At 35.7% G+C, this 72,089-nt stretch overlaps 1 protein-coding gene across 4 annotated transcripts; it reads right to left on the bottom strand.

Moving 5' to 3' along the window:
* Positions 1 to 23,755: 23,755 nt before the first annotated feature.
* Positions 23,756 to 67,731, bottom strand: LOC145690937 (ribonuclease H2 subunit A). 4 transcript variants are annotated; one of them, XM_081766411.1, is made up of 7 exons: positions 67,615 to 67,731; positions 55,409 to 55,616; positions 48,673 to 48,871; positions 42,536 to 42,662; positions 37,806 to 37,992; positions 34,123 to 34,246; positions 23,756 to 23,970 (listed from the first exon to the last, which is right to left on the bottom strand). In XM_081766411.1, the coding sequence occupies exons 2-7, from the start codon at positions 55,587 to 55,589 to the stop codon at positions 23,832 to 23,834; spliced, it is 957 nt and encodes a 318-aa protein (XP_081622537.1). In that variant the 5' UTR covers positions 55,590 to 55,616; positions 67,615 to 67,731; the 3' UTR covers positions 23,756 to 23,831. The 4 variants fall into 4 exon arrangements, with proteins under 4 accessions (XP_081622537.1, XP_081622529.1, XP_081622521.1 ...); XM_081766403.1 differs by lacking the exon at positions 67,615 to 67,731 and adding an exon at positions 67,456 to 67,603; XM_081766395.1 differs by lacking the exon at positions 67,615 to 67,731 and adding an exon at positions 67,014 to 67,281.
* Between the last annotated feature and the right edge of the window lie 4,358 nt (positions 67,732 to 72,089).

Here is a 72,089-nt window from a genome sequence, read left to right as displayed (position 1 = left end):
ATTCCCTATCATAAGACATAGGTACATTTGTGCACTCCTTTTAAATTTTTGGGAGGGGTACATTGGACCACCCCTTAAATTTTGGAAATTGCTCAATTTAAGCATTCGGTATCATAGTACATGACCTCAACATGTATCATGATAAATTTGGGTGGTCCATCTTGTTCCCTTTCATGGGTAAAAATTACTAAAATATAAACATAAGCAATATGTTGTACCATGCGTTTGGTTTTTGGCCCAATTTCTTCCCTTTGATGGGGTTCTATTACCTTATATGGTTATATGGTCATGTATATGGGTTCATTTTCTATCATAAGACATGGGTACATTGACGCACCCCTTGAAAAATTTGGGAGGGGTATCTTGGCTCATCCACTCGGTTTTAGAAATTGTTTTAATATAAGCATTTGGTATCATAGTACAGGACTTCAATATGTACCACTATAAATTTGGATGGTCCACATCGTTCCCTTTCATGGGTAAAGAACTACCAAAAATCGAATTTCGGAGGTTATTGACACCTATTTAGCACGTTATATGGTTTATTACCTTTATATGTTTATGTTCCCTTTTAAATTTGGGAATTATCAAATAACAAAATTCGGTAAACGTTTTCTAGGACCCATTGGTGTTCCTCTTATGGCCAAATATTCAAAATTTAAATGTTATTGACCGGCTTTATTATTGAATAAGTACAGGATTTATTACTTTTTTTCATAAGACACAGGTGTATTTGTGTACCAATCTTAAATTTTGGGAGGGGGTACATTTCTTATTGTCATATCAATAATTGGTAAATGTTCTTTGGGTAAATCATTGTGATCACGTGATCAGTTATTGACCTATGATGGGATTAGGAGTCCAGGACATTGGTACATTGAAACTTTGTAGGATAATTTGAGAATGCGTCATTGGTATTGATTATTACAGCCAAATATAAACGTAAGCAAGACGTTGTACCACGTGATTGACCTTGAGTTTTAGAAATCTGATAGCTAACCTTATTGAATCTTATGACTCATAGTCTTAAGGGAATACATGCTACAACACTGGCAAAGTTATTGTTGATGCAATTTGATTGGCTGATCACTATCTTTCCTGCAATCTGATTGGCTGATCACTATCTTTCGTGCAATCTGATTGGTTGATGAGTTTTAAATCTTTGCTGTATTCAGTTTTAAGTTTTGTTTTACATTTAAAAATCTTGTTTTCGTTCAACATTTTGCACTCAATGATAAATATGATCAAAACCGTTTATTTGTTAATCGAATAGTTAAAAACCGGATAAAGTTTGACGGTTAACCGTGAAACGTAAAAATTTTTTAGTTTGAAAAATTTTTTTGCTTGAAACATTTTGTTTGAAAATTCTTGCTTTCAAATTTTTTGTTTGAATTTTTTGTTTCAGAATTTTGTTTGAAATTTTTTTTGACAACTTTTGTTTCAAAATTTTTTGTTTAAAATTTTTTTGTTTGAAATTTTTTTCGTTTCAAATTTTTGTTTAAAATTTTTGTTTGAAATTTTTCGTTTCCAAATTTTTTGTTTGAAATTTTTTGTTTCAAAATTTTGTTTGAAATTTTTTTCGTTTGAAATTTTTTTGTTTGAATGTTTTTCGTTTCAAAATTTTGTTCCAAAGATTTTTGTTTGAAATTTTTTGTTTCAAAGTTTGGTTTGACATTTTTAAAGTTTGTGCACTCATTAGTAAAGAACTGGAACTGTTTAGAACTAAAACCTTTGACAACATTGTGGTGCAATAGTACACGTCAGAACATGGTGCAATAGTACACGTCAGAACATGATAATGAAACGTCATCAGTTTGCATTATCGTTCGCGTTAGTATTCATGATAACATCATCATGGCTACTTGTCTGCAGTTTCTAAACACACGTGATGTGATGAAATCATTTACCAAGATTACTGATTTACAACAGAATGTACCTTATAGAATCTTAGCTAGCCAAATGATCCCTACAGAGTTTGGATTAAGAATCGTAGTGAAGCTTGAAAATGATAAGAATATAATTTTACCAGCAAGATATTTACCCATGGAAGCATCAAAACAAGAAGAACTGCTGCGTTTCTTAAATACTGGATCTGTATCTTTATGCTATAAAAGACTCTTGGGACGAAGTCATCAACTTGAATTTAGTACACAGCCAGATTCGTCAGCAATTGTGATGAAATCATGAATCAGCACATTCCTTTGACGTCAGACATAGTTGTATGAATTTGGTTGGTCAGCAACTGTGATGAAATCATGAATTCAAACGTCTGCACATTCTTTACCAATGACGTCAGCAATAACTATAAACCAGCAAATACAGTGTCATCCCACGAAATCATTTGAGCAAGTGCTTTTCAGGAGGAAAGATGTGTACTTCTAACGATAAAGAATTCATCTTCGCAAGCTATTATCCAATAAATATATTTCAAACAAAACATGTGATGATTGGTATCAGTGCTAGAACATTTGACCCAGTGATTCGATTGGGCAAAGCAGAACAATTTGGTGTACAACTGACCTGTGAAGAATGGCAAATATTATGTTCACGAATCGACCAAATGAACGATTATTTTCATGATGAGCTAAATGTGACCATAGTCAAATCATTAGGCTCAAATCATGAAGTGGTGCTGCGTACAGTCCTCGAAGAGAAGATGGTGCTGTTACGTAAAAAGAGTACATTTCATGTCCCTCGCAACATGGTGTATCTAACGGAAACGGAATGGAACAAATTTATCAGCGTATTTCAGTGTGTGAAACATGCAGTGGAAGTGTGCAACAAAACTAGTATATTCCTGAAAAAGTACTATTTTGAAAAATGTGTTATGCATATTGTACAACATGTATCTAGATATTGTGACGGTTGTCAACATCGTTCGTGGGTGCATACCTGTATTGATAAACAGTTTATTTGTGATCAAATGGACATTGAGTTTCCACCAATTGATATTGCATTAGACCTTAAAAGACTTCAACTGGAATTAAAATTATATGCTAAAGAAAAACTAGTGCAAGAAGTTCAAAATACATTGTATCGACAATATCCAGAACCACTATCTGGTATGGATGTATGTGGAGTGTAATAAAATGATCCATTTCAATGAATTGTGTTTTTTCATTTCAAGTACAACCCCAGGTTCTGACGTGTACTATTGCACCACAATGTTGTCAAAGGTTTTAGTTCTAAACAGTTCCAGTTCTTTACTAATGAGTGCACAAACTTTAAAAATGTCAAACCAAACTTTGAAACAAAAAATTTCAAACAAAAATCTTTGAAACAAAATTTTGAAACGAAAAACATTCAAACAAAAAAATTTCAAACGAAAAAAATTTCAAACAAAATTTTGAAACAAAAAATTTCAAACAAAAAATTTGGAAACGAAAAATTTCAAACAAAAATTTTAAACAAAAATTTGAAACGAAAAAAATTTCAAACAAAAAAATTTTAAACAAAAAATTTTGAAACAAAAGTTGTCAAAAAAAATTTCAAACAAAATTCTGAAACAAAAAATTCAAACAAAAAATTTGAAAGCAAGAATTTTCAAACAAAATGTTTCAAGCAAAAAAATTTTTCAAACTAAAAAATTTTTACGTTTCACGGTTAACCGTCAAACTTTATCCGGTTTTTAACTATTCGATTAACAAATAAACGGTTTTGATCATATTTATCATTGAGTGCAAAATGTTGAACGAAAACAAGATTTTTAAATGTAAAACAAAACTTAAAACTGAATACAGCAAAGATTTAAAACTCATCAACCAATCAGATTGCACGAAAGATAGTGATCAGCCAATCAGATTGCAGGAAAGATAGTGATCAGCCAATCAAATTGCATCAACAATAACTTTGCCAGTGTTGTAGCATGTATTCCCTTAAGACTATGAGTCATAAGATTCAATAAGGTTAGCTATCAGATTTCTAAAACTCAAGGTCAATCACGTGGTACAACGTCTTGCTTACGTTTATATTTGGCTGTAATAATCAATACCAATGACGCATTCTCAAATTATCCTACAAAGTTTCAATGTACCAATGTCCTGGACTCCTAATCCCATCATAGGTCAATAACTGATCACGTGATCACAATGATTTACCCAAAGAACATTTACCAATTATTGATATGACAATAAGAAATGTACCCCCTCCCAAAATTTAAGATTGGTACACAAATACACCTGTGTCTTATGAAAAAAAGTAATAAATCCTGTACTTATTCAATAATAAAGCCGGTCAATAACATTTAAATTTTGAATATTTGGCCATAAGAGGAACACCAATGGGTCCTAGAAAACGTTTACCGAATTTTGTTATTTGATAATTCCCAAATTTAAAAGGGAACATAAACATATAAAGGTAATAAACCATATAACGTGCTAAATAGGTGTCAATAACCTCCGAAATTCGATTTTTGGTAGTTCTTTACCCATGAAAGGGAACGATGTGGACCATCCAAATTTATAGTGGTACATATTGAAGTCCTGTACTATGATACCAAATGCTTATATTAAAACAATTTCTAAAACCGAGTGGATGAGCCAAGATACCCCTCCCAAATTTTTCAAGGGGTGCGTCAATGTACCCATGTCTTATGATAGAAAATGAACCCATATACATGACCATATAACCATATAAGGTAATAGAACCCCATCAAAGGGAAGAAATTGGGCCAAAAACCAAACGCATGGTACAACATATTGCTTATGTTTATATTTTAGTAATTTTTACCCATGAAAGGGAACAAGATGGACCACCCAAATTTATCATGATACATGTTGAGGTCATGTACTATGATACCGAATGCTTAAATTGAGCAATTTCCAAAATTTAAGGGGTGGTCCAATGTACCCCTCCCAAAAATTTAAAAGGAGTGCACAAATGTACCTATGTCTTATGATAGGGAATAGACCCCTATACATAACCATATAACCATATAAGGTAATAGAACCTCATCCAAGGGGATAACTTAGGTCAAACCAAACACGTGGTTGTACTAAAATTTGGCAATTTGTACCCCTAAAAGGGAACGAGGTGGACCACCCAAATTTATCATAATACATGTTAGGGTCCAGTACTATAATACCAAATATATAAAATGAGCAATTTCTAAAATTTAAGGGGTGGGCCAAAGTACCCCTCCCAAATTTTTTAAAGGAGTGCACAAATGTACCTATGTCTTATGATAGGGAATAGACCCCTATACATAACCATATAACCATATAAGGTAATAGAACCTCATCCAAGAGGATAAATTGGGCCAAAAGACCAAACACGTGGTACAACGTATTGCTTACGTTTATATTTTGACAATTTTGTACCCCTAGAAGGAAACGAGGTGGACCATCCAAATTTATCATACTACATGTTAGGATCCGGTACTATAATACCAAATGTTTAAATTGGGCAATTTCCAAAATTTAAGGGTGGGCCAAAGTACCCCTCCCAAATTTTTAAAGGAGTGCACAAATATACCCATATCTTATGAAAGGTAATGGACCCCTATACATGACCATATAACTATATAGGATAATAACACATCATCAAAGGGAATAAAATCGACCAAAAACCAAACACGTGGTATAACGTATTGCTTACGTTTATAGTTTTGGCAATTTTGTACCCCTAGAAGGGAATGAGGTGGACCGCCCAAATTTATCAAGATACATATTAGGGTCCTGTGCTATAATACCCAATGTTTAAATTGGTCAATTTCCAAAATTTAAGGGTGGGCCAAGGTACCCCTCCCAAATTTTTAAAGGAGTGCACAAATATACCCATATCTTATGAAAGGTAATGGACCCCTGTATACGCCCATATAACTATATAAGGTAATAACACCTCATCCAAGGGGATAAATTAGGTCAAAAAAACCCGAAATTTGAATTTTTGGCAATTTTTTACCCATGAAAGGGAACGACATAGACACCCAATACTGACAGAGGTACATACTATGGTCCTAGGCTACCATACCAAATTTTTAGATTTGGCAATTTCCAAAATTTAAGGGGGGTGGTCCTATGTACCCCTGCCAAAATTTAGGGGGTGGACCATCCAAAAATTTAAAGGGGTGCACAAATGTACCTATGTCTTATGAAAGGAATGGACCCCTATACATGACCATATAATCATATAAGGTAATAGGACCACATCCAAGGAGATAAATTAGGTCGAAAACCAAACACGTGGTACAACGTATTGCTTACGTTTATATTTTGGCAATTTTGTACCCCTAGAAGGAAATGAGGTGGACCACCCAAATTTATCATAATACATGTTAGGGTCCAATACTATAATACCCAATGTTGAAATTGGTCAATTTCCAAAATTTAAGGGGTGGGCCATGGTACCCTTCCCAAATTTTTCAAGGGGTGCATTAATATACCCATGTCTTATGAAAGGTAATGGACCCCTATACATGACCATATAACCATATAAGGTAATAACACCTCATCAAAGGGGATAAATTAGGTCAAAAACCAAACACGTGGTATAACGTATTGCTTACGTTTATATATTTTGGCAATTTGGTACCCCTAGAAGGGAACGAGGTGGACCATCCAAATTTATCATGATACATATTAGGGTCCGGTACTATAATACCCAATGTTGAAATTGGTCAATTTCCAAAATTTAAGGGGTGGGCCAACGTACCCCTCCCAAATTTTTCAATGGGTGCATTAATATACCCATGTCTTATGAAAGGTAATGAACCCCTGTATACGCCCATATAACTATATAAGGTAATAACACCTCATCAAAGGGGATAAATTAGGTCAAAAACCCCCGAAATTTCAATTTTTGGCAATTTTTTACCCATGAAAGGGAACGACATAGACACCCAATACTAATAGAGGTACATACTATGGTCCTAGGCTACCACACCCAATTTTTAGATTTGGCAATTTCCAAAATTTAAGGGGGGTGGTCCTAGGTACCCCTAGGTCATTGACCCCGGGCCAAGGTCATTGACCTTTGACCTATGACGTCACAAAGGTCGGGGTCAAAGTCCAAAGTGAGGCAAAGTGACGCGATTACTACTTCTATCTTGAAGTAAATTTTAAAACGATATTACGAGCTTCCCAAACTTTGTCCTTACAATGTTAGGCATATTATATATATATGAATCAGGTTGCAAAGGCATGTAGCCATGGGGGAAAGGGGGGCCCTGTCTTTCCAGCTCCAAAATGAGGTTCGTCTGGTATATGTTTATTAAACTTATTTAATAGTTAATACAAATGAGGGACGTTTATAATAAAATATGAAAATTAAAAAAATCATACATCAATACAGTTCTTGTACCTAATTAAAACAACTAAAATTAATTATATGCTTTATATTCTCATTTCCCTAACTGGGCGTACACCGTATGAACTCTCTACCATATTATTGCATAATAGCATCTGAGTTGATATTGTTTTTCTTTCCTTTACTACTTTAACCCACATAAACACAAAATCAGATAAACAGACTGCTATAAACAGCATTGTTTTCTTATGAATAGCTTATTTATTTATCTCATACAATCCGGTTTCCAACTTCAGTACTGTGAAGATCCGTCTTTTAATAAGGTAACATCGTGAAAATATATTACGTGTATAATATGTATGGTGAGTTAAAATGCTTACATATTCTGAAAGAGGTCATTTGTTGTGTTTTTAATGTGTAAAAAGCTTTCCTCCCCCTGAAAGTAATGTTGCCCTAGAACAACCTGCTGGTTACACCCCTGATTACCCTGAAATGAAAATTGAGTTCTATTTCCAAATTGAAGAAAAATTCACATGAAATTAGACGCAGAACTCAACGCTCGTTGTACTAATTGTTTTATATGAAAACCTTTGAAAGCGCGTATCATGACAAACAATTAACATAAAAAGATGTAGTTTTCACGTATGTGTTCGTAATTCTTTTCTCTACTTTGTAAAGTTAGCAGTCGATGTGCTAATACAATATTTCTAATAAGCGCCTCTGGTATTGTCAAGATTCGCAGTACCGCGAGAAGCCAGCGTGCAGAACTGCTTGTCGCGAATTGTCAACGCCGCTCAAAGCCAATTGGACGCCGCGTGAAGCCAACTCAAGGCCATGCCGCTTGTCATTTGAAACACGCAATACTTCATGACCCAGGTTTTGAAAATAAAATGAACCATTTTGAAGTCGCTGCATGGAATGCATTTGCTACGTTATGTGGCGGTTACATAGGGAAATACAGGAGTCCTCACTATGTACAGTTGGTCGATGATTTGATATCAACCTATCATGTTCTAGGCTGTCGCATGTCATTGAAGCTACATTTCCTTGATTCTCACTTGGATTTTTCCGTCCAAACTTGTGTGATGTGAGTGATGAACACAGAGAGCGATTCCACCAAAAATTTCCCAAATGGAACGCCGGTACCAAGGTAGATAGGATCCTTCAATGATGGACGACCACTGTTGGTTTTTGTGCAGGGAGTCCGACACTAAATCACACAAAAGATCAACAGGGGTTTATTTCCAGCAGTAACAAGTAAGTGCCTTGTAAAACTAATTTCTCTAGTGTGTCTTCGCAGTTTCGGTGCAGAAAAGAATGATTTACTACTTTACTATCCCAATACATGATGCGCCGTATATAGTGAGCCTATATGGGATATGGAAACTGGCCATATTCTGTAACTCAGAAATGTGACGTGATAGAAAATTTCTAAATACACCATTGAATTCAGCGACCCCAAATTAGTAAAGAACAGATACTTTCATTCCAGTTACAAAAAAAGTTTCAATTTGTTGCCTAGTGTTATGTAAGTATAAAGTGAAATTTCATTCCAGTTACAAAAAAAAGTTTCAATTTGTTGCCTAGTGTTATGTAAGTATAAAGTGAAAATGGTGAGAAACAATGTTACGGTTACATGTCTATACAATATTTGAATTTCGATTACATTCTAAATAAATAAAATAAACATTATAATATTACAATATACATTTATTGTAATAGTATTCCAATAATAAATCCAGAAAAGTAAACAGTTTTCTTATTTCTAAAAAGTTACACTGAACATGTTTAACTGTTGTCTTAGTTATAATTTCAAGTTATCTTCGTATGTTGTTTTCCATTTTGTGAAAAACAGCAAGGCAATTTCTTCCACTGATAAAATAGAGGTATATGTGACAAGAGGAGCATCGTATAAATGTTAACCCCTTGCAATTTTCCATACTGTATTTTGAGTTACTAGCCTGTTTCGGGATTATATTTTGGCATATGTTCAGCATGACGTGTTCTTGCGTTCTTAGGAGGCACAGGAAGAATTTCCCCTGGTTTTCTTTTCCTTCTAACATTTTCTTCACCACTGGAATCCTCTGCTGAACTTGCTTTAGCAGCGGCAGAATCCGTATCAAATATCAGATCTTGTGCAATTGATAACTTAAACTCATAGTAATCAAGAATGTCTTTTCTTGACATTAGCCTCTTCACAGTATTCAATCCACGCTGCTGTTGTCACAAAACCCACGAAGTGAAAAATACATCTCACAGTCCATTTTTGTCCTTGATTTGATGCGATACTTGAAATTACACGATCTAACATATCATCACCGCCCATATGAAGGTTATACTTTCTGCCAATTGCTGGTCTTGGAACCTGCACATACTCTTCTTTTTACACCAACGGCGACATTCATCTACAGGATTCACTCCAATATTCGAAGAAGCAAAGAGCACAGATCTATTGTCGAACCATTTTACTACTACTACCTTATCATCATTTCGAACCACCTGATCGTAGCTGCCTCTACCCGTAGATTTTAGTTGCGAGTCGGTTTTCAAATGCACATATTTTGGAATGCGTGATTTCATTATTGTTCCTGTTGCCAGAATATTTCTGTCAGATAACATGTCCAGTAAAGGGAAGGATGTAAAGTATCGGTCGGTGTATAATTGTGTTATCTGGTAAACTGTCACACAATTTAAGAACGACACGCGTACCAACATCAAGTGTCTCTGGATTTTGTAAAACATTAGAAACAATATTACTTCTTTTCCTTCATAGAAATACAGATCGAAGGGCAAACCATTCTGTGAACAGACGACAAATACTTTTTGTTCTACTGGATTAGGCTTTCCTCTTATGTGTTGTTTCATAGCTACATTACCATGGAAAGGAATCATTTGTTAGTCAATCGAAACCTGCTTAGATCTTATGTTTTCTCTACACGTATTCGCAATTTGGGACACCACTGGGCGTATTTAACAGAACCTGCCCTCTTTACGTTGGTGAGGTGTAGTTGAATCATCGTCCACAACTTCGAGAGTTTTTCTGAGCTGAAGAAAATTCTCTGCTAATATTGTCTGACACAAGCGGTATCTCAGTTCTTCTGTCCCATAACATTCTCGTTCTTGGTAGTCCAAATAGGTTCATTGCAATACAACAACCAATTACAGTTTTGATCTCTTGTGGCGCTATATTGAAAGATTTCCCAAAATCCCGGACACCTCGCATGTCCGTATACTTCGCTACGTCTTCAAAAAAATAATCCCCGAAGTATCTACTGAAATACTCAGTTGGATTCTGTAACTACATTCGTAACTACAAAACACCCTCCTGTAACTACATTTGTATCGGTTGTGACCTAAGGTATCATATTCTATACCTTCACTATTTGTTACTATTGTTACTATTACGATCACAGAGCGCACGCCGTATAGTTGGTGATACCACAGGCACAACTTTCTTCGTTAAGAACGTTTGAAAACACGACGCAAAATCCAAGGTATCACATATGATACCCCTGGTCTGAGGATAAAATATTCATGCTTATAGATAGACATCTTAATGGGCGTCTGGTCAATTATCGTAAATGCTGATATGTTCATGTCTGATCGAAGAACTCCAAACATCATTAAGTAAAGATGAAACATTAAAAAATGCATTCCCTTTATACGTAGATCGTAATAGCATCAAATCATTAGAGACAAGCTGGCGGAAAAAGATGTAAAAATACAGGCTCTGTGAGATCATTGTCGAGACACGGAAAGTCTGATCTGACGAAAAGATTTCTGTCCACAATCAATTTAGTACGGCATGGTGTTCGAATTTTAAGGGCTCCATATAGCCGGGCTTCTTCAGGGACTCGAATAGTAGACATTTTCTCTAGTCTTCAAAGTTAAAAATTCTGACGGATGCGTTAAAACAAACTCATGCGATCCAACGTCTATAATCTGTGCTTTCCAAATCATAGCACGTATGGTCACAGTACTGTAATATTTCACTGACTTTACTTGCAACGAAAGCTGCGTAAGCACAATTTATCAAACTAGATCTTGTCTCAGTATGTGTAGGTATCTTACATAATTTTGATTGGCTATACTAACAAGCAAGGAGGCTTGTTCCTGTTATTGGTATAAGATCTTTTTTATCTTGAACTACCATAACTAAAGGCTGGATATCCACGGTACAAGTTTTGTTATATACGGCAAACGGAAGTGGCTGCACATCATATAATTCAAACGAAGACTCTATTTCAACAATCGGAAGTTTCATATGTAGGTAAATGTACATGGCGGTGATTGAACAAGTCAAAACATTAATTGAATAATACATCTCCAATAATGACTTATCTATAGCTAACTTATATCCATTTTTCAAAATCTTCTCAAATTCAGACAAATGTGCGTACAACACTTTATAAGGAATTATATTAGGGTTCAGCCTTACATCTGTACACATCTGAATTGTCAGATCATATTTAAAAATTTGTAGAAACTGTACAAACTGCGTTAAAATTGAATAAAACACTTGAATGAACGAAATGGTCTCTATGGACGCGATTCGCAAGCTTGTTAAGGTACTCTCCCAAATCATGTTCTTGATCCAATATTTTTGCCGAAAAGTTTCTAATTTTATGAAAATTATCCTGTGTCTGATCTTGAAAACTTAAAAATTCTGAATTTGTGTTCTGAATATATAGATTATTTTTCAATAATTGTTTCTGTAAACTCAATATTGTTTGTTCCAAATGAGTTCCTTCTTATTTATCGAATCAAATCAAATCGAATCAGCTACGTCACAACACCAGTTCAATGCTTTCCCAATGAACCCTGGCAGTGCAGGTGGAGATCTTGATAATCGATGAAATCGTGGATTTGGAGGCTTTAAAAAAATAATCGTTAATATGGATTTGCAGATCATGTAAGTCTTTCGCAGCTTCGCAGACATCTGGAGCTAAAGCATCATTTTCGTTGCAATGCAGATATTCACAAAAAAGAAAAAGAAAGAAAGAAAGAAACCTTAACATGTAGAAAGGAAAATGTCAAATTGAAAGATACCGGTAATGAATGTTGGTACAAAATATCATTTCGGAGTTTACGGAAAAATAAACCAGATGTTATTTGGAAATCACTGTTATTAGACGTCACATGTGGGAAAGAGAAAGATAGGACAATACAGCTTAAGACAAGATAGGTTATATGAAACAAATTAAATATGATGAGAAATCTAGTTTCCACATGTTCTGTTTGGACACAGGATTTTTTTGGTGGTGGTAAAAGGTTGTACTAATATACTGTAAATTAACAGAACTAGCTCCCTGTTAGGCCAGTAATAAACTGATCTCTAGATTAAGGTCACTGTGTACATTTTATGTTCTTGTAAAGGAAAAAATTTATTTCGGGAAATATTCGTGCATCCCTTTTTCGTAAATAATCTGATTTTGTCGAATTGAACGAAAATTATTTTTTTCAAAATAATCGAGGTACTCCTCGATACTCCCTTACTACATTCAAAGCAATTCATGCGGCTTCCAATTTCGGGTAATTAAATACTCCTGTAGCTATATTTGGAAAGGCAATGGTCGTTATGTCATTGTCCACAGCCAACTGTAGGGATTTCTCATAACACATCCTTAGTCGCTTAGCATTTTTATTATCGGGTGCTGATACATGTATAACATATTCTACAGGTAGGTTATATCCTGGGGTCAATACGGCGTTACCTGGATTCAAGTGACCAATTTTCTTGCACTTCTGCCTCATTTCACTTCCCGCCAAAGACTATCATCAAGTCTACACCTCCTCTTGGCTGAAGCTGGGTGTTGGATGAATTTACGATCGCCTGTCCTGCCAGTGACGTAATAGACCCATAATACAAAGCCACTTTCCGGTTAATTTCCTCGTTAAGGGCAAACTTCGGTTTTTCTACATCAGCCATCTACTTGGAATCGGGTACGATCTTGTCCCACTACAGAATGTCGGACATCAATTTCACATGTCGAATAAACAATGAATCCGCTTCCCCCGTGCTTTCCTCTTCCTGATACTTCATCAAAAAGAAAGTAGACTCCTCCTGCTGCTGAAAATCCTTTTCCTGGACTCCTTCACCCAATATTTGTTTCCTGATCCTCTAACTTTTGCAACTCCTTAGATATTCCCTTCTCAGGTGGATAATACTTCTTAAGCCAGTCTATAGAAAAGGAGTCTATATTAATCTGTCCTCTATGTGTTCGAAACTTAACATAATAGCTGTTACGTTTTTTGGACACAATTTTACCAGGTCCAAAATACTTTCCCGAAAAAGCATTGTCCTCGTTTTCTAGATAGATCGAAAATCCAAACCGCTTCACTCTGCTTGAATTCTTGTTGAGTTGATTTTGAGTTTAACGTCCCGTTCAGTAGCGAGGCTATATGAGACGTGGACCTACTGATTAACGTGGAATCCGAACCACATGATTGAATTATTGTATCCACCTCTTGTCATAAGACTTCTTGGACGTCAGGTGTCTGTTATACAAATTTTCCTGGGCTTTTTCTCGAATATACCTTAGTCGTTCCAATCTGTCTTGGTTTTCTGGAAATTGACATTCCGTACCTAACATGGCGGAATGCAAAATCTTTGAGTTTTAGGTCCCACGATTATGCCGGTTAGGCTAAAGGAGAACATGGCGGAATGCAACCGAGAAGAAAAAGCGTGGAGGAGTAAGAAAGGAGAGCATTTCTTGCTGAAATTGCACGTGACGTTATAGGCAAAGGCCACTCTGGTAAAAGTTCAATCCAACGTGATTGGTCAGTTTCGTCTAAGATCCGATCCGCTTCCCCCGAATCCGCTTCAGTTCGTCTTGGCGCAATGTATTTGAGTCCCCAATATTCTACATAACTCCTTAAATACTTGACTGGTAAATGCAACACCTCTATCACAACAAATTTGAGTGGGAATTCCATACTTCAATATGACATTGTCATATATGAAAGCACTAACAGAAGCTGCAGAAGCATCTGGTAGAGAACAGTAATACAAAAACGAGTTCCTTCATCTACTATTATGATTAGAAATTTGTGGCGTAAGATATTACTAGGGTAAGTCCCACCGAGATTCACATAAATTCTAAAAAAGATGGACGCTCGGATATGTGTGAAGACTACCGAACTGTTTTCCACTCCTCTTTTTTAACAACTGACAAGTCTCGCAAGATTGGCACTTGTCTCACACATTTTTTTCATGTTAGAGAAATAGACAGACTTTACTAAGATATTGTATGTTTTGGAAAATCCACCATGGCACGCACCCAGCTTCCCGCAATGAAGTTTCTCAAATACAATGTCTCGCAATTTCAATGGCACTGCTAACAAATAAACTTTACCAAATGGTGTCTTATTCATTTTGTATGCTACATTATTCTTCAAAACAAAATACGATGCCTGTCTTTCATAAGCTGTATCCTTTTCTGCTCGATCCTCCAAGTGATCAATAATTTTCTTCAATACCGCATCTTCTCGCTGTTATTTTAACATATCAATGAGATCCATGTCTTCGATTAGGAAGTACCTTGGATCAGAGGCACTCTCTTCATCTTCCTTGTCGCGACTTTAACAAAACGACTCAAACTGTCAGCCTCTGTTGTCGGTACCTTTAACGTGGGCGATGGTAAAATCGTATCAATCTTAGACATCCAGCGCACCAGCTTCCCTGCCAGGTTCTTACTGTGGCGAAGGAACGTGATAGCTTTGGAGTCTGTATGGAGATAGAAATGTCGACCCACAACGAAATATCTGAAAGATCTCAGAGCATTCAGCAGAGCCAAGAGTTCCAAGTGGTACACAAATTCTCTGAAGGTCCAACTGCTCGACTGGCATATGTGATCAGCACTAATTCAGCTTCAGGATAGTCCGAAATAGGTTGCTTTGCTATAGCTACAAGGCCATTCTTGCACGCGTCGGTATAGATATGTAGATTCCTCTCTGGTTTATATGCCATCAATGTTGGAGCTTTCAAAATTGCTCTTTTCAGAGATTCAAAAGATTCTTGTTGCTGGGTTCCCCACTTAAAGTCTTGGTCTTTCCGAAGCAGAATTTGAAGAGGATAAGCGATTTCCGAGAAATCCTTAACATACCGTCGCAAAAAGGAGCACACTCCTAAAAAGCTTTTTAAATTATTCGTGCGTGGACGTTGAAAATTCTGAATTGTGGCTAACATACGATCCGACACTTGCACTCCAAATTTTGACAATCGATGTCCCAACACTTAAAGAATTATGCGCGATCTTTGTCTTCTCGGGAGTCAATTTTAGTCCCCGTTCTCTAAGTTTTTTCAGAAAGGACCTTGCACCAACACACCATCTCGTCTACAGATGACGCGTTAATGTCAACCATATAATGCATAATATTTGTGCTTGGAACGCCTGCTAACGTCAATTTGACCAGTCTATTAAGCGCTACTGCGGAAGAAATATTTCTCATGGGTAGGACACAATATTGATAACTTGACATGAATGGTATCGAAAATCCTGTACACTCTTTCGACTCCTCTGTAATCGGAATTTGAAAAAATCCTTTGGTCGAATCGTTCGACGTACCTGCCATACGATTATGTCGTCCATCGACGGTGTTGCAAAATTTGAAGGATATGATTGTAAATTTAACGCACGTTAGTCACAAATCGATATTGCATATTGCGCTTCCTAATCAGCAAGACGGGGTGATTCCAGGGCGAGATTTTCTCCTTAAGAATCCCTTGACGAAGCATCGTGTCTAACTGCTACTTGAGTACCCTACGGAGATAAGACACTGAGTAGGGTGTCTTGACGGGAGTAGAATCGGAAAGACGAATTTCATGAAGGTAGCCTCGTGGTCTTCTGGATTGACGTCGACACGACTAGGATGACAAAGTCGCCTGGACAGCTCAATCTTCTCCGGGGACGGTAGGCTTTCTTCTACCGACGAAAAACTCCTCTCCTCAGGCTCCTCTGGGACCTCCTCAAAATCTTCGGCATCCCCAAGATGTGTACCTTGTCAGTTTGATGTCCTTAATGGTGGGATTCGTCACACCACGGGGCATCCTCCATTCACTATCGCACATTGAATAAAAATGTCCAGCAATTCTTCTATCTGGCGGGAGGGCGACAATAATAACTTCCCCGAAATATCCCAATAGCTGCGTAACTTCACCAAAGTATGCAAGCGAGGTGGTAAAATCGTGTTTTCCAGTACTCTAAAAATAGCTCGAGATCCCTGCGCAAGCCTAGATGTTAAGACTTTTGACAAATTAACTTCTAAATTTTCGGAGGCAACGTTTTCGAAGGAGGGCGTCCGAATCGAAAGAGGGTTAAATTTTGCTTATTGTAATCTAAAACAGCCCTGTATTTTTCCAAAAAATCAGCGCCAATCAAAGGCTCATAATCAAAATTTGAAATGACAATACATGAGTAAACCATTTCTTACCAATCCGAAATTTTAGTAAAGCTATTTCAGAAACTCGTATAAACATCCCTGTTACTCCCCGAAGTCTAATATTAATACGAAAACGTTTAGCACTTTCCGGAACCAAATTTCCCCCAGCAACTAATTTGGTGCCGCTGTCAATCATCAATTCTACGTCTTTCCCGTTCTTATGAGCTAAAACATGAGGCAATTCGTTGGAGGACACTATAGGAACTATGATGCAACCTTGAGTAGATTCGTCCCGATCATCTACTCTGCGTGTTTAAAGATGGCATACGATAATATCTTGCAATCTAATTAGGTAATTTGGATTTGTAACAAATGATTTGGCCTCTATCCGGAGTCGAACCCTGACATGACGAAGAATTACCATTAGTGGAAGACGTGAAATCACTGCTACTTTTTATTATCGGCATTACTATTCTGACTTCTGTTGTTTTGATTACCGTCACGTTTTCCTTGATAATCCTGGCCTACATTTTTCGGCTGATTGAACTGTTTTTTCCTATATTGAGAATCATAGCTTCTTTCACAATTTGTTGAAGGAGTTAATGCTGAAATCTGCAGCGTCAAGCTTGGCAGTTGTTCCTGTATATCAATCAACGGGTCAATTACCGGTTGATTCTCTTGTCTGCTGGTTTTGCAAGTATACTGACTGTGCATTAAACAGTTGAGCAATAGTCGGACTTTGACCCCTTACTTCAGCATTATTCTGAGTATTAGCATCTATATTAGCCGGAGGAAATAAAGACGACTGCAAAACAGCAAATTCTTTTTCAAGAATTTCTCTAATTCATTACGCTTCAGTAACAGTTTAGTCCTTTCCTCGATAATTAGGTCGTTAAAAAGGTCACTGACCGTGTTATTCTCTTTTCATACTACAACTTTAAAGTAGTCGGGTAAAAGTCCCTCCACAATGAATTGTAATTGTTTCTTTCCATCGGCAGTTGGGTCTGCACGTAAAATTAAATCCTGCTTCGCATAAACATACTCTAGAATAGATTCTGATTCATTTTGTTCACGGGCCTGCATCTGAGCTTCAGATAATTGTGGCACCAAATTGTCTTTGAAAGCGTTTATGGAAGCTTGCTTGAACTGGTCGTAAGTCATTTGGGCAAATTCGGGCTTTCTTTATACGCCAGCAAACCATATTCGGCGGGGCCACGGAGTAGGCTCCCCAGCACCAATTTTCGTCTCATTCCATCCCATGAATTTATACTAGCGATGGTCTCATATCGTCTGCTGTACGTGTTTCCATTGTCACCCAACCGGGCATAAAAAGGCTTCGGTTTAACAATCGTGCCATGCATGGGCGGAGGTGGATCGTTTTCTCCTGTAGCCATACTACTAGAACTAGAACCACCAACCGTTAATTCTAAAGAATCGGGAGAAATATCCGAAAATTCTAGTTTCTTTTTAAGTTGTTCTAAATAATTACGTGTAAATTTAGTCGATTTAGGAGACGAACAGGCCGTGGGGTGGAAATAGACAGTATCACTTAAGTTGAAAATATCCTCTAAAGGTATCAAAAATTCGTCCGCTAATCTACGCAACATATAACACACCTAATAAAACCATTGGGCACAAGTCAAGACCTTAAATTTGTCATACCTACACTAAAAATTAAATACAACACATAAAACATACACAATAGTTGTTGGGGCTCCACCACTCTCTGAAAAGGAGAAAGAAAGGTAATTATAGAATAGCATAGGGTAGGTTGTTCAAAATTATAAAATAAAAGAGAAGAAAATTAGTTTCGTAGCGGGGAAGTGGGGGGTGATTCTAAGAGGCTTAAAAAAGAAAGAAAACGGTTTAGAAATTTGAAAGAAAACCAGCATCGAACACCATCTTACGCTTTTGCATTCGGTAGGAATGCTTTCGTCGTCGTTTTGAAGAAAGAAATGAAACGGTAATCGTTAATTTGGGAAATATAGTTCACTGGTAGAATTGAGAGGTGTTTGAAAAGACGACGAGCATTTTTAATTTGTAGGGCATGTGGGTAGAAATAAATAAGAACAAATATTTTTAAAAAAAGAGTCGAGGGTCTTGGTTTAGGAAGAAAGAAAAGGAAGATTGTTAGGGCGTTTAGGACTTTATGCGTGTTCCGTACCTCAGTTCCTGGATGTCTCCATGTCTTAGCCTCTGTACCAAATTGGCGTGGAGGTTGAGGAAGAATGAAGAATCGTCTGCTGAAGAGAATTTTGAAATGTTTGCTGTCTTATTATTCCAAGTTATGGCTTTCTCATCATCCACAGAAAATAAGGAGGAAAAAATAATAAAAATGAAACTAAAAAATGAAATCGTTATTAAATCTTGAATTGTCTGTATACTGAATATTAATATGAAGGAAATCCAATATCTCTACAGTATGTGCAGTTTCACAGTAGAAGTTGAAAATAACGTCCCCTGGCGTCGATGCATGCATAACAGCGGAGAAAGCTTTGTCGTACACGCGTAAATATCTCTGGAGTGATTCGGATGATGTCACTGGCAGCGAGGATGCGTGCCAGGAAATCCTCTTCGCTCTCTACAGGAGTTTCGTAGACAAGGCTCTTCATGTAGCCCCATAAGAAATCAGGTGGAGTGAGGTCCGCCGAACAAGCGGGCCATGCAACAGGACCCTCTCATCCGATCCACCTATCTGGGAATGTTTCATCAAGATAAGCACGAGCAACAGCATCAGTGGGCTGGCGCTCCGTCATGCTGAAACCACATCTGCTGTCGAACAACAAGCAGGACAGTTTCTAACAGTTCTGGAAGTGTATGCTGCAGAAACACCGCGTACACTGGTGCAGTTAAGCGTGAAGGAAGAAGATAGAGGCCTAGTAATAGATGCCTGCCCACATGTCCACTGCAAATTTCTCTTGATGGCTCTGTACAATTGTTGCGTGACGGTTTTCGGTGGCGCACACGTGACTATTACGACTATTAAACACATCGTCTCTGGTAAAACAGGCTTCATCGGTGAACAATACCGAGGCTTGAAACTGAGGATCGGCCACACAGCGCTGCACAAGCCACTCACAAAATACGACACCAGAGTCGAAATCAGCTGCACTCAGTTTTTGCACTATTTGTGGATGGAATTCCTGTTCATGTAGTACCTTGCACACAGTACTGTGTGCCACAACCATGTCATGTGCTATTGCTTCAGTGCTTGTTTAAGGTTGCTCATCCACACGCGCAAGCACCTCTTCTTCGAAGGTAGGAAAGCAGGGGTCTGTGTTCCCCGCGATCGTTAAATTGTGGTCGCAACTGTCGTTTCCCGCAAACGATGGAAAACGCGAGAGAATATGGAATCTCCTTTGCGAAAATCGTGCATGATATAACCTCTCCGCTTCAAGGCTGTTTCCATTCGCCATTCCATACATAAGAATCATATCTGCGAGCTCGTCAAACGCAAACTCCATTGCACTGAAAAGGTAATTCACACAAACTACAACTGGACGAACACTACACCAGTCTACCAACACTAACCAACTCAAAACACGCTTTATCAACCGTGTTTGACGAAACACCTCAGGCAACTAACAGCTGCTGCGGTAGACACGAGAATCTTTCGAACTGCACTAGAGAGGGCATGCTTACATTCGTCCTATCGTTGGTATCGACTGGCACGCCGTCTACAGGCTCTTTACTTACTTTGTGTTTTTCTTGTTTCAAACAGAAAACATGTTAACAGCTATTACGTGTAAGAAAATAACTGCATCATTTCCTTTTGTCGATACACGCGACAAACGTCTAACTTTTGTGATACATTAACAATTTCAAGTAGACCAACATGCAGCTAACCAGAATTTTTTGTGTTCCTCTACACGAAGAGTTGGAGTGGATCACGTCAGACAAGTTTGAGCGTAGATCGGTGGGTTGTGCGTCATTTCGATGACCCACGAATCACAACGGACTAACACTAACCAGAGAAATGACGCAACCCACAATAACCCATGAACCACTACGACAGCTGACCCACTCGTACAATATCAAATTCGTGGCTCAGACTGGGTCAATCGATTTATGGTATCGATCATGGTGGGTCAGAGGAATGTGGGTCACATTGTGTTGTGGGTCGTGGGTTACGTTTTTGTTGACTCACTCCATCTCTGTGGCGGTACATTTACTGCCGTCCTACTAAGGCTTTCTTTCACACTCCTACCGTGTAATTATTGTACTGTCGCATGTGCTAGTAGTAGTTCCTCACCTCAGATTCCTTCTTTTGTGCTTGCCTACCTTCCCTTTCCATCTTTCCCACGTGCACAATCATCATTACGTACGTACCTGCTTCTTTCACAGCATACTACTGTGTGCAGCTCATAATTAAGCTAGTGGCATCATGACTATCCGGAGCATTTGTAATGAACAGTTACCAATTTCTCGTCGCATGTTTGTCGCAGATGTTCGAAATATCCTATATTTCTTTGGGGCTACCCTTGCGCCGCCCCTGCTTTCAATCCATTCCAACATTACTGAAATCTGCAGGTAAAAATAATGCACATTGCCTTTGACCGCAACTTGACCCCACATTTCCTTCTCGAGTTATGGCCATTTTTGTACCGTTGCAACAAATTATATATAAAATGTATAACCATACCAAAATGATGTGCGATTAATTACCAGGTGATAGTGTCGCTATAGGGAAGGTGTAGATGGAATGAATAGTGGGAAGAAACGGGAGAACCCCGATAAAACCCAAGCACACGGTGTTTGTCAACCACAAAGACCACTTGGCGCGATCTGGGATCGAACCAGGAATCACACGCACAAGAGGTAAATATTCTACTGCTGTGCCACTGCGGCTCCCAGCAACGGCGAAGAGGCACTTACTTTAAACAAAAAAATTATTTAAAAAATATATTTCACTATATAAATTCTATATATACACTACTTACTTCCAAACATAATGAACATAAACACGTGAAAAGAGAATTCATGGATTTACTAGTAGAGATATATTTTTTCATATTCGGAGAATGCAAATAAATCAATTTTCAGTTAGTAGACATCGACGTTTTCACTGCAACTTTTAAATTATAATCACACGTTATCTAGAAATAAATTCCAATCTTGCATGAGATTTCTTGCTAACGATAGAAGAACCAAAATCGACATTAGAGCAACTAATTAGCACACAAATAACCCATAATTCCGAAGTTTGAATTCTTTTGATCGGAGTATTATAGCCCTAGGTTTATAGCAAGAGGTTAAGCCAAATCTCACAATTTGAAAAAGAATTCGTGCTGAAGAGTAGCAGTATCAAACTCGAAATTAGAGCATCAATTAGCCCATATTTCTGGCGTTTGATTTTCACCGATTCGGGATTTCTAACCTTACGAGGCCCTATCACGGTGAAATTAAAACACCGCTAATTTTACAGTAATTATGTGATATCTTCAAATAGATAAAAGATAATAGAAATGTGTAACAAGATCGCTCTAGACAATATTATTTTACATGAGATACCGCTATCACGACTCACTGATCTGCATTCGATTTCCAACCATTTAGAAAATCGACTTTTATTTTCGCATTTCTAAATGGCGGTAAACGGAAAGCTACTAGGTTACTCACGATAACGATACCACATGCAAAATAATATTGTCTAGGGCGATCTTGTTCCACATTTTGATTTTCTTTTATCTATTTGAAGATATCACATAATTAATGTAAAATTAGCGGGGTTTTAAATTTCGCAGTGATAAGGCCTCTTAAGAGTGGTTCTAACTTGATGTCAAGGTAGACTCGCCCACTTTGATTCCGATTTCCCGCTAAATGTTACGAGCCCAAAAATCAGGATTGGCAACTAATTAGCCCACAAATAGCCCATAATTCTGCCGTTTGAATTTTTAGGATCGGACCATTATAACCTATGGGGGTTGAGCTTGAGGTCAAGCTAGACTCGCCCATTTTAATTCCGATTTCCCGCTAAATAGTAGGAGCCCAAAAATTGGGATTTGACCAACTAATTAGCCCATAATTCTGGCGTTTGAAATTTTTCGATCGGAATATTGTAACCGTATGCGGGGTTCTAGCTTGATGTCAAGCTAGACTCGCCCATTTTGATTCCGATTTCCCGCCAAACGTTAGGAGCCCAAATTTGGGATTAGAGCAACTAATTAGCCCATTATTCTGAGATATGTTCCGGTCGTTTTTGTGTTGGTGGTTGGTCTAACTTGACACGCATTGGAATTTTTCATGTATAATGATTTTATACCATATTGCAGAATTTTTTCTTTTTAATGAAATGGGAACAAAATCTACTGAATAGCTTTTTTTAAAAAAAATCCGATAATAACTCGAAGAGTAAATTAGCCCTTGTAGACATTTTAATAAAAAAAAAAAAAGACTTATTTATGAAATTCGAACGAAGTTGCTTAATATGTTCTTGAGACAATTATCCGTAAAGAATTCATACTCGAAAGTAAACTACCCCTTCTGAACTTTTACTAGAAAAACGACTTACATTATTATGATGAGGTATTACCGAAATATTGATTTATGAAAATTAAACAAAATCAATAAAGCTGTTTTCGTGAAAATTGTGTTCAATTATTTTCATTCTTCAGTAAGTTACCGTTATTTTGTGGGTAGGAAGAAAATTAGAAAAATATACATATATATCCCCGGAGAGTCTTACGAAAACCTTGATATTAAAATTTGGTCCAGATACGTTTAACAGTATGGACTCTAGGTGAGTGTATATAAAACCTGAACGAACGAACGAACAAACTTCGAAAAATAACTTTTTCGTTTCAAGCTTTTTACTATCATCTTTTCTCCTCTCGTGGCTCGAAAGTGAAAAAAAAAAATCTATAACAGCAAGTTATTAAGTAACATGTCCCACTAATATCTATTTTCGCTGTGTTAAAGACATATGAACACTTTCATGATACTACCTAAAATTAGAAACTTCCATACACACAACAATGATTGTAAACGTGTTTATAGCGAAAAGTTCCTGTATAGCTTTTTCAACACAGAATTCTCCGTTGTTTACAGCTTCTTAATTTTTTTTTTTAATTAATTATTCACTGCATTGTCTAAATCTCATACTTTTTAACAAATAATTTCTTAACATATATACTGTGTATAAAGTTTTATTGAACAATATCCACATATTAATTAAAACAATTCATGTTATACAAAGAAAGCAAACTTTAAAACGTCTGAGTAGTAAACAAATTTCGTGAAGTAAAAAACTGGTGTTTATTTCTCACTGTGCTTCCACCTTCCCGTTTAAAAAATGACAGGATCGATGTGTTGTTGCTTACTGCTTCTTCAGACTCGTCCTCTTCCCTAAATTAAAAAAAAAAAAAAAAAAAGTGCTTTATATATGTATTTTTTTTCGAAGTGACTGTCAGGGTTACAAACAACCACAATATATTATAATGAAGATCACACATACAAATACATGCAAAATGCCAGAACACACACCAAGTTTGGTTCTGAACTACTACAAATATTCAATGACACTCTCCCAAAGCAACTCTGCAGATATTTAGGCGGTAGTCCATTTCCTACAATACTTTGCCTAGCATGTCATGTGTAACAGTGCGGATCGCATTAGCTACGGCGCATTTAATTCGTCAATTGTACGCGGTAATGGGATAGTAAACGGTATATTTAACGTACCCCAGAGGAATGTGAAAGGTCTGGGGAATGTAGTAGCCATGACAAAAGTTTAAAATCATTATCACTTCTGCGCCCAATCCAACGATGTGGTGATGGTTTTATGTTCAAGATTCTCACCTAGCTGTAGAAATGAATGATGTAGGTGTTACTATCTTCTTTCAGTTCAGAAAATAAACACTTGGTCTACATATCAAGGAAAATGAGTCCTGTAACTATTTCCTCCATGAGAAAAAGGGATCGTAAACATTCTATCTCGCTTTAGAGCAAAATATTCACTTTAACGAAGTTTCGAATTAACTCAATAAATTCGTGTGGAATTTCCATTCCTTAAATATACGCATATTATGTGCGTTTACTTTTCCACTTACATGGAATATCGCATTGGTCGGTACAAAAATTAATTCTCGGAAAAGCTGTCATTCTCAGACTTCAGTGCAGAACTTCTCCTGTGCACGATGGTAGTCGGAGAAGCATCTAAGTGACTCTCAGTATGGTTTCATAGATAGGCGTTCACACAGAATACGCCATAACGTTGGGGGTGGAATTTCAAGTGTTCTGGATTCAGCATCGATTTCTTCGGATTCCGTAAGTAGTTGCACGAACTCGCTCCACAAGATCTTCAAACATTGAAGATCTGCCACTAATGCAGCCCCTTTTCTTGAACTGTGCGTACCACCTTCTTATGGAATTCAGATGGTACATCTTTCCAATAATGTGTACGAGAATGTCGTTGCACATCTGTAACGGACCTCGCTGTGTGATACTCAAGAACACAAAAAGAAAAGCCTTTCCACTAACGTATCAGCCATACTGCACAATTGTAAAACTGTCGCCTAGTGGCAGAATATGGAAACAGGTATCGAAACAAATGACGAGCAAAAACTTGTTCAGTTCAGGTTTGGTACTTCGGGATAGTCAGCAATGGCGAGGAGAATGGAGGACGGTAGTATTCAGCGATGAAAGTAGTTTTTGCATCGAACACAACGACGAATATATACGTATTTGAAGACGTCTAGATAAAAAAAAATCCAGCGGTGTTCGCAATCATCATGTGGAATTCTAGAATGGGGAGCAATAGGCACATCTCGCTCGAATGTGCATTTCATTCCTCAGGAAGTGTGACTAAAGTTTTGTACTTCCGTGACTACCTCAATCCTGCTCTCTGATATTATCCACACAACTTTTGAAGATCTCATCTTCCAGAACGATAATGAATATCACCATATAGTCAGTGCAACCTATCGTCGCGCTCTACGCAGAACATGCTCTCTACTCTGTCCTAGGTCTCCGGATCTGACTACCAACTGGGCTCCACCAGCGACTACTCCTCAGCTAGGCCAAGATCTACATTGTACTACAGGTTACCTGCCAGAACAGCTGCTTTTGTGGCTGCTTGGAATGGTTTCATGTTCAAGAATGGTTTCGCTATGCTGTATTTTGAACATCCTGTATAACATGTTCGAGATATACGACGGGCGCTATGCTGGAATCACTACCACTTACCATTACTTTCTTCTTGTGCACCAACTGTGAGCAATTCCTATTGGATGTTCTTAAATACATTTCCACTGGAGCATATTAAGCTTACACCAAATTCTAAAATTTTCTTTTATGAAACACATTAATTTACCTCTCATTTTCAAATTACTTTTGCATATTAGGTGAACATTTTGGTTTTCTTCGTGGAATCAGAGAAAATAAAATCTTTACAACATATCAAAATTACCTGATTCCCTAACTCAAAAAAGTGAAACGGAATTAAAGAAAAATATCATTAAATTTGTAGTCAGACAGTTAGATTAACTCTTCGGAAGCAAACAAAAACCGCAGCAAATACCTGATATTAATATTTATCAAAAATTGACTGATCATGAAAGAATTGCTGGAATTCAAATGTGGGGCAATCCCGAAAAAAATCCAAGGAGATGACATCTATCACAAGAACACATAACCTAAGATTGAATCAGGGAACTCTTGTACAAGATGTGAGCCACTATGTTTCTCGTCCTGTCAAAAGAGAAATGAAGGGAAGTACAGAGTGTGTTGTTCGAGAAGCATAAAGCGTGATTTGATGAGGGGTGTCAACACAAGAACCAAGAACAGAAATGGGCTAGATTACTATAGTTTCAGAATCAGCACTATAAACACGGTCGGTAAGATATGATATGCGAATCTACTTGTACTTTTAGCAGCTAGAAGAGTAAATATATGTAAAAACTAAGCTAAGATTCCCTGACACAAATTCTTGTTTTCCCTGACATAAATTCTTGAATACATGGGAAGATATGGGGTAAATTCTATCATACATTTCTTTAATGGTCTGCTCCATCCCCGTCCAACAAACACCTTTAATTACCATCTACATATTTATTATCTTCAATATGAGTAATTGTTATTTAGACAAAATTTAACATTTAAGTATATAATATATGTATGATATAGTAACACATACCTTCACATTGCAAATTAGATTTTTTTTGCTTGGAAAAACAACAAAAAGCAGGCAAGAATATATTGCCAACTCTCCCTGAGCCTAATACTATCAGTTCTAATATGACCAATTCTGAGACATGTTAATCTTTACATTTACATTTTTAACCCTTAAAAGGAAACATCTTTTCTACATACGCCAAAGGAAACAACGGGTGAAAATTCACCCAGCTATTACGTATACAGAGTAAACATACAGCAGTATAAACAGGTTTGCACCACGATCATAAAGCTACTACCAAATGGAGAAACTTAGCATGGAGAACAAAGTTCAACGCAGTGTTGCCAGTCTGCAGCAAAACGAAATAACTTTCATCTGGGTGAATTTTCACCCATGTTTCCTTTTAGGGGTTAAACAGAATTTTGTTTTGCTTTCAGTTCTTGAATTTGTTCTACGAGAACGTCCTGTTCTTGTTTGTAACAATTCAATTTGTTTCTTCCTTCTTCCAATTTCTTAACTTAATCACTTAGTTTTTTTCTTTCACCTTTGATTTTATTTTCCTCTGCACTTAGGATTCGTTTAAGGTATTCATCATAGCATCTCCAAGCTGAACGAACTGAGAGAAGCATTCTTCGATCAGCAGGAACAGATTCCACACCTCCATAGTACATAATTGCATCATGCACCCGCCTCTGTGCTACTAGAAAACCTTCGATTTGGTTTTCTACAATAAGTGTCTTATTGACTGAGAACCCGTCCTCCACTGAGGCATTGCCGTGGGATATCAAAACACGCCACAAATTGGAATATTCGTTTCTTAGACATTATCTTTGCAAAGAAGTCATCCAACTTGATGCTGTCCATTTTCTTTTCGTATTCTCTGAAGCCAAGATCCCCTGGATTTCAATACAGAAAGACGTAAATTGACACTGCTTTCTCGGGTACAGAATCAGATATTTTGTTATGCTCACACAGAGTTAAAGTATGCGTTTCATCCTAGTCTGAGCAGTTCTGAATTGTTCTTTTGTAACCTGAGGTCCAAAGCTGACAGAGCACGTAATAGTTTGTACTTCAGAGGGCTCCTTTCGGGAAGTTTTGAGTAATTTCAAGTGAAGTTCAATATGATTCTGTGAATGTTCAGATACTGAATTTTTTTTTTTTTTTTTTTTTTTTTTTTTTTACCGATTCGAGTGAGGTAATTGTATATTTTTATTTTTTGAAGATACTTTTTTTTTTTATACATCTATACCATTATGACCGATGCTATAAGATGTGATTAGGAGTTGCAGTTGATACTTGAAGAAAACGCCGCTGAAGATGGTGTACCTACTGAAAAATTTTGCAATTATTCAATACATAACGTATACCAAGGTGTTGGACGATGAAATGGAATTAGACGGAAAATGCTATTCTGGATCAATAAATGATTGTCTATGGACACACATTCTGTGGACAGATGTAATGTATTACTTATATTGATCGCTGGCTTTTGTATAGATATTTGCTGATAGAAATTATATGTTATTTAACACTGTTTAATATGCATTATTGTACTATGTTTGGTACTACTATTGTATGGATACAAAGCTATCAGTATTTAGAGACAAATGATGTCCACTTTAATGAGTTGCTGTTTATCATAGCAATGCTAGTTTTGAATAGTGTCATTATCACTATGGTTTACATAGAAGTTAAATTTGATATTATTAAATAAGGCTAGACTGTGTAGAGAATATATACACTATGTGATCAAAAGTATCCGGACACCCACTAAAACATACAATTTTTAATATTAGGTGCATTGTCCTGCCACCTACTGCCAGGTACTCATTATCAGCGACCTCAGTAGTCATTAGATATCGTGAGAAACCAGAATGGGGCGCTCCGCGGAACTCACGGACTTCGAACGTGGTCAGGTGATTGGATGTCACTTGTGTCAGAAGTTTGTACGCGAGATTTCCACACTCCTAATCATCCCTAGGTTCACTGTGTCTGATGTGATAGTGAAGTGGAAACGTGAAGGAACACGTACAGGCCGACCTCGTCCGTTGACTGACAGAGACCTGTAAGGGCCTGGTTCGTACTTAAGTTAATCTTCAAAATAATTCAACGCGTTTAACACTTTCTTAACTGGTTTTTAATATTTGACCATGAGAAGTGTACATAATTAACTTTTCTGCACACCCAACAAAATATCTAGACCTTTATACACACTTATTTACTCGTCAAGATGTCTACGTACATGTACATTTAGTTATATCGTTGCTATAGTAACAACAACTCTTATTTTAGTTACCGATTACACAAATAATATCTCGAAATCTCTATATGTCTTTCTTTTTCTTTATACATTATACTGCTCACATAATTCGCCTCTGATCCCTTTCTGTAAATAGGCACAGATTGCTGATGATACATACAACGTTATCGTTGTAGACCACCGACAGTTGAAGAGGGTCGTAAAGTGTAATAGGCAAACATTTGTCCAGACCAACACACACGAATTCCAAACTGCGTGAGAATCCACTCAAAATATTGTGACAGTTAGGCGTGAGGTGAGAAAACTTGGATTTCATGGTCAGGTGGCTGCTCATAAGCCACACATCACGCAGGTAAATGCCAAACGATGGTCACTTGGTGTAAGGAGCGTAAACATTGGAGGAAAAATGAAATGAAATCTGTGAGTTTTACGTCCCACGGTTATGCCGGTTAGGCTCAAGGAGACGATGATGAATGAATGAAATGGTGGAATGAAGAAAGTGGGAGCAAACGGGAGAACCCCAAGGAAACCCACGCACACGGTGTTTGTCCACCACAAAGTTCATTTGGCGGGGGCTGGGATCGAACCTGGGACCCCAAGCACCAGAGGTGAACGCTCTACCACTGAGCCACTGCGGCTCCAAAACATTGGACGATTGAACAGTGGAAAAATGTTGTGTGGAGTGACGAATCACGGTACATAATGTGGCGATCCGATGGGAGGTTGTGGATATGGGGAATGCCCGGTGAACGTCATCTGTCAGCGTGTGTAGTGTCAACAGTAAAATTCGGAGGTGGTGGTGTTATGGTGTGGTCGTGTTTTTCTTGGAGGGGGCTTGCATCCCTTGTTGTTTTGCGTGGAACTCTCACAACGCATTGATGTTTTAAGCACCTTCTTGCTTTCTACTGTTGAAGAGCAATTCGGGGATGGCGATTGCATCTTTCAACATGATCGAGCACCTGTTCATACTGCACGACCTGTGGCAGAGTGGTTACACGACCATAACATCCCTGTAATGGACTGGCCTGCACACAGTCCTGATTTGAATCCTATAGAACAACTTTGGGATGTTTTGAAACGCCGACTTCGTGCCAGGCCTCACCGACCTACACCGATACCTCTCCTCAGTTCAGCACTCCGTGAAGAATGGGTTGCCATTCCCCAAGAAAAGCACCTGATTGAAAGTATGCCTGCGAGAGCGGAAGCTGTCATCAAGGCTAAGGGTGGGCCAACACCATATTGAATTCCAGCAGTACCGATGGAGGGCGCCACGAACTTGTAAGTCATTTTTCAGCCACGTGTCCGGATACTTTTGATCACATAGTGTATATACGAGAAGGAGTCAATTAAATAACTCTATGGCCTATGGAATCCGGAGGTTGATTCCAGCCGATAGATGGCAGCAGTTTTCACCGTGTGGCTGGATGCCTTGTCTTGGTGTAGTTCAACCTGGTTCACATCTTGTTCTTACAATGCTATGATTTCATGCCGGTACATTTTAGTCAGGACATGAGTGTGGTAGTACGCAGCATTGATTTTGACGTTTCGCTCCACCTTTCAGAGACGCAGTTTGCTCCTGTATGAGAAACCGGCCACAATCATGAATCTTTTTAGAAAACTCTGCGCACTGGCCGAAGAAGGTGCTTCGGCCCTTGGTGTCAACAGGTCTGTATGTAATGGCACGAACTTTACCACCCTTAAAGGTAAATCCATACCTCATCAAGGGTAACAATAAATTTCTACCGATCACCCGCAAGATTCATACAGCCTCCTTCTTTTCCTTTTCCGCTCAACCACATGACACGGTATCAGAACGTACACACTGCTCTTGCGAACGACCGTAAGGCGTAAATCTCAATGAATGGCACATTTGATTTTCGCCCGGGATGTGCGGCATTTACTGCCCATCACATGCTGTGAGAGCCATTCCAGGTCAAATCAACACAATTTGAGAACAAAATTCACCTTACCATCTCAGATTGTCATGAAATTTGCACAGGGATACTATTCATATAGACCAGCGTTTCCCAACCGGTGTGCCGCGAGGAAATCGAAACATAATTATTAATTCTATTGCAATCAAATTGCAAGACATTGTGTCTCACATTATATTTGTGAGGAAAAATGTATATTTGTGTTTCACATTACTTTGAGTGTCTACTATGAATCTACAATTTTAAGTTTCATACTGTGTTACTATTCTGTACATTTTTAATGTTAAAAAGGTATTTGTTATAATTGTTATCACCATTATTGCTTCTTTAGTGTGCAGACTATTTCGTAACTTGAAATTTTAAAATATTATTCAATCATTTCGAGAAAGCAAACCTGCATACAAATTACCCTCATTTGTGTTTTAAAAGTACAAAGAGATTTGTTTGTTCGTTCGTTATTTAGTAATCTTCCTTCTTAGTGAAAGGTTGGATACAATTTTCGAAAGGGAAAGCGTATTTTTATAAACCTGAGTCTTATATTTCATTGTAATTGTTTTCTATTTTTAAATTAGAATGAAAAATAAGCATAATGATTTACCACGGATTGAAACCAGTGATCGAACCTTCTTGTCTGTGAAAAAGATATCAGTAATCGCAGAAAAAATTACCAATGTGTTTTATGTTTACAAATAATAATAATAATAATATCTTAATGAGTGTGCCGCGAGAATTCAAGTTACACCCGTAGTGTGCCGCAAGTTGAAAAAGGTTGGGAAACGCTGATATAGACTAAGAAAAATACCAAATTTCAACTTTATATATCGACCGGTTTTGAAGATAGGGTAGGGCTATGTAAAGTTTGGAAAAATGCCCAAAATAGCATGTTCAATGTATTTTGAAATTGGAATTGCAGCTCTCCTAATTGAACTAGAGCTGGTTGAGGCGTCATTTTACAGCGTTTTTCATGCACTTTCCTGTTGTATACAACATCATATAGGCTAATACAAATGTTTATTTTCAAAATCACAATTTTATTTCAAAATTTTTCAGAAAGTACATATTTAAAATAATGGGTTCATTGTTAAAAAAATTAAAACTAACACTATAGTTTTCATTAATACCTTGTACTTAGCTGAAAAATACATAGTAATGGGTCTAAAACATATACCGACTTGTAATCTGGTGGCTATACTTATTACCTCATACTTTAAAAACTAACTTGAAGCAAGTTAAAGTGCTGATACTTCTGAACTTTAAAATAATATTAATACAAGTTTCACAATTAAAAATGTTACTGTAAATAAACGTGGTTTGTAAAAAGTATACATATAGCACCGGTACAACAGCAAGGTTGGCTGGTTTAAACCAGGTGTTTGATATATATATATATATATATATATATATATATATATATATATATACAGAGAGAGAGAGAGAGAGAGAGAAAACAATTGGTGTAACGAATTAATTTCAAAATTTTAAAATACTTACTTTTTGAAAAATTTTGAAATAATTTTGATTTTGATTTTGAAAATAAAAATTTGCATTAGCCTATATGATGTATACCACAGGAAAGGGCATGAAAAATGCTGTAAAATGACACCTCAACCAGTACTCAATTAGGAGAGCTGCAATTCCAATTTCAAAATACATTGAACATGCTATTTTGGGCATTTTTCCAAACTTTACATAGCCCTACCCTATCTTCAACACCGGTCGATACATAAAGTTGAAATTTTGCATTTTTCTTAGTCTATCTAGAGGGCATCTATGTACCAAATTTCATTAAAATCTGAGATGGTGAGGTTAAATCACTGTGTTGAATTAATATGAAATGACTCGTGTGAGGGATTTTCGGAGGTCGTCATATACCTAGCCACACGCATAGCGGCCGGGTTCTCTTCACGGGAGGTCGGTTTCTAGCTGCTCGCGTCGGTGTGGTGGGCTCAGGTATCTATGCTGCATATTTTCATATAATACGATTTACAGTGGCACGACTAACACGAAAATTATACATCTGACACTTCTACGATATGCGACGTCGTGAACTTACCGTCGGGAAAGGTCACAATGAACCTCTTCCAGAATCTGTTTAATTTCGGTGGCATCAGACTATGCTTCAGTACACAGCTCTATTGCGTAACTAACGAGATACCGTTGCTTGCCTGCCTCATGACAATCTCATGGCGATGAGTTGTGCATGAGCGGTACAGTTGCAAACTGACTTCGACTCAATATAAATGAATCAACCTCTGTACACAACCAGCTATTGCGCGCAAGCATATTTAATGTGTAGACGTGTAGTCTTTTGATGTCTACCAGATCCCACTTCGCCAAAAGCATGATTATATTTACTTTTGAAATTAAGTAGCTTCCACGTATATTCCAGTAAAATATTATCGTTAATGCTGTATTTTTATGTTTTTACAAAATCAAACTATAAGCTAATAGATATACCATACATTCTCCTTATTATCTTACTAGATAAATTACGAGCAGGTAGAATGGAGGTTACGTTAACTTATAGATGACGCTTTGACAGACATTTATAGATAAGTCATTTAGCGGAGATTATCAGAGTAAAATTCATTTTGAATAACCAAGCACTATGCATCGGATACATAACAAGCCTATGGAAAAGAATTCACAGAATAATAAGTAAACAAGATGGAGTGAAAACAAATCACCATCTCTAATATGATCTCGGGCACATAACGTAGTTAGTTGAACATTGGCGTTCTCGAAAACGCAAAAAGTGCAAAATCAGTTTTAGAGTACTGAGTAATAATTTTTCCTGATTACATACTAGAACGTTTCGAAAAGTACGATAACGAAATGAAATAAAAGAAAAACACATTACGCTAATATTTGAAAAGACTGATATGAGTGAAACAAAATACTCAAGATATGTAAGTCTTGAATATAAAATTCCAAAGTACCCTAACTGTACAATTATTGAAAGTGACGTATGTTTTTCTTTAAATACTAATTTCTTTGAAGCAGAATTCTGAGAAATCATTTATTATTATTATTATTATTATTTATTTATTTATTTATTATTTAATTTTCATGTATCAATTTAAATTCCAATTCCAATTCATAGGTTTGTTATGTATCCGATGCATAGTGCTTGGTTATTCAAAATGAATTTTACTCTGATAATCTCCGCTAAATAACGTCCCTCGACTTACCACTCTACAGGAACGGCGTGTTCTTCTAATATTTTCTCTGCTGTAGACCAACTAAAGCGCACTAATTTCGGGAATCCAAATACTGGGTCTATATTTTTCTTCAAAAATTCCTTTGTAACAGGATCTGCGAAAGAAAAAAAAAAATGGAAACAAAAGTTTAATGCAAACATAATATTTCTACATTACTTTTCATAATTAATGAATTAAACTAGACCAGACATATATCACAGTTACAGCTTCAATGGTATATATATGAAAAAAGAAGAAATCTTACGGTTAATTCTGAAAATGAGATTTTATTCTCTAACCTTTTAAAAGTGTTTTCATAGCCATTTTTTAAAATTTATTTAAGGAATTTCATCCGTATATATAATACACTTTCAAAGACAAAAATTACTACCAAAACACCCATACCTTTCGTGATAATTTTTGTTCAGTGATGCAGTGTTTTTACTTTATAAAAAAGTAACATAACATTCGTTATTTCTTTTTTTAAAAAATGATAGGCGTTCGCTATCTTCATGAACCTTGCTTTCTGAAATCTATAAGCCTTGGTGCTTCTCCGAGAAAATGTTTAAGCAGCTATGTTCGTTAGATCTTGAACTATAAAATTTTCAATTTAGATGCAGTTTCAAAGTAAAATCTCGGAAGTTGTGTACATGTGGTATTTTCACAAACTTTGATCGCCATGAACTCCAAACCTATTTGGTCTACGGAGCATAAAATTGATGACCCTTACAAGCGACAGAAGTTTCATGAAAATCAGAGGAGAAGAAGAAGAAGATGATGATGATGATGAAGATGATGATGATGATGAAGATGATGATGATGATGATGATGATGATGACTATTATTATTATTATTATTATTATTATTATTATTATTATTATTATTATTATTATTATTATTATTATTATTATTATTATTATAGGATGATTTGACGTGGGATGACTCATTTTCCTTTGACTAATAGAACAAGCAGATACTAATGTAACATGGAAAATACATTTACAAAAGATATGTATTTATATAAGGAAAGAAGTGCGCTAAAAACAATAAAACACCAGAAACTCATTTTTATTCCAAAAAATTCCGTTCCCCCCCCCCTTATCCTTTCCAATACTAGTCACAACCGGAATCAAAGATAAAAAGATATGTGCTTTTTCTAAGTTATACGTACAAAGAAAAACAAAATACACAGCGATACTTTTGATTATCTACAAATGAACGAGGAAAAAGTAGTAATGTCTTTTAAAAAATAAAGTGAAATTATTACACAGCACACACTAAACTTACAACGTAACCACAGGAATTCCAAGACGTAATTAATTAATAATAATGAACAAACAACGAATCTATTCATTTTCTCAATGTCGTTCAAGTTTCCATTTCTGCGAAGGTTGTCAGCTCTCCGCATCAGATGATGCATCACATGGGGCCTGGTGGTAATACTCCAATAGGTGGTAATGACGTGTCGTATACGATTACTGAACCACTATACATGCTAAGACCAAATCATACCCTTTTGTACAGTTGACGAACTTTAGAACAGGATATATATATATATATATATATATATATATGTAGGGTGTTAATGAACTATACCGGCATACTTGAAGAGGTGATTCCTGACATCAAAATAAGATAAAAAGTTCAGGTGGACCTATGGCGAAAAGTGTGTAGTTTCAGAGCTAGAGCTGTCCAAAATCGCAAAAAAGCCAAATTTCAAGAGGCACTATTTCGAATTCGAGAGACTGTGGATGGTGGTTTTTATCAGTGTAAAAGAAGTCACGCACGCAATCCAAAAATGCATATTTCATTAATGTTCAATGAGTGTACAGATTATTCCCTGCAGGGTGAAATTCCCAGACATGCCATCAACCGAATTTTGAGATATGCTCTGACTTTATGGTTGGTCCACAGTAGGCAAACGACAAGCTTTGATAGCAGTGAACATGGAATCCTTATGCGCGATGTCGGAAGTGTTAAGGATCGTCAGCAGAACGGTCTCTCGTACTCGGGAAAACGCATAGTGCGATGTTTTCTTTCACGCTTATAAGTGAAGAAAACGTGAAATTTACCGTGACGAAATCATCGCATCACACATTATTCCGAATAATAATAATAATAATAATAATAATAATAATAATAATAATAATAATAAAATTAAAAAAACAGGAACTGCCACTTTCTTACACTTCTGCCTTCCCTCCGAAGCATTGGATGTCCATTGTTGTCAAGGCTTAGCTTCTGCCTACTTTGGACCCCTCTTGAAATCAGGGTATATCTGAAAACTCTGTTTTGATTTGAGGAATCATTTCTTACAGTTTGTCGGTATAGTTCATTAACACCCTATATATATATATATATATATATATATATATATATATGAGAGAGCCCTCCGAGGAGCTGAACCGCTCTTTCGGCGAACGAGACGATGAAATAAGAATCTGCTGTGCATCAAGTTGGAGAAACGAAGAAAAAAAAAGAAAGTGTTCATATAGAAGGCATGGTTATGGAGAGCCCAGCCCAATGTTAGTCAAAGCCGCTACATCTGACACATTTGAGTGCACAAATCTCCTGCAAACAGAACTAATGACGCGACTGCCAGACTCATCACTGCAGAAATATCTACAATGGTTTCAAGAGGAAGATCAATTGTAAACAGATTACATGCTGAGCTTTTTAGTGATGAAAGTGGTTCCTGTTTAGGAGAGCGGGTAGGAATCATGCTGATGAGGGAAAGAATCTTTCGATCTTTAATTATTAATGCTCACAGAACTTTTTCCATGTATTTATGGCGTATGAAGTCCAGATACAATGACAATTGATATCTTATATATGTAGAAAGAGCGGACTGTTGATGCCTATGTCCAGACCATTTTCATCTTTCGTGAGTGGCATGTGTGAGGTGATGCCTGCACGAGAATCTCTGTCCACATGAAGAAGTAACGGGATGTGCCCTAAACCATATGCACCAGTACAATCACAAGCTCTCACTCTAGTGAAGCATTTCTTCGATTGAATGAGTCAACGTCCCACATACATACATCCATCGGCAAGTATTCTCGCTTGCCTTGTCTAAAAGATATTACGCAGCATACAAACAATACCTATTAAACAATACGCATGTTAGACTGAAGGCTTGTATTATAGGACATTCTGATTATGTTCGCTCCTAATGAACACAAAACTTTAAAAATTATATATTATACAAAATGTTTCATATCAAGATTTTAAAAATTTCGATGTTCACCTAAGATTCATTACAAACATCTTAAAACTTGAACGAATTTAATATATGATTCAAATAACAAGCTTTAGAAATACTGATTTCAAGAAAGTGAATGTACTGTCTTATTTAAAAAAGAATCTGGTGAAAAAAAAAAAAGTTTGCAAAAGTATTCTTTTTGTAATTTCCAGTAAGTCAAATATGTTTCACAATATAAGTGATTATTCAATAAGTTGGTTACAGAAATTTCACTGTTCTCACTTCTTGAGTCTTGTGTTCCACATTTATGTCATATAGGCAAAAACGGATGATGAAAAATGAATTACTATATTAAAATACGCGAAATAATAATAAAAATACCCTGACCTAAACAGGATGACTCTAACATATCTCATGTTTTTTAATCTATCTCTAAGACTTATCTATTCTTTTAAAATAATAAAATTCTTACCGTTTGGATAACCACTGCCCCATGTATTCGGTTCGATCTCTAACCCCTTCTCAAATTTCCACACACTCAAAGCCCTGTCTCTGCAAACTTTGGCACATATACTGGCGGCACTTACAATAGGAAATGTGGAATCAGCTTTCTTCGCTACAGTTATTTTTAAATGTGGAAACAAATCAGATAACTTTTCCTGAAAGAAAAAAAAAAAAAAAAGAAAAGAAAAGAAAAGAAGTTCATATATGGTCCCCTATGAGATAGCAAATTTTATTTATTTATTTAAAAAAAAAAATTATATTACTATACTACTCATAGGGTAGCGTATGTGATTTACTGCACACCAAAATATAATGTAAGAATATAACAGTGCAGAGAACACTTTCTTTCTTTTTTTTTCTTTAAATATCTTACTTTAAGTGATCCAAAAATATTGATTCATTATCGATTACTAATTATATAATGCTGAATGAATTTCCTTCTTCCGTATGTGCTAGATTTTTTATTATTTTTTTAATCAAAGAAAATATGCTCCTTTTGTACATCTTTAAAAAATGATCAGATTCCTCATTCATTCGAGACAATCAATGTTTATTAGAATTGAACAAGTACACTTATTTTATACAGGGTTGATATCTTGTAGTTGTTATAGTTCAGTCTGTTACCAGATAAAATTTAATGATGAAAAGTGATGATTATCACGGTATGTCCATCTCTAATGCTACCAGTCCATATGAAGAAAAGAAACTACAATGTGCTGGTAACTCAGAGCTCATAGTGATCTGGTTTCTTCTATATAGTTGAAAAGTGACCAAAATCTCATCGAAAAGTAACTTTAAACCTTGATGCCAAATTTGGGCATAAATTGAATTTTCTTTCTTTCTTTCTTTCTTCCAACCAACATAGGACCGGCTGGATTAGAGCTGAAATACGTAATGTTTTAACATGTTAACTCTTTCGTGCATAACGTCCACTAAAGTGAACACTACTGATTGATTACATTTGTGTTCTGTCGTAACTCTCCACCCGCAACCCAAGTGCATTGTTTTTCAATACAAGTTACCTGGGTGGCCTGACGATCTGATTTTTTCTGCCACCTAACGTGAAACTCTGAGAGCAGGGGTGTGACGTCATTGGTGCATGCTTGAAACAGGCATGGCGAGTTCTTCTAGAATATCTGATAACATCTTCTATGGAGAGCGTGCCAAGCACGTGGTATTTGTTTCTTTTCTTTGTCACAATGTCTGAAACAGGCTGACATCATATTATCAGGATTTGTTCTTGTATCTACAGAAATCATACGAATAGGCATGTCCCATGTAGTGGACTTCATGCATCTAATGAAGGTATGATTGTTTTTACAAAAAGTGTTGCTTGCCACTTACAGAAATATAACTGGGGTCTCTGTGGCAACCAATGAGCCTCATCAATCCTTCTGACTAATATATGTGAAATCTGGGTTCGATTTCCAGTTGATGTCATCACACATGACTTCAACACGTTATGGCAGACAAAATTGGTATGTTCAGAACACCTCTCAAAAAGGTCATCGTACCTCAAATCACGCAGATATCAAGCACATATAGACCAGTACACTCAAACTGTCATGAACACACGTACTCACAGTTAGAATGTTGAGGATGACAGAAGTGAATTATCATCAGCCAATGATGAAGAAGTAATTGAAGATCCTCCCCTGAGCAGAAACAACCAAAGACGACAACAAGCAAAAGTGAGGTGATCAAAATATGACAATAAGTTTTCTCAAAATGTTCCTCCATTTCTTGGAAACGACAATGTAAATATTACAAGCAATGAACAAATTGACTTGTTTCACAGTTATTTACAGACGAGCTTGTCAACGACATTGTGTTTCAGACCAATCTGTATGCGAATCAAAATAAGAAGGAACATCTTGGATTGAGTCCAGGTGGAGTCCAGATTCATGGAATAAATCTTGTAATGACTTATATCTGTTATCCAAGAAGACAATAGTATTGGTCTTTAGATGAAAGTTTACGTTCTAAAGTTGCAGCTGACGCAATGTTAGTAAACCGGTTTAACCTCATGTGAAGATATCTTCGTTTCTGATAATTCACAGAATTGAGATGGGGATGACAGACTTTATAAATTACGATATGTGCTAAATAAACTGAAGGAGAGATTCAAATTTGCTGTGGATGATGAAGAGTATCAATGTATTAACAAGTAAATCATGTCATTCAAGGGTAGACTTAACATAAAGCAATATATACCCAAGAAGCCAAAAGTTTGAGGCGTGAATATTTAAATAAGGGCAGGGAGTAGTGGTTACATGTACGATTTTCATGAATATGTTGATTTTCGCACGGCCCTAGAAGAAAGAATAGACACGAAGGGCTCTCAAACCAACCTTGAGAGCTTAAGCACCCACCACCCTCCCACTGTGTTTTAGAAAGAATAAAAGGCTGAAGTGAGAATAAAACTGACTTGGTTCACATGTGGCAGCAAGTACTGAAATTTTCAGAAGAATAATAAGTAACAAATTTCTTCCTTTTTCCACTTTTCTTAGAAAACTGCCAATACAAAACACAAATCACACGAAAGAATTACTTAACCCCCCCCCCCCTTCCGAAAAAATGTAACTTGCTATGAGCCCTGTAACTGATGCTAGCGATACGGTATATGTCCTATCGATGACAACCATGGTAAACGGAGATTCTTACAGCTCCAGTCGTTTACTTAAAGGTAATTAGAATAATTTAGGCTAAAATATCCCGTCACTAGGCAAAAATATCAATTAGAAAAAGACAGTTACGAAGCCATACTTGAAAAATATGTAAGGAATTAAATAATCAATTTGTTGGTGAAAATGATCTGTCAAGGCTAAGTAACCGCATTGTGGTTTGAGAAATTTTCTTATCGGCGAAGAGAGATAGATACATTTTAATCAACATCAATAAGGTCACGCGGTACCTCAGAGAATATATACGCTCCTTGAACATAACTCCGAAAAAGTGTTCAGATGCGATGACGCTGCCCACTGCTTGGCCGACCGCACGCAACCTTAGAAAAACTAAGATGAAACTTCAAATTTTCATTTCGACTTAATATATCAAATTTCGATAGGCTCTTAAGTTCCCTAGATTTAATTTAATCCAAATAAATAAATAAAAAGTTTTAAAAAATATTTTTTATTGCAGGTATAGTTAATACCGGATCATTCTTAAATTTTGGCGCGTACGAAAAAAAAATGATAAAAACTTCTTACACAAGACCCAAGGAAGCCTACCTCTCGTTTGACAGGAAGTACATACAAATCATTCAATGGTGAAGAGTGGCATTTTTATCTAGTCATCACAAGATTTGCCGAATGTCAAGACTGGTTGTTGAATGGGGAAATAGAATGACGCAAAGTTTCTCCACGGTAAATGACACGTGGAATATTGCATGTATTTTTCTAAGGCTTCTCAATCATCAACTGCTTAGATTTAAAATCAGTTTGAGAATCAGGGAGTGAACTTAACTCCCACTCCATTTAAGAAATGTGTCCCACGGTAGCTTTCGTGAATCTCATTTGATTTTGACAGAACATAGGTTATATGTTCTATGAGGCTTTCGTACAGTACTTACTGCTTGGAGTTGAATAGCCATAATCAGGGAATGAATTACTCTAACAAAATATGGGACACAAAATCGTAAAAATCAGTTTTTATGAAAATGAAACTGGTAATGGATTAAACATTATTCTTCCAGAAAAAGAAAATTGCTTTATCCTTTACCAGTTTCACTGTTTCCCATCGTTTTAAAAGATTCAGTATCTACATAATTTATTTTCTTAGAGATTGATTTCTTTAATCGTGTGCATGGAATGAAGCTCTTGTTTACCGAAAAAACATCTTACAATAATTAAACGTGTTAAGATTTCTCTCTTCTTTTTTTCCCCCCTTACTTTTTGATTGTGCAAAATATTGTTAACTCTCTAATACGTTATTTATGCCCTCGTACAGCTTTTATTTTCTAAAATTATAAGTTCCCATTACGTATCGGTGTGCGTCAACACAACGCAAATTCTGCGTTTTAGTTTGCGATTATCGGCATAGTACTAATCATAATTGGATGTTCCATCTTTTGTATTGCGATCTGCAAATTTTGCAAACATTAATACGTAATGAGGTTCCAGGTTTACTACGTATTGAAGATAGCTTTCAGATTTTTTCATGAGCTTTAGCTGAGTCCAGTTAAAACTGCATATAATCCACCCATCAATAAACAAAGAATAATTAATAATGTCTCTTGAAAACAGAATACAAGGGCACTTAAATGCAGTTTTCATAAACGCTCACTCTACAAAGTATGTTGTGAAATATGTAATTACGAACAGTAAAATGCTTGTTGATTGCAAACAGAATAGGTATAGAATTGGTATACACAATAGGATATACTTCTTTAGTAATTTTAGCTGTGAAATTTGGTCACGGGGGGCAGGCCCGAGTCCTAATTAAATAACAAGTTTACGCAAATCTGTGATCTTAATACAATGCAAGAAATGCAACAAGCAATTATAATTAATACCATTAATTACAATGTCGGTTATCACAAACTCAAATATAAATCTTGTGTTGCATGGGAAGCACTCCTGATAAGAACAGTTTAAAGAATGAGCAAAATTAAATATTCTCTAAAAATAATTTTCTATGAAGCAAAAATTTACCCGATTATTTTATTGTCATTACAGAATTTAACTAAGATATATTTACCTGGTATTTTTCAGGCATACCCACAGTATCAACATACACTTCCGACACTCTTACTCCAAGGTCTTGGGCTTTCTTAATAAGGCCGATTGCTGCATCGTGTGATACTTGATTTAAACTATACTTCTGCCTGGAGAATTAAAACACTAAATTTAAACCTCTTTCTAGCATACTTTGGGAGAATATTATCTATTGTCTCTATTACTGTATAGAAGGCTAGAAATTCGATGTTTTATAGAAGCAAATTTACGAGAAGTTATTCTTTACACCATAACTGAATCTGAGGTAAGGAATTTCGATTACTAAGTTTTCAAATTTAAATTTTTGAATGAATACTCATAGTTTTCCTTTTCCTTTTAACTTAAACAACTAATATAAGGCTGTTACAAATTTAAGATATTTCGAGAAACAGCTAAGGCTGTTACAAATTTAAGATATTTCGAGAAACAGCAAATAAAAATTAAAAACTCTCTCTTTATATATGAACCATTCTAATTCGCCGATTGTATAAGTGAACCACTTGGCTCTCTCACTTTACAATAATTTAAATAAAGACAAATGGTCATTAAACCTATTTGCTTCATTCATCTTATTCTCATTTGCCTAAGCACAACGAAATACATGCAACAAATAAGAAAATATCAACTATTTTGTAGTAACATTCATCGACATTAAAAATACCAGAACATGTCTAAGAATGCTTTTATTTACTCACATGTTTCACTGTATTCAGTAAAATCAACAATTTGAAGTTAAAAATTCTGAAAGTTGTTAGTTTAACAATAATAATAATAATAATAACAATAATAATAATAATAATAATAATAATAATAATAATAATAATAATAATAATAATAATAATAAATTTCAACTAATAAAACTGAAATATGTAAATGACATAAGCAATCAAATTAGATGTGAAGAGGTTAAGGGTACCATTTCGTATACTATACGTTCTTAAATACTTGTTGATTACCATGGTTCACTTTTTATATTTTACCCAGGATGGCACACATCAGATAAGTCTCAGGTTCAGCTCTTTTCTCCCTATTACCTTTCGCTATTTGACGGAAAACTCCAAAATTTACTACTTTTTCTTAAATATGTTATTATATTCCAGTGTTTGAACCGTTTTCTGGTAAGTAATTTGTTTTCCATGACTGCTTCAGGTTTCCTTTGTTCCAACTACCTATACGTAATGGATACATATCGATAAGTAATATAAAATACGGAAATAATAACGATGTACAGGACCTCCAGACACACAAAAACTTTTCTTTAAAAAAAAGTCTTCGTCTGGCAATCTAATTCAAGAACTTTGAAATGAAATTAATTCTTTCAGTTTAACTTCCCACGTTTATGCCTGATAGGCTAAGGAAGACTATGATTTAGGCAAGTGAATGATGGTGGAATTAGAAAGTGGAAGAAACGGGAGTATCCCGAGAAAATCAACAGACACGATATTGCCCACCACAAACTTACTTGGCCGGGGAACGAACCAGGGACCCCACGCACCAGAGATAAGCTATATACCACTGAGCCAATGTGCCCCGCTAATTCAAGAATTGTGGTCAAGAGATTTCTTCAGAGATTACTTAGACCCTAAATATCCAAGTCTCACAATCCTCTGCAAGGAATTTTATGAATGAAGCTGATGTATTGGATGTGGCATATATCTATCACTGTTATACCCTACATGTGCTTCAAGTTTGTAAACAAAACCACACCTTCTTTACAACTACTACTACGAGCAATTAGACGACATGTTACCGATAAGGAACACTAGCGCCGCCACCACTCATGAAGAGAGTATAAAAGACGCCGCAAGACCTCCAACGGCATCGGTTTCGGCTTGTCAATTCCCCTCTCTTAATTTCCGAGGGGCTCTGTGGGATCTTAACCACTCTCTTTGTTTGCTTGAAGTACTGGGAGATCACAACCATTTAGCCTGTCAGGAGCTCTGTGAAACCATAACCCCTTTCTCTGCTTATCCTTCCCTTGGCTGCCGGGGCCTAGGGACTATCCATCTACCTAACAAGAATCTACACAAAGAAAATTGCATTGGTCTTCAGACCTCATTTGTAGTAACTTGTGTTATATTTGTATATAACATAATTTTGGAATAAAAAGTGGGGGAATAGTTCAAAAAATCCCGAGTGCTAATTGCTCTATCTACTATCTTAGCAATGTATTTTTACAATATATATGATAGATAGAGCTAAAAACTGTTTTCGTGGTTTTATTACGTCACTATTGATCTCAAAAGTTTACCGTTCAATTTCAATTGAATAAAACTAATCTGTGTACCTTCATTTTTACGCTATAACAACTGTTTTTCAGTAGTTCTACAAACATATCTCACTTTTACTCTTTTTTTCAAAGGAATTTGGTAGTTGGACTGCTATTTCTTTCTTTTAAGTATAAATACATGATAGTAAAAAGTAATGGTAATTGCCATTTTCAAAAGACACCATAAACTTTTTCTTGCCCTCTTACGGTTTGATGCTGGCTACCTACCTGACTAGATTTACAATTTCAGAAACAGACCACGGAAAAGGTTTTAAGAACAGGATAAAATCACGACGTACTGTTCCTTCGAATTTGAAAGAGAGCAATATATAGTTTAAGGAACACGTAATGCCTTTGGAACTCCTGTACGGAAAAATTTACCGAGGCTTCCGATCAGGTAAGACATTTAGCCAGTAGCAAATTATAAGGGACTGATTTGAAGTTTAGAGACTAAATCGTGTCTTTTGAAAAGTTACTGGACAAAATTACCAAGGAAAGACAGTTTATGGAAGGTACACTCTCCGAAATTTCCCATGGTGATTGAGGCTCTACTAGAGATCCACTTAAACTGATTTCCGATAATTAGATTGGATTTCAACCACTGTTAGTACATCAATCTCCTACTACGTTTTTAAGATTTCGTAGGTAAGTTTTCTTGCCTTTTAAGACTAAAATACGAGTTGTTTCAGTCAAGCATATTACGTGTAGTTATGTAACTTGTGAAAATAATATTCGTTAGAGCGTGAACGTGAAAAGAAATATTAAATATTTGATTCAAAACTGAAGAAATTAAACTATTTTTAAAGTTACCTACCAGAATTAAAACAATAAAACAAGTATCTCATATGTAATTAGAAATATTTCCCCATTTTTCTTTTAAAGTTCTCTGTGCAAGTATCATACGATTATTAAACATGAACATTATGGTTTATACTGCTCCTAAGAGATTTCTGGATTCGCCTGTGCTACGTCCCCAATTTTCAAGATAAATTGCTCTGAAAGGAGGCATTTTCATAAAAACTTTACTAAACTTTTATGTTTATCTATGTCTAGAAGTTCCCCTACTTGATAACTATTTTTGTATGCGTCGTTTTGTATCTATCTTGTGTATCTTTTCACACCGAAGAAATAAAATGTGGAGTACACGTTAAAGGTGTAATTCGAATAAGATGTACACTCATGTCCAAAATTATTGTCGCATGTCTATAAATATGTTGTTGTAGGAATATAATTTGATAACGAATTCGCCCGATATTTCTTATAATGTTACTATGTGTATAATCGGCAAAGATATGTATGTGGCTAATTTCCTGTCAAAAGAGCAGTAAATAAGAACAATAAAACGAAAATAAAACTTGTCCATTTAGCAACCTTTTGTTTTACTCATTTTAATTTTCGTATTTATAGTTATTTTCCTATGAAATTTACCACAAATATACATTTCCCGATTATACACACAGTATCAGTATTAAAAGTACCCTGCAAAATAATTATCAAATTATATTCTTACAAGAAGAGTCATAGATATACGACAATCATTTTGGACATAAGTGTACTATTACTGAGAACGAAACACGGTTCTTGCGCACCAACCGCGAATGTTAACCATTTAACTATGTCGCGGTTAACATTCGGGAGTGGGGAGTGGGGAGTTGTACCATTGTGGGTACACAAGATAAGTGGTTAAGTCTGAAACCGCCCCTAGAAAATATAGAAAAGTGCAGTCAAAGAAATGAAACCATATGTAATGGTAGTGAGACAAGTACTGCATCCATAATATTGTGATCCACTAGCTGCCATCCTCGATATACCATGTTGAATCCAATGTAATTTTCTCAATGGAAAGTGACGCATGTGATGTGTCAAACACATAGACTTTTACTTAGGAATTCACTCGTGTAGGTTGTTCCCCAGTATCTTCCCTTGCTTAAAAGCAGTTGTGTATTCTTCCCCCCCCCTTTCTCTCGGACAGTACGCAGCTCCACAGAATGTCTGCATATGCCGTCTGTCATTGTGCTGATACGATACTGTATCTTGTGTGATAAAAAAAAAAAAAATCCATTTTATATCACACCAACTCCTCTATATATGTGAACTCCATTGTATACCATACTATGTATACCTCCTTGACGTAAGTGATCCATCTAAGTCGCCATCTTGGACCCGTTATACTGAACACAACGCGATTTTCTTAAATCGGAAAGCGGGAGTGGGGAGGGACAAACGATGTGTCAAACGCATAGGATTTTCACAAAGGAATATTTGTTTTCAAAACTGTGCACTTGTTTAAAGAATTGTTTACATGTCACACTCAAGAAAAGCCGTGTTAACTTTAAACTATACTTCACAAAATACGAATAAAATATCACACACAGCAACAATGCGACTCTGCAAATCCCGTATATCACGTACGGGAGTTGCATATACCTGCCTCGTCATATAACCCTAAAGACGTCTAAAGGAGTGAGATTGGGAGATGGCCTTAACTTAGACCATGCCTCCCAATTCACTACTCACGAAATATGTACGCACACTGACAGCATGAGAAAGTGAGAAAATTATCAGTTGTATCTAGAAGTGGATGGATGTTACCCTAAACGAGACGAAGATATGTGTTATCTCTTAAATTATTATTCATGAACACGAGGCCAAAGATAAGCGTCTGTCATATACTGCACCATACCGAGACTCTCAGTGCACCGTGATTTTCTCTCCTCGCATATTTGGTATGATGTCGAATCAGTATCGTATGATATAAGATTGACTTTGCCATTCACATAAAGTGTGCTTCATCACCGAAAATAAATGTTAGATCATGTTTTGCTTGTTGCACCTTCCCACTCACAAAACTGAACATACCTATCATGGATTATCCTTGTTTAAGTAATGCGGCATTGCAAGTTAATAAGGATACTATTTCAGTTGAGACAAGATATACAGAATACAACATTAATTGTTACCACATTCAGCTGACAATCACAGACTTTTTACTAGTGCGATGTGAATGTCTTATCTATGTTTCTTATTTTGGGAGTTCAATTCTCGGTTTACAATACACATTATCAACTGTTCAGACTTGTACGAGTTTCAGTACAACGCTATGGGTAACAGCTAAAGTCCGCTGGAATATTCCTTGCACTTCGTATTCCACAGCAGCAGGTGACTTCAATGCATTCAGCAACGCTAAATGCCACGTTGATTCATTGGATATATAAAGAAATCTTTCAGCTTAACGTCCAACGATTATGCCCTTTATACTAAGGGAGATAGATGATTAACGCAAGTGAATGACGGAAAAATTGGTGGAATTAAGAATGTAGAGGAAACCGGAGTACACCGAGAAAACCTACGTGCACGATCTGTCCACCATAAACTTATTTGGTCGGGGATCGAAGTAGGGACCTAAGCGCTCTACTACTAAGCCACCGTGCTCTCCTGCATACATAAAGAACATTGACAGAGTTGTATGGCTTTTCTTAAATGTAACTTTTTTGTTTCTTTCTTTAATTGTTAAGTGAGTAAAGTGATTTGAAAGCGACCTATAGCAATAAATGTCTAAGTAAGAATCGTAAACACTTGACATTTCACATGCCGTCTTTTCGGTTAAGAAAATTAATCGGATTCAACATGGCGGCTGAGATAGGTCATCTGCGTCAGGGGTGTTTTTATAACTAAGTGTAGATACGTTCTCCTGATAGTACAAAGAAAGACAGCACTAAGAAAAAAAAATCACATCCAGTACTATATGATTATCTTTGTTAAATGTCCACTAATGAATTTTTTTGCTTCAGCCAATTGGAATAGTATCAATAACCGACACACTAAAGAAAAAGAAGCCATAGTGCGGTTACCTCTTGAACATACTATTGCAGATGCTATTTGGCGAAATAACATTCACGGCCCAGCCAACATAATCACTGGCGCTACACAGTTTTTCGAATAAGGCTTCACGCTGCTTCTCCGTTAAAGTCTTGGAATCCGCACATCCAAGGGCTTTCAAGTCTTCAGCTTTACTCAATGGACAGTAGCTTATACCATATACCATAGGTCCTTTAACATGGAAATAAACAATTAAGTCATAAATATTTTGTCGTCATCATTTTGCATATACTAACTATAAGGCTTTTAAAAATTACATTGCTGAAACACAATGTTCACCACTGGATACCCTTCTGTGCCAAAGCAATCCAGTCAGGATTCTTATTACACATTTCAAGATTCTCCCTCATTTATTCGCCTCTCCAGAATCAGAATCTGAGGCTTAGTAATCAGAACTATCTACATATACAAGAGACCTGATGGAATGTCTTTGGTGCCTTGGAAACGAGGGAAGGCTTTAATATGGGATTTCACTTGTACCGATACCCTAGCCCCCTCTAATCTTCCTTCATCTTCGACAAAAGCTGCGACGGTTGCAACTCGCAGAGAATATGAAAAGAGACGAAAGTATAGCAACCTGTTGGACAAATACCACTTCGTCACCATAGCCATTGAAACTTGTGGGTCCTGGGGTCAGGAAGGTCTAAACTTCATTAATGAAGTTGGACACCGTATAGCTATTAACACAGGAGACACCCGAGCTTCATCCTACCTTATACAAAGGATAAGTATGGCTGTGCAAAGAGGGAACGTAGCAGCGATGCTAGGAACTCTCCCTCCGGGAAAAGCTTTGGACGAAATTTTCCTTTTGTAATCACTCTCCTCTCACCAAACTCTCGAAAAAAAAATATTATTGTGTATTTAATGACTTTAGATTTCTGGAAACAATGTGTGCAGAATAAAGTACATATACATATATTTGTTCTGTAATACAAGTAACTGAATTCATCAGCAAGTTAAAAATGTTTTTCATGATATCTTCCTTTAAAAATTCTTGTATTTTTTTAGGTTTGTGAGAATCAGTAAAGTATTACAGTCAGTGGAGAATAACCTGTATGTTCAACAGCAAAAGCAGATATCCCGGGTTCTGGCAAATTTCTAGACTGGCAATACAACGGAAGTAAACATTTCACAGCACAATATTTAATGGAAAATTAAAATATCCAACATGGAGTAAAGTTGAATAATAATACTCTTTATTTCAGTGCCATGAACAGCTCTTTGGCAAAAATATAGCACATGGTATCAAAATATTACATTGCAATGGAATAATAATAATAATAATAATAATAATAATAATAAAAAATAAGTAAAGAGTAAAAAGAGGAACACTAACATAAAACACAATGTAAATAAGAGTCAGTTAAGCAGAAATAATTCCTTGTCAACGGTGTAAAAATTATCATGCTCTCGATCTAGCTAAACTAAGGAAAAACTAAGAACAGTAGTCTTAAAATTACATTTTAGAATAATGTTTCTGAACGTCACTGCTTAAAAACTCATCAGTCAGATTCCGTAATAATAATAATATACACTAATACTTACCGCAATATATATCCCACTTCGATATACATTCACTCACTCATCAGTAGATCCCGTAGTTCCAGAAAAGTATGGGGATCTATTTCTGCGTTGCCCCGAAGTCTCCCAGACATTCATTTGAGTTTAAATTAGAGAATTTTGAAGACAGACTAGATTCGACAGTGTATCTAACTATTATACTCAAGCAATATTCAAACGCTTTGAAACCTGTGAACAAAGTAGTTCTCATCTTGACAGATAGAAGTGTTTTCGAATATATTATCACGAAGATGGAGGAATGGCAACATCTGGTCACATGCTTCTCCATGTTCACATTTACCTGTATCAGTGGCCCAAATATTATTATACATATAACACCCGTCACACCATCAAAAAACATCCTCCTGCTTGAACAACACACTGTGGTTGAAATCCTCCATTGGGCTTCATTGATGTACTCGAAGCCTTGCGTCATTGGAATACAGACAAAAATGCGACTAAGACTATACTGCAAGTTTCTAGCCCGCTACAGTCCAATTATCTGTATTACTGCACCAACTGAAGACGTGCAACTTTATGACGCTGCAGCGATAAATGGTCTCTTTTGTGGCACTCGAAATATTTTAAGTTCCCCCACAGAGTGTTCTTTCAGAAAATGGTTGGGATAGACCTGCATTTAAAGACTGCAGCAATTCCTCTCAGGCCTGAAAATTACTTTACTTCACGAAGGGTAAATCAATCACAGTTCTCAAACTGTTTTTCACTCACATACGTATGAGACAATTTAATTGGACAATCTGTTTTGACATACCAAGAAATCGGACAACTTCATTCACTTAGTCACAGGTTACCAGTGAAACCCCACCTATAACTATACCAACGAAATAATATTAGTTCAAACCAAGGTAACCAACTTCTCTAGAACTATAATGTATTCTAGAGAAACAAAGCACCATCAGCTTATGAAATAAAATCTATTTTAGTTCCCACAGTTGTGCGTGTAAGCTAAAGAAGACAATGATGATGAGAATTAATAAAATACTGAAATAAAGAAAGTGGGAAGAAACGGGATTACCCCGAGAAAACTCACGCACAGTTATCCACACAAATTCCACTTGTCGCGAGTAGGGATCGAAACAGGGACCCTACGCGCTAGAAGTAAACGCTCTACTACTGGATCTCCTCCTTATATTATAAAACAAATATATAAAGATCAAATAAGACAATATGAAGGAACTTTTAGATTATCTCCTCATGTATGTGAAGTCTGAAAGAGAGGACAGGCGACAAGGAAGAACTAAGCATAGAAAGTTCTACAAAACTCTTTCTTTTTATGAGACTGACAAGTATTTCATTTATAATTTATGCAAAGAAAGTCATAAAAATCCAAATGTTTCTTTATATCCCTCGTCTCAACTGTGCGTAATATATTGTTGAGTATTCCATAAAATCATGTCACGTCTCACGGAAGTATTTCGGCATTATTGTTCAACTAACTATAACAAAAGCAATACACGTCCCAGCATTGTTAACATCACAGCCGTGTCCTTTTTCCGATGAGAAAAAAAATCTATAGAGTTAGAGAATACACAAACCAATTTTCTTCGCTCTTTTAATAGTTTCAGAATTTAGGAAAAGTTTAGTTTTCACTATGTATCAATCTCTTCCTCATAAAAAAAAAATAAAAATAAAAAATAAAAAAAAACTAGTTCTCTTGTGCTGACGTCGGCATTCACTCTTTCTCATAAATAACAAAGGGTACTTATGTTTATTTACTCATAGTCATATTGATTCATTTGTAATCACTCCTTCATCGGACTCTATTCGAGTCGCGACAGCCAGGTTTTTTCTTGGAAGAATCCAGCATGGTAACTATCATTATTGAGGTTTATTCCTACGTCTCACTCAAAAGATCTTACAATTTGCGGATATAGGAATAAGACTCTTATAACGTCTATCAATTTCATTCTTAAATTAGTAACTCATTTCATACTATAATCTATACCAAATTAATATAACTTTCTACCAATATTAATTATGAGGTACGCATTCTTCTACTAGAAAGACTAAACTTTTTATTAGTACATAACAATATAGAACTCTGTTTCTTCTTCTATCAATATGTAATTAATTACATTCAAATGACCATTCTTATTTATCCACTTTGTATAATAAAAAGAACTATGAAAAGTCTCACACGTGGATAACTATTTTATTGATGTAGTAAGTTTACTGCATACATCCAATTATTATTATTATTATTATTATTATTAAAGTAATAAATTACTCAGTAAATCTGAATCAAAGTATACGTGAAGTAAAAACTTCAGTCTCGTTGTTTGTATAAGTATTAAAAAAAAAGTTTAATACATAGGTTCTTATTTTTTGTACTAGGATAAATGTGGTAAACACTTTTCACGTTTTATTTTTCTTTTTTTTTTTCAACATTTACATCTTTGGAGTTTAGCTTTTTCTTTCTTTATTTATTTTTAGCACCGAGCTTATATGATAAACCATCAATATAAACGCAGAATTCAAACTACATGCATCTCTACCGGAAACTTAGCTTTTTTTTTCGTATAATTATTTAGAAACGACGCAACTCTTTTTTTGTTTTATCCACTTAAACTTTTTGATAAGTGTTATTTCAATATCGTGATACACTTACTATTTACAGTATAACCAAAGGACCGCTGGTTAGTTCATCATCGTAAGTACTCTGGCACTACTGGAAGGTCACTTACCGCAACTAAGAAGCTTCCATGCACCATGATTTTCAGCTAACCTTCCGTCTTCACATTCGATTTTTCCGTTTTGATATCGTTCATCAGTTGTAGGCTCCTTCGGCCCTCTCTCTCTCTTTCCTGCCATCACACCTTTAGCACATCCTCCATAATACAGTTCTGTTTCTAACTCTTTCTCATTTGTTCAGATTCAGCTAATTTTCTCCATTGTTCTTTACACCCACATTTCGAAGACCGTCCTTTTTGGTAACGTCTGTTAAGTTAATGAAATTACATTTTTCCAAGAACATAAGTTTAACTAAAAGATGTAGCTATTGTTGTCCGTACATTTTAGCATCATTTGATGAGTCATTTTTTCCTTTTTAATTAATTTATTTATTTATAATATAGTGAAATCTGTCGAAGTTGGCCACCTTCAATTCCACGGAAGATTGTCTAAATTAACACAAGAAAATAAACCGTAAATGTATAATTTTATGTTTCCATAAAATAAAATCATAAACCTTATAGGTCTTGCAGTGTAAGGATTGTGATCAAAGTCAGTAGGGTAATAGTTAGGAAAAGGCCGGAAGCCTAAACTATTTCCCGGCTTACAATCATTAATAATATTAGTATTCATAACATTGTCTTGATTCAGCTCTAATAATAAATTCAAAATCATATTGAAAATCTTCCATGATAATCAATCTTTAGGAACTCAACTACAAATATTCAATGAACAGTGCTTTTAGTCTCACTATATATATAAGGGATTTGACTACTCTTCTCTCCTACGCTAAATAAGTTCAGCAAGTTAAAAATTCTTATACATTGAGTAATGTCAGAAATATTTAATATAACTCTGCAGTCATTGACTCGATGGTAAACGGAGTACCGGTATATTGCTTAGAGATCTGGAGAGAAGTAAAATGGTAACGATGTTAACGGAATTTGGTCTGAAGTGTTAAAAAGTAAAAGATCAACATAAATTGAAGTTACACGTGAAGCAAAATTAAAAAGGAATTAACAGTTCAAAGCCAAGTAGAAATTAGTGCTGAGCAGGATATATACGTCACAAGGCTGTGAAGATCATCGAGAGAAGCAAACCATAAACGGTGGTGGTCGTTACAAGTGAAGGGTTTCTGTAGAAAGGGACAATAACCTTACTATGTTGCTACCTTGTTACACATGTTCAGGTGTATCTGTCAACCAATATGGAAGGCGCACAGCGGACGCCTCTATGGAATACTCACGATATGGCAACGGGGCAACACGCCCTCCGAATGTCAATTCATTTTTATTTGCTCCAAGCATAGTGAAGAAGTTTGCCTGATAACATTTTTACTACATTTATCCCAATTTAAAGAATAAGAACCTACGTATTAAACTTTTTCCGATACTTATACACACAACGAGACTGAAGCTTCTGCAAATTTCTACTGTATTCTACTGTTTTATTATTTATCTGGAATATGAACATAATTGGCATCCGTATATACAGTATAAATGGAAGAAATTAAAAGCAAGACACCAAGGAAGTGCAAAGAGCACTTTTATAACGTGCTACAAGAAACTGGGTATAATACGATTAAAGTAGGCCACAGGAAGACCGATAAGATGAAGGATCTCCTGGAAATGTTTGAGAGGAAATGAAGGACCTCCTGGAATTACCAGTGAGACACTGGCAGTCCTTGTGGAAAATATAATAAAAATGAGTAATAAAAAAAAAAAAAAAAAAAAAAAAAAAATAGAAGGAACTAATAATAAATATTAAATTAAGAAAAACAATGGAGGATTCCATCGACAAGGAGAGTTGCAAAAAAGAAAATAAATTTTATAGAAAGACTATTATACCGAAAAAGAAAAAAACAGTGAAGATGTAGAGTAATAAAATGGTAACGATACATGATTTGGTCTGAAGCGTTACAAAAACCATATACTCAGAAGAAATCGTTATTAGGAAAGTTAAATACATATTTGTGTGTTAAAAAGTATGATAAAATCTATCTAAATGTTTGTAGTAGTTTATTTCTACTACAGGATCAACTTTAAAAAAAAATAAAAAATAAATAAATAAATACAATAAAATAAAAAAAAAATAAATTATAAAGATCCCAGAAGTGTTCAATTTTCTTCAATGAACAAAACTTGTAATACACTTCTAGGCGCTCTTATAAACTTCAAATTTAACTTTGGATTAATCCGGTTTTATCGTACCGTTCGGCAGCGAGGTTATGTGAACCTACAGTTTAACGTGAAATTCGAAACACATGAACTCCCGCTGGGAAACGAACCCGTGTCTCCCGCGCAGAAGGCGTGTACGATGACCTGTGTTTTTCTACATGTTCAAATAGTATTACAACGTATTCACTACGCTGTACAACATTAACATACGAACTTAAAGCTAATTTAAACGCTTCTGAAATTTCTCTTTCAAAAAATCGGAATTTGTGTTTGAACATACCTAGTACTGGTCCTCTCCCTGCCTCATCAACACCTAGAATGCATAGTTCTTCTTTGCATATGCTTGGCACAAGTGAATTCAGGGGAATATCTTGAGAGTTGTCATGCTTCAGAAAGAATGGTTCTAAATGCTCTGCTAATGAAATATCAGTGTCTTCACTTTTCTCACTTATTCCATTCATGTTTGTTACTGGCTTTTCTTCTTAAATCTGACATTTAAAGAAAAAAATCGTTAGGTATACAAGATTTGAAATGAAATCTTTCAGTTTTACGTCCCATAGCTATGCTGGCTAACCTAAAGGAGACGGTGATGATGAGAAATGAATGCAATGGTGGAATGAATAAAGTGGGAGTAAACAGGATAACCCAATAAAACCCACGAATACTGTATTTGTTCACCATAAAGCCCACTTGGCGCGAGCTGGGATTCAGCCAGAGACCCCACGCACCAGAGTTGAATGCTCTACCACTGAGCCACAGTGCCCCCTAATACAAGATTTGAGTTCTCGAATGAAAGAGCTTCCTTTTCACAGTGTATTTTCTCGATATAATGTTGGTACCACTTCTATAATCTTACATGAAAATAACGTTAAAAAATGTAATTCATTTAGAAATATAAAAAAAACTAGGTAAATCTTTTCAATTTGCAGCGAACAAATACCATATATACAATCTTTTTAGCGATAAATTACTACAACAGAATTAGCTTCAGTTATACTATTTATACCATAGTTTCCTGCTCAGTTCGGTGAAAATTAATGTCTATAGATACATCTATTATGTTTCATTCTTTCTTAAAAAAAAGTAACAGCCATACCTTAACTAAATAAAACACTTATTAAACACTATAACTTATTTAACTTTTGTAATATTTTCTTTACGGATAGGATGGAAGGGATTCATAAAGAAAGGATAGAACTTATATTATATTAATAAAGAACTGAAGTATTTCTTACATAATAAGTGGTTATACATCATTTTCTCTCACTGCACATGTTCTGTACTACATTTGGAGGATCCTACATGGCTGTTACTTGTTACTTATATTTTGTATACTAAAGCGTCACTAAGAAAATTATTTATGGTTTGAGGTATAAACCATACACCAACTAACGTTAACTACGTTGAATCGTTTACCTTGAATTGCACACAATATAATTTAGGACTTTAGCTTGGAGACTAACTTGTCGAGTGCTAGTCTTACGGGCGGACTGACCGTTCAATTCCAAAGAGATTGACTAGGTCGGGGGTCCGAGGCTAGTCTTTCTAAATTGAATCGAACCTATGTTCAGATAGGAAAATTTGCATTTCCATCTTCCTGTTTCCACAATGACATCAGAAACAAATGAATTGCATGTTGTCTGGAGCTTATAAAATTTATATCTGAATAATAATGGGTAGAGATATACCGATATCACTTTTTCACCGATACCCAATACCGATACTGAAGAGGCTGATACTGCCGATACCGATACTTTTAGACAGATTTCTTATATATTATCAGGATTTTTTAGAATAATGAAATGATCATTGTAATAGCGTATATTAGATATAAGGCCAAAATTTGACATACAAAGACAAAAGGTAGAATTTCATACCAGGTTCCACATAAAAAATACATTTCCTCTAAACTTAATCTAGCTCATATGAAATGAACTGAAAAGCAGCAAAAACTTACATAATGTAAACTTAATTCTAAAGATGAGAGATTGATAGAGCACGAGTTTTTCGCAAGAAGAATTTCAAAATTTCGCGTTTCGTTTTTCATATTTCGCGTTTTGTCGCATCTTTCAAATAAAGTTTCGCATTTTGTAGCTCTTGCAGAAAAGATATTCCCTGACATTTTTTAATAATTGTTCCTTCTATTCATAGATCACTACAGAAATAAACAACTACCTAAAAACAAAATACCATGAATATTTCACATGACATTGTAAATTTTACTTATAGAAAATTACATTTTTAAAAAATCAAACTGAAGGAAAATCAGTAACTAATCTTACTATGAGTAGGAAAGTTTTGCTGTCTTCTGAAACACATAGGCACAAGTTACATTAAAGCAGGGTTGGCAAAAACCATGGTTTTTACTGAAAAAACAAACAAAAAAAAAAGTTTTTTGGGTTTAAATCATTTGCTCGATGTATTTATATCACATATGGATAGAAATAAGTTTGTTTCGCCTTGGTGTTATTGTGCAACAACCAGGTTATGCTGGAAGAGATCACATAAGCTTAAAGCGGAATGCAAACGGCTTTTCGGCTTACGTCCGAGAGAAATTGTCCTCCATTTGAACTCGAAACCGGGACTAATTGGGCATAAATGAGATACGTCTGCCGACTCACTCACGAAGGACTCTATGTATTTATATCACATATCAGGGTTGGCAAAACCATGGTTTTTATTGATTTTTTTTTTTTTTTTTTTTTTTTGTTTTTGTTTAAAGCAGGTTTATTTGGTTTAAATAATTTGCTCTATATATTCATATCATATATGGACAGAAATAAGTTTGATTCGCCTTGATGTTATTATGGAACAGGCGGGTTATGCTGGAAGGGGTCACATAAGCTTAAAGCGAAATAAAAACTGCTTCTCGAGTTACATCCGAGAGAAATTGTCCTCCATTTGAACTCGGAACCGGGACTAATTGGCCACAAATGCGATACGTCTGCCGACTCACTCACAAAGGAATCCTGATAAAAATACGTTGTATTCATGCTTCTCAATACAACTGTCAAAAGTAATTTCAGAAGGACAAAAAGATAAACAGTTGCAGAAGTGAAATCATTGTACAGAATTACATATGAACAATTTCAAAATACTACAGAGTACAGAAGAACTAATTTAGTCCAAGTTAGTTCACTTTTATTAGTCCAAGTTGAAGAAATAGACGACTTAATTTGCATATCAGTAAGAAAAGTGAATAAAGATACCAATTATTTGAGTCCACTTTGGCTCTGACCAATTTATAGATAAATAGATATCAAAGGTCTCAATAAATGCCTCTTGTGGGGTTTGTATGATCCCCCTCCCAAAAAGTACCACATTTCGATTTATTTTATCAATACTAAACATTATTAAAACGAAACAATATTTAGAATTTTTCTTCGGTTGCAACTGCATAACAATAATAAACTACAAAAAAATCACAAAAGAAACATTCATAAACTTATATATATATAACTGTTTTTGTAGTTTAATATCTTTGAGTAATGAATGGGGAATTTAGGTCTGAATATAATAATATACGGGAGTGAAACGTGATAACCCATAAATGTGTGTTCATCAAGATGTTACGAACACACCCTTTTACGAACATTTAAAAAAAAAAAAAAAAAACAACTGGTTTAAACCAGCCAACCCTGCATTTAAGCATTAAACATAAGGATGTTTCATATTTCCATATTTTCCTCCTTCATCGTTGTACGTTTGTCACTTATCACAAGTCCATACTTGAAGAAAGAAAGAAAAAAAAAAACCCTCTCACAATTGGCATTGTTTGTTGGAAGCCACACATATTTAAGTGCACTTCCAACAAACTTCAAACAATCATCACTTTCAAAACTTTTGTCCATTCAAACCATTCACTACACTGCATTTTCCAGACGAATCACTTGTCAAAAGTTCATAGACCACTTTGTAAAACTCCAAATACGTTACTTCATAACCAGATATATTTTTTTTTTTTTTTTTTTTTTTTTAATGAGGGCATAGTTCTAAAAAAAATTCTTTAACGTAACAATGTCTGGTTCACTGCTACATGCAATTACAGAAGGAGCAAATAGCTTTTCCAAAGCGCTAAATACTACTGTAGTTTGCGAGTCTTTTCTCGGGGAAGAAAGCTTCAAGTTTGATCCTTCTGCACATTTTTTAAAGTCACATTCAACACTAGCCCTCTTTTCACTTGGTAACACACGTAAGTGTGGTTTAGTTTTTTCACCAGAGGCCCTGCAACATGTTCACTATTGCCGTGTCCGAACCACCAAAAATGCACCGTTCATGCCACGTTCTACCGTTCCGTCGGTAGAAAACTGGCGTTTTTTTTTTTTTTTAAATTAATGAAAATATATTTTAAAAATTTCGCATTATATCGCGTATTGTTAAAAATTTCGCGTAAAACTGCTAATTTCGCGTTTTATCGCGCAACGGAAACCAATGAAAATACACAGAATATCATAAAACGCCAAGAAACTGAAAATTACTTAATTCTGACGCATTTCGTTTTATCGCGCATTGCGAAAAACTCGTGCCTCTAGTGATTGACATTTAGAGTGATAATATACTTTCATAGTTACACTGTATTTACTAGTCTCTATTACATACATATAATGCAAACGGATACTACCGTTACAAATTTTTGTTTACAAAATTATGCGTGCTGAACCAGGTGTTACTGTGTAATCATAAATAAAATAAAATGGTTATCTAAGCAAAGCTGAAAACGCTAAAACTATTTATTAAGTTTAGAACTAATTGTTTTTAACCTGTGAAAATTTTCTACAAGATATTTACAACAGTTATATGCATTGTTATGAACTAATTATTAACTTTTAGTTCTCGTTTGGGAATTCATGGTTTTTACAAAAGGATTATGCATCACATCAAGGGAATCTGTAATATATATGTCTCGCATAAAAACTCTATCATTAAAAATAAAAAAATGACATTCGAAAAACCATCTTCCAATTCTGAAATTAATGTTATTGTATATTATATTTTTTGTAAGTATGCAAAGTGTTACAAGCCACTTGACCGCAATTGTATGACTTTGAAAAAGTAACATAAAAAATAACAAGAATAAATTATATATTTCATTCATTTTTTTAAAAAGTTAGTAAAAATACAAACTAAAAAAATCTACTTCAAAAGTTCCATTCATTTGCAGTAATTTCGAAATATTTGGGCACAATTTAGCAATTTGCGGCATTACTTGTTACGCTCTTTTCTAGTAGTTGAAATTCAGTAAACGCAAATCACAATGAAGAAACGTAAGTGCTTCAGCTGTTTCAGGTTTCAGTCTACTTCTCAAATTATCGTATATATGTGTCCACTAATACTAAAGAGACGTTCAATTTCAACTAACGATAGGAGAGCACTGAAATATTTTTTTTACAAGTTGTACAAGCAAAGGAAAACTATTTGCATGATCTTTTCACCACGATGGAGGATCATGATTTCTTGGGTCATCTACCCTGACTGAAGACCTTTGTCTTTTCTTCACCATTATTTTGGCATGAAGGGCATCAGTTAAGCGCAAGTACAGCAAATCAAAGGCGTACACATGCATAAAGAAATCGACGAAATGTAAGATCGATTTCATTTAGATATCTTTAATACCATTTAGATATCTTTAATACAATAATTTTCTTTAAACCATATTCATAGTTAGCACCACTGCCAGCCAGAACTACGAGAACCGCAGCAAAGACAAATTGTACGAAATAAGAGAAATAATCACTTATGTCCCCTGAATATATATATAGTGTATGCAACATTGCATTACTTCGATTAAAATATTTATCCTAATTTTAATAAGGCTATATTATGAAAAACTAGGTTTATATAAAAGAACTCCCCCTATTTTTCTTTCTTTCCCTCTTAAGTCCCGAATCGGAGGTCCCGTTGGGTCTGGCAAAATGCTCTCTTCTGGTGCATGTGGTTCCTGGTTCGATCCTATTAACAGTGTTGCCAATTTGGGGAAAAAGTCGTTAAATCTAGGGGATTCGCCTTCCAGGATAGCAACAAAAAATAATTTTTCCGATCAGCGACTTTTTTGGTGATTTTGGAATGACAATTTGGCGACTTACAAATCTAGCGACTTTTGTGCTGCAAACAACTTGTCCCAAAAATAAGTACTATTAGCTCGAATCAGTTCAGATATATGCTTATTTTCCTTTTGCTTATTTGAATCAGTGCAGGTGTTGACGAGCTGGAAAAGTTATTCCCGTTTTGATTACTGTTATCTCTTACCTTCTAACGTGGATCAACTCCAGCTTTTAATGTCCTTTAGCTTACAGAGCTTCCGTTTAGAGACACAAATAATACATTACCATTAGTAAACAGATTATCTGTAGAAGCGTGAGTAGAATTGAAGTATGTAAGATTGTTTTCTAGACCTTTAATTTTGTTCGTTTTTCTAAACTCATTTTTGATTTCATTTAAGCAAAATTGATCATAAAGTTAAAATATATAAAAGTGAAATTATTGTTAGTTATATATGAGTTTCTCATATACGTTCTTGTAGCGTAGATAGTACTATGTCTTGAATTAATCAGGTATCTTTTATATATATATATATATATATATAGATAGATAGATAAGAGGCAAAATTCCACGAAAATTTTTTAGCGACTTTTCACCCAAAATTGGAGTCATTTCATCTCCTGTTTAGCGACTTTTTATATCAACTTGTTGGCAACACTGCCTATTAAGTCGGGTTTGTGATGGATGAATCCGTGTGCGTGGGTTTTCTCGAGGATCTTCCGTTTCCTCCTACACTAAGCAACTATCATCCACCTCATCATCACCATCTCCTTTAGCTTCGGTGCATAACTGTCGGACATTTAACTCATTAAGTAAAAAAAAAATAATGATTTGATTTGATTTTTGAGTTTAACGTCCCGTTCAGCAGCAAGGCTATATGAGACGTGGACCTACGGATTAACGTGGAATCCGAACCACATGAGCTCCCACCGGGTCTTCCACGCCATAGGCGCATACGCTAACCGCTTAGCCACGAGGGAGCTCAAAAATAAATAAATAAATAAAATAATGAATAAATTAAAAGTCGCGTATCAGTTACTTTCAAACTGCATCGCCATCATATTCATTGAAAGGCGTTGAGTTGGCTGATTCAGACGTGTACAAAGCTCTTTTACAATTTGAGCTACAATTACTTTTACAGAAACATGAAATTTCTCTTATTCTAAAACATTATATATCGGAAGAGATTATCACTAAACCCTCGTTAAACAGAAATCCGAAAAAATCGATTTAAGCCCAAGAAGACTATTATCATTGTTTTGGAACATGGGTTGATTGGAGCTCAATATTCCTTTTCAGCACGAAGGTTATACGACAGAACTTACTGTTTAATGTGGAATCCAAATGCTTCTCAGGTTTGTATCCGGAGGCAAGTCAGGAATTGAACTCAGAACAACAAACAAAAAGAACGCACGTTAACCATTAGAGAACGAAGAGGAGGCAGTACTCTGAAACACTGGGAGCACAGTATCTCCATATTACTAAAATAAATAAATAAATGACGCACATCTAATCGTACACGATCGTTCGCAGTAAAAATAATTTTAAAAAGTGCAGTGTTCAAAAAAACCCCGAGTCATAGTGTCCCATTATTATTTTTTTAAAGGATTCTCCTTCAAAGCAGTATCTTCCTCCTCGTGTTCAACCATTAACCTGTACCCGCAGCTATTAACAACCAAGGTAAGAGTAAAGTGTAGTTCTGTTTTACTTAATTTGATGTATTTCGTTTGTCTTTAATTGAAGATAGGCCTAATTTTACTTTCACTGTTTATCTATATTCTTCAACTCACAGAAACATAAGATTTTATTTTTATCTTTTTTAAATACAGTGGAATGTTTTTGTGGCTAGAACGGAATGACTACATTTCATTAATTTCAATAAGAAAAATAATGTCGGTTCGAGAACAGCGTTGACTATATTTACTTTGGTGCGAGGTAAGGGTGACGAAGATGTGCGTGTGGCGCGGGAAACAAAGGAGACACGCGACTAATCAGACTTAAAATTCAAAAGCAGTGTCAACCAAAAACTGTTGGATCGATTTTCAACATTATTGATACAAGAGTTGACTCTTGACTTTGAAAAGATTATAATCAGGGTAGAACAAAAAAAGTACAGCAATGCTTTTCAACATGACACTTATTTTCACCTTAAATGTCGATGGTGATTTCCCCGGTGGAATATTTAACGATATAAAATTCCTATGTTACGAATAGAAGAAATCACGATTACCTTGTTACCCGTTCAAAACGGGATTTTCCTTAATTATCCTCTACTTAATACTCGTTTTCATATTGTGCTGTACATACAATTAAGTCTCATTGTATTATGATTATTATCTTTAATAATCGAAGTAACAAGAACAGAAAAGGGATTTTACTTATCTTCACTTTAAATTAATTTACTTCGGAATTTGATTTAAATCAATCCGCCCTATAATATTTTATTCATATAAGCGCGGGAGTTGAAAGGGCTACTACAAAATAGGGGGCAAAACTTAAATTCTGTACCATCACATAAATCTGGCGTGACCGATCTGTCACGTGTTCGAAGCCTTTTCGTCAAATGAAACTTAAAAAAAATTTATAAAATGACAACTGCATTCATGTTTTCAGTGCAAAAAAGAAAAAAAAAAAAAATAACCAACTCGCTCCCCACTCATTGGTAGTCGAAACCCAGTAGCAGGAGGAATCTTAAGAAGCAATAGGGGTGAGATGGCAGGGATGTTATGGCTTTTCATGCCACTGACGAGTTTACTTGCATCTGTTGTCATAGGTAATAGAAAGAAAACGGAAAAGAATAAAAAATATGCCACAGTGTTTTGTAGGTAACTAGCGTGTCGATATTATTGAAATCATGGAGTACGAATTTCAAAACTCAGATATTTATTGTATATAATATTTTCATATTGCATATTATTTTGTGCTGGTCAAGTTTGGGCACACCAAATTTTGCAAAATTTACAGGTAAAATTCATTATACACAGAAAAACATTTTAAAAAGAACAAATTTCTGCAGACGACTAAATTAAATAATACTCATACAGCTGTATTTTATGTTCACAAGTGTAGGGTTACTAATATAAAATCATAACTGCTATACGACGGTTAAAATATTGCATATAAAACATGATTGCCATCACCTACCGCACAATGTACAAATGATGTATTTTATGTCTACAAGTGTAGCGTGTATTAGGCAGTTAAAAATGCTATAAGAAGTCGTAACACCGCCAGCGAAAATATACGTCTTTACACTACACTCGGTTACACGTTTACCTACTGTCGCTGACGCGAATGGGAAAGGACTTAGATTGCTGGCCAGAACATATATGTGAAGGTGGGTTAGTTACTTTCCTCATTACGACTAAATGGGGATGCGAGCCAGGGTTCTAAAACCCTGCAATGCGTATGCTCCTTTCGCACGCACCCCCGCGCGGGCCCACAAGTTTCATCCTGCTCTGGGTTGGTTAGATATACGTGCTTTTTAGAAGCCAATTAGCATAGGTTGGTTAATGTTTATTGCACTTTATCATGAAAGAAGTGATTTTTCAACACAATCTTAGTGATCCCATTTGAACTTCGTCTATGCTAATCGGGTAGGTACTTATGTTATGTCATACAACGCAAACCCTTTGGATGGCAGTAAGAAGGAGATTAGTGAAAGAATTATAATTTTTCAATAAATATTCTGAGTGGTGTATCTAAACTTATCTTGCACGACATTAAATTGTCCACATTTGTAACACTAAGATGCCTCCTTCGATTAGATTAATTCGAAGATAATTATTATTCACTATTTTTTTTTTTTTTTTTTTTTTCTTAACCGTACAATTAAATAGAAATAACGGTCGGGTGTGGACTTTTAGTTTTCGGGTAGAACAAGGAAGAATTTCGAAAAAGCACTTTTTGAGACCTGACAACAACAACTTAGAGGATTTTTGACGGGCTATTATCTAAAAGGGACAATTTTGGTATTTGGGGGGAAGGGGGCAAAATCAGGTAAAAAAAAAAAAAAAAAAAAAAAAACACAATATTTACAGGTGAAATGAGTTGAACTTACAAAAATGTAATTACTAAGTGAAGTACTAAGTTAACCTAACCCTCGATGGCAGAACTTTCTTCCTTTGTCTTTCTGCGATGACCTTTTTTAAGTCAAAAATTTTCTGCAGGAGTCCTGAAAAAAAATTCTGTAGAAGAAACACTTGTGATTGTTAAAAATACACTTTACGCGACGTAAAAAACAGTTCAAACTATATTTATGTGAGTCGTCCGTGCATTCAAGACATCTACACATAGCAGACATGTTTTAATACTTTTCTGTTTGTTAATTTTTTTTCCTTGCAATTTTTCTGCACAGGCGCGGCAAATTTTCCGCGATCACATCGCAGATCGCGGCATGTTCTGCTATGGGGACCTAACCTAACCTAAAAAACAAAATATGCAGAAAATATAGCGACAAAGTACAAATTTTAACCAAAAAGTTCTAGCCTCTAAAGTCCAAAAATACGCAATCTAAATTTGGTCTAGAATTTAATTACACTATGTTGACCAGAATATTTTTAATATGAGGCCCTGTTTTACTTTTAGTGCACCATATTTTGGAAGACTTAAAAGTAAAATTTAATACCTTGCACCAGACGACATATTTATTTATAATGAACAAATTCCTTCAAGCGATAGAATTATATACAAAGTAATACATCTATATTTTATGTTTACAAGTGTAGGGTTACTAGTGTAAAATCCGCAGAAGTGCTTTACTATGGATAAAATAACCGAGTGCATATGAAAGATAACTGTATCTTCCACCGGCGGTGCATTTCTACACAGTGTAGAGAAGTTATATTTTGCTTACAAGCGGAACGTTACTAGTATGAAACCATTACGTTATTGAAACTCCCATAATTGCAAAATCCCACTATCCTTGCTTATGCGTATACCCATCTTCTCTGACCCGCCTTCTCCCATCGGCCGCACAACTCACTAACTCGGGGTCCCCAGCTCCGGATTGCTCTGACTCAGTTAGATAGCATTCGTGATCTTTAGTGGCCACTTAGCATAGGTTGTTTCATATTTTTCACTAGTTTTTATGCATACATCCGTACGTTGTTCAATACGCAAATCGTAAAAGAATAATTTTTCAACAATTGCTTATAATGGCTCCCTTGAATTTTAACTATGCCATGTGAGATATTTCATGTCGCCCAGCGCAAAGTATTCACGAAACAATAAGAAGGAAATTAGTGAAAGAATTTCGGATATAGTATACATGAAGCTGCATCAGTTCCCGAAGGAGCAGGACGCTCATACTTTTAGGGAGTATTCATTGAGTATGTACGAACTTACAAAGGGGGTAACAGAGCGACATTTATTTACTTATCGACTGATACGAAAATAAAAAAGAACGTACCTGTACTTTATATCTGCATGTGTAGTGCCCTTGTACTTTATGTATTACTATGTGTGTGGGGGGGGGGATTTAACGCGTCTTGTGCACATGGACACTTCTTACTATTGCACTACGTAGAAAATTTATGGTATTTCATGTAGAAGTGGTAATAAAACACAAAATAAACGCAGATCAGGGGGTTCTCATGTATACTATTACCGAATTTCTGAACCACTATTTCGAGAGGCGCGCCAAAAGTAAACCTGCACGCAATAATGCATCATTACTACCATTGAAATCATTCATACTGTACTTGTTCCAACTTGTCCTGTGAATTTTGCCCACATTTTAATTTATAAAAGATAAACTACAACAGATATTTGTGTCATATTAAATTTCTAACTTTATCAGAATATCAACTTAAATAGGCCTAACACACATAGCAAAATAAACTAACCATTAAAGATCTCCACCCAAAGCTTGAGAGTTAAATTTCCTGTTGAGTAATAACCTCCGTGGTAAACCCAAACGAAGCAAGACAGATAATGCGGGCTTGGCTTGCAATACAAGAGGTACAAGATCACAAGCAAAGACAGCTATTTAAGTAAAAACAGAATAATTTGCGTAAACACGACTACAAAATAAGTGTATCTTCACTTCAAGTCGAAACAGCTGAAATTCCCGCGCAAAAACATCACGTTCCCATCATATTTATCTTCTTCTTAAACATCAAGCACTGGGGCCAGATACATGTTAAAATTTCTCTCATATAACTAATATTTACCACAGAATAATGTTTCCTCTCAACAGAAAAATATTATAATAATTCCACTTAAATACTTAGCTAAAGTCTGTTTCAGGCAACCTGATGGCAAACTCCCCTACTTCCCACCACTCACCACTGCAGAAACTGAAAGCAAGTTGTTGACCTTCACAGGGAGGAAAACTTTTCTATGCCCTGGCCGGTGAACAATGATTTCTGACATATTTGCACAAGGCCACGGCCACAAAATTTGTCTGTGGCCACGGCGAGCGAGCAGAAGACAACAGGTACCAACCTTAAGCTAAAAACATATCGCGTCTCCATGGTAACCACCGCACGTTGCGAAACTTTCACTCACCCCCTCTCACCCTCAACGAGGAAGCACACAATTCTCCCCTTGCGCGAGAAGCAAATGGCAACACCGCACTCCTCAGTCATCCACGCTAGCTGCGCTGTCAGAAATCCTCGTTCGCCGGCCAGGGTATAATACACAGATCATGTAAACTCTTACCCTTATCCGGGCAAACATGGCCTCCCAGGCCCAGTAGCTTCTTTTTTTTTTTTTTTTTTTTTTCGAATTTCTCAATAACAATAAATATTTCGATGACACAATTCTGAATTCTTCTATCGTTAAAGTCATGAACATGTCGAGTTGGTTAGGCCCAGTTGCCCGTCTACGTTACAAAAATATCTTGCCCGGACAAGGGCTAAATTCGTACGTCAATTAGCTCGCATCTCATATTGAGAAAGCATTGCTTTTCCTTTTAGCTATCAACCCCGAGTAATAAACAATTTGAGGAGTTTGATGCAATGAGGGCGTAAGTCTGAAACATGCATTTGGAGAAAAACTATGTTAAAAATTTAAGTATTGTTTTTTCCTTACATAAAACAATGTAATATGCAGCATTTTATTCCGACATTGAACTGAAATGTTACCAGAAGGTAAAACAAGCATGGCAAACATGGGCGTCTCTGGCGGGAGGACGCGTCCCCCCAATATTTTGAAGTACAAAATATTCCATATTTTATTCTAATTTAATTTATTTACTAACGACTGTATTTGGAATATAATATTCAGGCTGTGAAATGATTATAACAGAGTTCAGAGTTCTCAGGGTATCCGTGAAAGTAACAAATGGAATCGAAGATAATACATAGCTTGGGTTAGGTAGTACCATTTAAATAGCTTTTTTATGCCCCCCTACCAAATTTACATGCCAGAGACGCCAGTGATAGCAAAAGCCACAAATGCATTTGATGCAAAAGAGGCGTAAGCTTGCTTACGTCCTTATTACGTCAAACTCCTCAATTTCTGTTTTTAATTTTTGTCTTGTGGAAAAGTATCCAATATTATTTATGTAGTAAAGTTTACTCTACTGTAAAACATTTTATTGTGTTACAAATAACAAAAATAGAATCAATGTGCTCGATCTGCTCAATTTTGTATGAATGTGGAATTTGATGTCTAACACGAATACAAGAACGGGAATTGCGAGGTTTCGAAAATAAAATGTTGATAAAAATATTTGGAGCGAAAAATCAATTGCTGCAAAATCAATTGACCTGTTTTCTAAATTATTTAATATAATATATTAAATTACAAATTCCTGCAGAACGTTACGAAAAATATGCTATTATAGCTATTCATGCGCAGGTCTCAACTAAATCAGTACGCAGTTTCGCTTTCATTTGTTTTCATATTTACAGTAACTTGTTTTGGACTGCCATCTATTAACAAGAATATAAACAGATTCAATGCCTGTATTATCGTGTAAAAGTTGTTTCAAGTCCATTCGAGACTCTTGTTCAAGTGCCTTGAACAATAATCCTTTGAACGTGTAAATTTGAAGTATTGAATGGTCTTGTTCAATCTTTCTTGGATCGTCTATAAACGACATAATAAATAATAAATGTGTTATTTACCTCAATAATACAGATAAATGCAATTAACTGTTTTAAAATACCTAGTGCTATTATGAAAGTTGTAATTTATTAAGTAGACATATTTAGATAGACAATATACCTCCGTGTGCGGGGGCTGATGGTAAAAGACGGAACACCAACATTCATCTGTACTGGAACGTGTTCGGGGGAAAACTTTTTCCCATCAGGTTATGTGGAAAGTGGAACTAGAATAAATAATATTTAAATTAAAAAAGAAATGTAAAATATTGACAAAAAATAGAACGTTGCAAAAAATTTTCAAATACTTATTAATATTCGGATACATCGAGGAAAGAAATACCGTCGGAATTGTCCCTCGAAACAAAATAAAACAATATCCGAATTATACCGATTGGTTTGCTCATTGGATACCTGCCTGGAGAAGAGAGAAGAAGAAGAAGAAGAGTGTTTTCGCGTCATGAAAAAGAGCGGAAAAATTGAAGATTAAAAGCTTCAAAAACAGTTTTCATATAGTATGTAAGTTTAAGAATATATTACCTGCAAAAGAAAAAGGCCGGTATTGTTAAGAGTAAATTTTAACGGTTCATAGTAAATTGGGACAATATTTAGGAGAAGGGGTCCAGCTATTCATTCTGAAAAATGTTATAATTTCGATAGTTGCTGTTCACATTAAGTTCAGAATAGTTTAGGTTAGTTCGTGTTAAAGTATATTAGTGCAGTGGTCCAGCATAATTTTCGAAAAAATGAAAGAATTTGGTATATTTGTATTAATATTAAGTTAGGTTAGTTTTGGTTATGTTATGTTTGGTCTAAGTACTTGCATCTTCCATTTCTCAGGTACTTACGTACTTCTGGACCCCTTCTGCTGAACATTTACCTTAATTTAAGGACTAGGTAGCGAATATGGACACATACAAATTAGAGGGTGCTGGTCGAGCACAACGCAGTTTGCCAAATTTATCGGAAAAAATTCAATACTCCGCATGGAATGTTTATAAGAAGCAAACTTCTGCAGGCTTCATAAATTGCTAGTTATATAGCTGTATTTTGTTTATGAGTTGGTTGCTAGTGTGAAATCTGTATTGCTTTAGTTTTGGCGTACCACTAGAAAGAATTGTTGAAAAATTAATTCTTTCACTAATTTTCTTCTTGTCCCCTAAAAGGTTTCCGCTGGGTAACATAAGTATACCTTAAAACTTAAGAAGTAAATTTAAAAACGATAAGAAGTAACTTAAAATTGACAATTCTTGTACGATTTGTGTATGTACGATAGTGTAAACTCGGTACTCCAATAGTGTAAACTTAATTCTAAGAACCAGTGATTGATATTTATAGTGATAATGTACTTTGTTATTTACATTGTATTTACTAGTCTCTATTACATACATATAATGCAAACGGATACTACCGGTACAATTTGTTATTGTTTACAAAATTATGCGTGCTAAACCAGGTGTTGCTGTGTATGCCATAAAAAAAATAAAGTTATTTAAGTGAAGTCGAAAACGATAAAACTAGTTATTAACTTTAGAACTAATTGTTTTTAACCAGTAAGTAGGAGTAAATAATGACAAAGTGAGCACCTTGTAGGTTACTTCCATAGCATTTTTTTTTTTTTTTTTTTTTTTTCCGAATCGAAACCTCTGTCTCGTTTGGGATTCAAATTATGGATTTGTTATCCTGACCATTGGCGCCCCCGTGGCTCACAAAAATTGATACGTAATATAGCAAACCACGTATATACTAAATACCAGACGTAATATAACAACCATGAAATGCCTGCACCCCCTAGAAAATTTTGTTCGGTCGGCTAGCTGAACATCCTCCATATTAAATTCAAGATGGCAGCGACACGTCCACTTTCGGTATTCACCCTCTACATTAAGGGGTATGTTTAGTACAAGGGGTCCAGAAGCACGTAAAAAACACAAAATTTACAGGAGAAATGAGTGATGCAAATACTTAGACGTAACATAACGTAACCAAATCTAACCTAACCTAACATAAACTAACCTGAACTAACCTAAACTAACGTAATATTAGTAGAAATAAGCGAAATTCTATCATTTTTTGGAAAATTATGTGGGACTCCTACACTAATATAACATAAACTAAACTAACCTAACGTAATCTAAACTAGCCTAACCTAACTTAAATTAACCAACCCTATCCTAAACTAACCGAATGTGAACAGAAATTACCAAAATTGTAACATTTTTTAGAGAAAAGAGCTGGACCCCTTCTGCTAAACATAGGCCTACATTAATTCCATGTAGATCAAGTTCAGGTTCACTACTCGAAATAATTGTTAAAAAAAAAAAAAAATATCACAAATTTTCTTCTTATTGTCTTCCACAATATTTGCTCTGGGTGACGTGGCAATCCCCACTTACTCGTAGTATGGATGAAGTTCAAAGAGACCACACTGAATAATTGAAAAATTAGAATTCTCTCATAGTTTGCATATAATTATAGCGTCCCGACGTTGTCATATAAACTACAGTGCAAAAAGACACCAACCAACTTGCGCTAGATGAATACTAAGAACCAATGCTATCTAACTGCTCAGGGCAGGGTGAAACTGGTGGGTGTGCATGTAAGCTAAGATAGGGGAAACAGTGTGTTCCTCATGTTACTGGATGTTTCACTTGTCTTATCTCTTTATCGTTTCGCTTGTAGGGTAAGATAGATTAGATTAGTGCATATGTTTCATTTACACATATTTTAATGTTGTTTTCGCAGTAATTGGTTTTCTAAATGACTTGAAACGGTTTCACATTAGTAACGCTACACTTGTAAAATAAAGCATAGCTTTTGTACACAATGCAAAAATACTACGCCAGCTTAAAATAATATCTAATACAG

This window comes from Thermobia domestica, chromosome 1, assembly GCF_964235325.1.
Source record: "Thermobia domestica chromosome 1, izTheDome1.hap1.1, whole genome shotgun sequence".
Lineage (NCBI taxonomy): Eukaryota > Metazoa > Arthropoda > Insecta > Zygentoma > Lepismatidae > Thermobia > Thermobia domestica.
The sequence above is the reverse complement of the archived record's forward strand: the minus strand, read 5'-3'. Positions and strand labels throughout refer to the sequence as shown.

What these genes read in the sequence shown, in the direction of transcription:
- LOC145690937 (XM_081766411.1), bottom strand. Translation starts at nt 55,589, where the DNA reads ATGAATGGAATAAGTGAGAAAAGTGAAGACACTGATATTTCATTAGCA. An exon ending in GTATGCCTGAAAAATACCAG is followed by an intron (nt 37,993 to 42,535) that starts GTAAATATATCT and finishes TTTTTCTTTCAG; the next exon opens with GAAAAGTTATCTGATTTGTT. An exon ending in CACGCCGTTCCTGTAGAGTG is followed by an intron (nt 23,971 to 34,122) that starts GTAAGTCGAGGG and finishes TTTTTAATTTAG; the next exon opens with GGAAGAGGACGAGTCTGAAG.